Source organism: Fusarium phalaenopsidis (genome assembly GCF_050370095.1).
Source record: "Fusarium phalaenopsidis strain FUZ10S chromosome Unknown contig_32274, whole genome shotgun sequence".
Taxonomy (NCBI): Eukaryota; Fungi; Ascomycota; class Sordariomycetes; order Hypocreales; family Nectriaceae; genus Fusarium; species Fusarium phalaenopsidis.
In genome coordinates, this window is record NW_028145419.1 from 562046 (window position 1) to 630059 (window position 68014).

Below are 68014 nucleotides of genomic sequence, written 5' to 3' on the forward strand. Positions count from 1 at the left end.
GCGTCGACGTTCTCGTTATCGCAAGGACCTGGATTCTTGCCCCTGTTTTTCACCTCTAGTTTAAGTGTTACGAGAGGACTTACATGTCAGGTACAATGCAGAGTCCTTGTCCTCTCTCTCCTATTGTATTTGCGCTGAGCTCTGTTGCGCTGACTGTATAGCGCATTTTTAGAAGCGCGCCTATGCCAGCGATTCTCGGTCCATATACGAGATGTCAGGGCTGCGACTGCCCTAAAATGCAGTGACAGGATAGGTCGCTTTAGCAGTGTACGGGAGGCTACCAACACGCTGCTACAATGCCCCGCATAAGGTGATAGGCGACACGGTAGGCATTCTTCCGAGACTCGTATTCATTACCGAGATTGATGTGCCTCAGGGACACGAACTTGTATCTAATACAAACTTGACATTTCAATTCGTGTGGATAGCAACCTACTCTGAAGAGCTGTTACCCTGAATGGCTAACCGTGGTGAGGCAATTCTTAACTATAGAGATAGGACTTGGTGGAATGCGGAAACCCTATGAAGATCCTGTAATCGCCTGACCCTAAATGCCCGAGTCGCCCTCGAAAAGGTCTTCATGCTCCTCGTGCCACTTCTTCCAATCATCACAAACCCTGTTCGCCTCAATCATGTTAGGGGAGTTCGACGGGAAGAGCTTATTGGCATCACTCTGGCGCTCCAGAATCTGCAACGCCAAACCCTCAGACGCATGTCGAGCTATGTGACAATGCATGAGCCAGCTGCCAGGGTTGTCGGCCTTGAAGGCGATGACAACGAAGCCGCCAGTGGGCAGGAGCACTACGTCCCGGCGGGGAGGGTTGTCGAGGGTGAGGTTGAGCCTGCTGGGATGATACTCTTGATTTTCCTCTTGCTGCAGAAGAGCAAAATCATGCCCGTGGAGATGAATCTGAAGAGATTTCACGTTAGATGACCTAACAAGGAGGCGATCAAGATTGACATACTGGGTGAGCCCTTGTAGCGATACTACTATCCTCCATTGTTAAAACAAGATAGACCTGTGAATACTGTTAAAACTGTGTTGGCTGTGTAGAGTTGTGAGAGGTAAGCTATACCCATTGCTCTTCGGTGTAGTCTTCGGGTATCACTACCCACTTGCGGGGAAAAGTGTTGACATGTGAGTCAAGATGCATCATGACTGGGTCAGAATAGTTGATCTGAAGAGGTCTGAAGTCTGGATCGGCGGATTCTTGCAGTGAAAAAAGAGCTAGAGGATAGTCCACAAACTCTGGCCTTGTACCCGCGGTCCTGTCAAAGGTGACATTGAACTGCTCACCAGCAAGGTCCTCTGCCTTCTTGGCGTTAGCTGCCGGGCCAACATACCACGGTATCTTGGGCCTCAGCGACGAGTATGTCTCGTCAGAGCAGGCCTTGCTGATTTTGGTCCAAGGCCTCGATGTCGGGTCTGATGTGCTCGTGTTGTCATATCGGAGGATGCCAGTCTCTTCATAGCCTGAACCTCCCGGTTGTATACCGCAGTTGTCTGCAATCCAGGTTCTGATCCAGAAGTTGCCGTCTTCTGGGATGGGGTTGTCATCGCCAGCAAGGGGGTTGGCCTCGACAATGACATTGTACCGCTGACCGATGCCGACCAAGACGGACGTGTTGTAGTATGGTTCGATGGGCACAAAGTCTGCCGTTACGATCTGCAGCCAATGATTGTCAATGGAGAAGACAAAAGTCGAGTCGAACGAGGTGTTGATCAAGCGGAGGAGGTATCTCTTTGGTCGCGTGGGCTTATCCGTGGGCGTCTTGTTGAAATGCAAGACGTAATTGTCGGGTACTTTGAGTGTGGGAGTGTACCCGTAGTGAGACACGTTTCCTGCACCGTTGAGAAGGATGGTCTTGTTTCCCCAATTCCGGTTGAATAGAAGCTGAAAGGCGCTATTGTGAGCTTATTGATTGGTGTTAGCACTTGAATAGGTAGTCTGGCATCTGTGCAGGTATTCACTTACACCAATCAGTCATAAGCAATGGGCGCTTGGAAGCGTCAAAGGGAGCAGATGATGGGCCATGGATAGTCTGTACAATCCATCAGCCGATATTCACGAGTAAATGTCTGCACGTGGAAGTTTCTACTTACCAGTGGACCTTGTAAGCCATCTGCATATTGCACAGAGTAGTGACTATGGTACCAAGAGGTTCCGTACTGCGTCGTCTTGAAGCTGTATGTGAAGTTTTGACCAGGTGCAATGGGACACTGGGTGATGCCATTGACACCGTCCATATCCATCGTCTGGTTCTGTCGAATTCCGTGCCAGTGGATACTGGTGCCATTGTCGCTCATGCTGTTTATCACGGTGATGTTGAGGGTCTATTAAACAGTGAGCTTGAAACTCGCGTCACATGAGATTCGGATCTTGCTTACATCTCCCCAACAAGCTTCAAGCCAGGGACCAGGATAAGACTCGTTGAATAGCTTCGCCGTCTTGAAGGGTTGGCCGTCGGCATTGAATGCCCCATCGGTGATGTTTAAAGTGTAGTGTCGAGTAATGCCGATTGGAGCAAACTTTTCATAGTTGGTATGAATGTTGAACTCCTGGCCGTCTTTATTTCGAAGCCAGCATTCTCTGTTCTCGGGTATAGAGCAAGGGAACCAACCCTCCATTGCACTGTAGTCGCAAACAAAGTCATGGTCGCCTGGGTTTGCTGCTGGGGGCCGGAAGATTGGGTAGTGACCATGGTCAGGTTCATGAGTATGTGTGGGGGGCGCTCCAAGAGGACGCTGGGCTGGATGATGAAAGCCGTACTCTGACACAGGCGACATAGTCAGCCATGTGAACAAGCCTACAACAGCATGCCAGAAACGGGCGAAGAGCGACATCTTGGACAATGCTTAGGGGTTCGATGAGACTTCATCGAGGCACGAGGGTCAGACGGGGGAGGCAGCGTTCTAATGCTCCAGCCCAATACCAAAAGGAGCATGCACGTCATTCTACCTCGCGTGAGATACGCTTTTCAAGACGTCGTAAGCGACGGGTAGTTGCAGCTGAGAGAGAGTTTGTAAGCCTGCAGATTCATCCCACTTTTGATCAAAGCTGAAAGCGGGAGGCTAGCTGACAGTCAGATTGAGATGTCCGGCAGATCATTCACGGGAGTCAATGGGCCTGCTGATTGGCTATGGCGTATGTGAAGGGCTGAGACATTCATTATCCATTGGCTATGGCTGCTGCATGAGACGGGATGGTGCGGGACGGAAAGAGACAAAAAGCCCTACGGCTCGTATTAGAGCGCGGCATGTTGAACAGTTCGGCAACCTGACACATCCAACGTGCATCCACGACACCCTCATGACACAGGTAGGGGCGGAATTCGGGCCATTATTATGCATATTCTGCGCTTTGGCCCCTCAGAGGGATGTGATAAAACTTTAATATCACACTTCCTGGGCGTCTCGTGCCCTGGAATGCTGACAGCTGTGAAACGGTTGGCTGTACAACATATGCGTAAGCTTACCGATGTCTGAATAAAGGTGTATCAAGACTCGGGTTTACGTAAGGACCTGATCTGCAGGTAGCATAAGCGGGCATGGAAGATCTCGCGTGGTTGCCTTATGAACATTACATCTGCTGACCTATCGCGGGCCTATCTGTTGTCAGACAGGTGGTCACACAGCATAGTATCCATGCCCTTTCCGGCTTACCACCTTGATAAGAGAGACAACCATTTTCAACCCTACCTAGGAGGTATGGTCAGCCCAACTCGAGTCATATAAAAATGCCGCGTTATTTGCCGACAGCTGTGGGATATGCCATGTGGAAGCAGGGTGGTGGAACTCGCACAGGAAGACCGCCTAAATGAAGGCACCAATCAGAACGAGTGTTTTATGTGAGATACATACATAAATAAGGAGATGACCCTTGACGTCTTTGAAGCTAATCCGGTTCACATCGCTAAAAACGAGCTGTATAGTCTTGTGCATGAGACAACCAGCCCTGCTGAGATTGGAAAGATGCCAACGAAAGATGCGGGGAATAGAAACACAAGGCCCTTGAAAAAGCCCCGTAAGGCACGCGTGTTGCTCAAATGGTATATACTGTATGCATTTTTCCGGTGCGACCTGCTTGGAGCACATGCAGCACTCGAGGCAGTGTCGAGCACGCGTCTGCATGAAGCACTCCGACCAGCTTCCTCATCAAAGAGGTCTTTTCTGCTAGATACGGTCTAGAATAATGCAGACGACAGTTTTTTGTCCTGCGAAGGCCCACGTGGTGTTGCCCTGAGAACTTGGTTGCTTGACGACTAACCTGACGAGCCTAGAAGAAAACCCCCTCTCCGCAGATTTCATTCACAAGGTCCAACGCAAGGAACCTTAAAGGCTATTAAATATACAGGTTGCTCGATAAAAGTAACAACTTTGAGAAATCTCTTGATCCTCCATCATGTTGATACTATCTAGGTAGGCATAGAGGTACACCAGGACCCCGGTTGGTACCCTGGCCGCATCCACCAGAATCTTGACTCTTCCTGTCTCGCATTTTGGGTATGATAAAAGGAGACCTACATATGGATTTTTAATACCAAGTTCCCCTATTTATTGTACCACTGTTCCTAATGCAAGACAACATTGTTGATCGTCCTCGATCGTTGTAGGAGTTGCGTGATGGACACTCCCTCGAAGGATCACCCTCCGCCAAGCCCGCTCGACAAGTCGGGCAGGACGCTGCGCTCATTAGTCATCGCACGTGACTGATGTTGGGCCAACAGGTCACTGAATAACTGACTGCGCCTCTAATCTGGTTTTGAATTGGTCAACTTGTCATTGATGTCAACATGGTGGGCGTCAAGCACATCCAGCGTTGCGACCAGTGCCGCCAAGCCAAGAGGAAGGCGAGTCATGTCTCTTAGCTACAGGAACAAAGCTGACGACATGGCTAGTGCGACCAGGTTCAACCCTCCTGCGGGAGGTGTGGCCGTCTCGGCATACGATGCACCGGGGCTAATGTGCGCCAGTTTATACACGTCAAGGACCCATTGGCAGTCAGCATTCGCAGCAATCCTTTATCGAAATCAATGTCTATCGCGCAATCGCTGGTATCAATTATTGAGAGCCCAGGTCTGCCATACGACATTGCTTGCTCTGGAGTTTTCTTCAGCCAACTTCCTCAGCGGCTGGTTTCCTGTCCAACCTTGGCAATAGCTACGTCTGCAATGGTGAAAACTCATCAATCTCTTCACAATCACAGTGAAACACTTTATAGACAGGCTCTTTCCCACCACGGAACGGCGTTACGGGCAGTGCGGAATATGCTTCAAGACCCATCGCAGGCTTATTCAGTAAATACAGCATGTGCAATCTATCTAATTATGGCTTGTCAGGTGAGACTTGGCTTAGTTACTATGAGATCTACCTCAGTTGACTGAAATCGGGATAGGAGCTTCTTTGGGGTCCGGCTGTACCTGCTACGCAACATATGGCCATGCTTTTAGCAATTCTTCGCAACGCTTTTATGGAGGGCTGGTTACAGGAATTCCACATAAGCATGTTGGTCTGTTATTTGCCCACCATAGTGAGTAGGCTGACCCTCCTAAAAACCTCTGTTAATAGCCAGCAGACTTTTGAAATGGCGTATAATCCAGACCTGAAGCCCGAGCCTTGGTTCTACGAACTTATCGCGTGGTGCGCTGGTAACAGAAACGGTCAGGTGACGGTTTGCGACTCCATCGCCATGATGGCGTATGCCCAGATGCCTCGGTTCAATAGCAATCCGCATAAATACTACACTCAAATATCGCAAGCTTACAGATTGCTGAAGGATGAGCTTGAAAAGCTTAGTGTGAAGGAGAGCGGGCAGGCTGAGCCCACTACGTCGAGTACAAAATACGGAGAAGGAGCCCAAGGGCTGTCACCGGAAGATCCGATTCAAGTACCACAAAGAGACATGCAGACTCTTGGACCCTATACTACGATGCTTGCTGCTGGTGCACTGCTCAATCGATTATTACGGCAAGTGGAAGGATGCACAGAGCTTCTTATGAGTGAGATGAAGTCTTTCTGCAATGAGATTGTCAGTGCATCACAACAGGGATTCAAGTTCGGCCCGTTGGCGGCGGGCGTGATGCCCCAGACTATGGCAATCGTTTGGGCTGCATCGGAACCTTGCCCGGAGAGGAATAGCATCAAGGAAGCTGGTCTTGGCTCCTTGGACTACGAGATAGGGTTGAAATGGTTAGAGAGGGCGAGAAGGTTCAAGAGTGCAATAGATAACCGATCGGTCTGGAAAGATGTTGACCGAAGGTCGTATCAGCTCGCAGAGAAGAGTTAAGTTGGGTACCTGCTTGCGCAAGCGTTGGCATAATGAAAAGACGCAAAGTTCAAATACAAAGCAAACCATATCTTCATCTCCACTGCTATCAGCACTAAACGGAGTAATATCCTGCTTGGACCCCTCGGGCAGGTTCCATCTTTCTCTAAGCGCCGAACGTACGTGTCTAGTGCTGGTCAGACGTGGCGCAGCGGCTCATGCTGTCTCACTCCCCTGGTAGGAATCCACCTTGCAGAAATAGCGCAGGTATAAGGGACCATGTCACTACCACCACATGGCAGGCAGTATTTTTTCCCTTGCTCTTGGGCTACAAGGGGAACCCGTCGCCAGCTAAAACACTCTGTATCTTGAAATATTGTTCTCAGTTTGTTGCTGTGATGGCCTTAGCTACAGGACAACCGAAGGGACAGCCTTCCCGCTTTCCCGCAGCGCTTTTCCACGCTTTTGGCGTTGCATCCTTCATTTACAGCTTCTACCTTCTCACAACCTGGAAGACAATCTTTACGGATGCATTCGGGTGGTACTTTCAGCTCCTCACTGTCGTCGGCCTCGCTACGTCTCTGCTGGCATTCACCTTTGGCGTCCTTGCAGACCTTACACTTGGCGATGTCTTTTTTGACGCCAAGAATACCATGTCGATCCTGGCAACACCTCTCGAGGTCGTCATCTCTGTGCTTTACTGGTCGATAAGAGTATACGACTCATCCTTACTCATGCCAGGAGCGCTCGACATCGACCCTCTGCTCGACATTGGATTCCACCTCGCGCCAGCAGTATTACTGTCGCTCGATTTTGTCATTTTGAGTCCGGCATGGAAGATCACAGCTCGCGGCATGATGCCTCTGAGTGTTGCATTGGCTTTGGTGTATTGGTGCTGGATTGAGCTGTGCTTCCAGCGAAATGGGTGGTGAGTTTACGAGGCATGGATACTTACTCGTTTGTCACTAATACACAAGCAGGTATCCTTACCCACTCTTTGATCAGTTTTCGGCTATTGAGCGTAGCTTGATCTTTGTTCTCTCGGCTGGTCTGCTGACAGCATCGTCATCTACCCTTCAATGGGTTCATGGAGGGATACAAGGTCCCGTGCTAGGCCCAAAGAACAAAGCCAAGGTGTATTGATGCTGATGAAACGGAGGTTATCTACTGTCCACGAGGTGAAGGCCATCTAAGATTCACATACTAGGTATGGGAACGTTGGGATTCTATAGTGTTGTAGCAGTCATTATCACTAGAATACTTGTGGTCATTTCTTCCACTTTTCGCACTTGAGCTACTTCATTCCTTGTTGAGAATGTCGCGAACTTCAAAAGAAATAAGTCTTTAGTAGCTCCCCACAAGTCAATAATCACTCGTTTTGACACTTGTAATACTTCAAGTATGGGAAATATTCGATCTTCTGGCTCAGTTAACCCATCAAGGGCTGGGCTTCAACGTGGAAAATATTCAAAATAACTAGTCAAAAATTACTCCTGCCCGTCGGCGTACACAATGTTCTTTCATTAAAGCTCTGAGGTTGCCTTAGTCTATCGATCAATATCTCTACCATGTCTTATTTATGGAACGCTGATATCACATCTACCTGCTTTCGGTACTATAAAAAACTCGCCCACTTGTGTCATCATGTCATCCGTCATGCTGTGATGCAGCCGTGCGCCCCTACACTCCCGGAAGAACAGGGCGAGTGCAAGACGAATTTCCATCCGGGCTAGATTCATACCGAGACAACTCCTAGATCCAATACTAAAAGGAACATGGGCTCTCTTTAATTCTGGAGTTGGATTGGCAAACCGGTTTGCGTCAAATCTGTGTACTCCGAGTTAGCCATTGTTGATCGTCATGTGGATCGAGCACTTACTTCTCTGGCTGGGGAAACACCCCTTCTAGGCGAGATAAAAGCCAAGACTGGGTGTACACTGTAGTGCCTCCAGGGATATCCCACCCGTCGACAGAGATGCCGCCTAGGGGCACCAACCTCTCGACGGGAGCTCCCGTAGGGTTGTATAGTCTTAACACCTCTTCAAGAACATTGCTCAACAGTGGCAGAGCCTCAACTTCTTTGGCTGTAAAGCCAGGGGGGAGTGCTGCCACTTCATCTTCAACCTGCTGTCTCAAGATGGGATGTCGGAGAACCTCCCAGACAGCATATGTCAACGTGGCTGCTGTGCTGTCGGAGCCTGCTACTATCATCATAGCAGCCTCCGATCCCATCTCGTCGTCATCCAAGGCTGCCCGCCGGCTCTTGCTGTTGTCTTCACTTAGAATACGGCCGAGCATTGTGGTGGTGCACTTTGGTGAATGCCGCAATTCGCCGAGGGCAGCCATCACAGGACCAAACATGACCTCTGTGCAGCACACTACATCCCTGACCCAGGCGATGGGAGACCACCTGAGAGGTAACATAAGGACCTCGGGTAGAATGGCCTGTAGCATGACCTTCATGTTGACCTTCTCCAGGGCTTTGAAGACTGGCGAGTCTTGCCCGCCTGATTCTAGCAAGTCAAAGGACTGTCCAAATGCCATTTCAGTCATGACATCGACCGCGAGGCATCGCCACCACTTGTAGACATCGACTCTGCCATCTTCCGCCTCGGTCTTGATCTGAGAAATAGCCAGCTCAACTAGCCGCCGGATTGTCGTCTCTTGGTCAGCCCGCACGGCGGTAAGACTTCGACCCAGGATGCGTTTTCGTTGAGCATGCGCTTGAGGATCTCGCATGGTGAACAGCATAGGCGAGTGGCTGAAGCGAATCTTGTCAAAGACGGGTGTTTTGGTGCAGTGGCTACCAACACCATGGATTCTGTAGTAGCCATCAATGCTGTTGACAGAAACGTCCTTAGGCCCAACCCTCACGACAGAGCCATAGATCTTGTGGAGCCGTTGCAGATAATGACGGCTCGTCCCGACCAGTCGGGCATAGAGGAAGGGAATGTCTGTGAAGCGTGTGTACCATGGGCCAGGATGAGAAGAGACTGAACTTTGGGCATAGTCGAAAAGAATCTTCAAGAGAAATATCAAGGGAAGGACAACGACTGCCAGTATCACAGTGACAGACATGGATGCGGTTGGAAGAGAGGTTCGACTGGGGATGAGAGGTGCAGGTCAAAGCAACAGCAGAGTTGCTGGATACCTTGCAGACAATAAATTAAACGCATGAAAGACAAATTTAGCACAATCACACCCGATGGTACACGTACGACAGACAATTCTAGCACGTGCCTTTGTTGGTGACGAGTAGCGCTTACTGGTTCAAGCTCCGCTTGATTGCAGGGTAACATGGATGAACCTCAGGCATTCTTCAACTTGGAATCAATTACGTGAGACTTGTCAATGCGTCTAGAACGATCTAACTTGCCCTGCCCTGCATGCGGAGCGTAGCTAAGTTGCCGGGACTATATGGGTCTGATAAAGGCTTCAAGGGTATTGATTGGTGGGCTCGGTCTCGACGGAAGAGTTAACCGCGCGGGTGGCACCGCATTCATGATACTAAAGAAAGAGAAAGGAAAAGAGAAGGAAGAAACAGGGGGGTAGCACCCAAGTTGCTAGCTGAGAGGACCAGCTGAAAGGTGCATGCATACTCAGTTTAGTGGGCAACAAGGCTTGGATATTCCTCTTAGCGTTTCAAGTGAGTGCACTGCAGTGGAGAAATCTCTACTCCCTGGTCAAAACGAGTCCGTCACATGTCAAAGGCGCACAAATCTTCCAAGTTGCGTGCTGGGAGGTGATATGATGCCTGTGGGTTTGTTGTCAAGTCTCCACCTCGGGGCTGGGTTGCACAATCTGCAGAGGGTTGCCATCCATCTACATTTAGCAGGTAGCAGCGGTTCCGCTGCGTGTCTCGGACGCTGCAGCACTAGCTCTGCCATGCTGGCAGAGGATGGATGGCACAGCAGCAGAGTTTTTCTTGGTGTGGCAGTGTGCATTATCGTCTAGACAGAGTGAAGCCCCAGTGCGCTTTATAACGCTGACAAAGAGAGACTGGAGTTTCACGCCCAAAGCAGCGGCTTGAAATGGCTGTTAGCACAGATGTAATTCACTTGTTAATTGCAACGCTGATCAAGGAGGCTGGACTGCAAATGCAAGGTCATGGGTAGATGTATAGGGTAAGCCCAGACATTACAAGATAGGTTGGATTGGCCAGGGGCAAAAGGGCATACCTGCAGCCTTGTTCACGTGGATGCAAGTCAGACAGATAGTGTATCTTGGCAAGCCTCATTAACGCCATTTCTCTATGCTCTCAACTATTCTGCTAGGAACTGAGCGTGTTGCCTTAATACGGGCCGGGTTGCTTGTGGGATGCTTCTCATAGGTCATCCATGCTGCTTGAACCAGGATGGCAACCACTACGACGTGTCCTAGCGATGCACAGCCCGGATGGATGCAACTCCTGGGTTGTGCGAAAATTCGCGCTGCCTCTATTTTCTCAGCGTTGTACTCGCGCCTCTTCTCACCTCAGACCGAAGAGTGCTTCTATTGCTCTGGAGCCTTCAACAGTTACCCCGACTCCGGGCCCAAGGTGGAAGCAATGTCTGCAGCCCAAGCTGCTCGATGCCATGGACGCGCGGTAACTGGTGCCACGCTTCAGATCTTCCATCCTATCATGCAGGTCAAATGGGAGTCCCCCCTAATGTTTGAACGCATGTCCTTGCAGTGTCTGGACAGAAGCGAGATCCTTCTATGGGCAAAAGATAGCAAAGGTCGTACACGTAGCGAGTCTCGAGATGTTCAAGTGGACAACCAAACCGAGTTATGTGACTCGCTGGATCGACTGGGCGACGAGAGTTTGTAGATTTCTACGCCAGGATGGACCTTTACCCAAGTATCTGGACACGGTTTACCATCAACAGCCTATATCAGGATACACCGGATCACCTGTGGCCTTTGAAACCGCATTCTCATAGGGAAGGGGAATCTCCTGGAAGACCTGAAATGGTTTGTCGATGAGAAGATGACAGCAGAGCAAGCCGTCTCCCTGGATACATCCGGCGACTCCCCATCATTATACCCTCCTAGCCGTAGGCTGGCTGCGGCAAGCCTGTGCAGATTACAAGCCAGACGGTAGAGCCAACCCATCACTATGCTAGCATTGTCACTACGGCGTATGAGGCTGCAAGTGTCGAGAGCCCTTTCGGGAACCGCTCTCGGGGAACACTGGTCTTACGAGGCCCCGTATACTGGGGTTTGCTCAGGTTATTGCAGAATGATGGCACCAACCATTTGGTGTCCAAATGCACCTACTACCCTGATTCAAGTGACCAAACGAAAGATGCCCCTCAAGGTAATGATAGGTATATTTTGATGTCCTGTGGCTCTACTGTACCAGCTAGCTCCAGCCAAGACTCCAAGCCATGGTTTTTGCTCCATTTGAGATTAACTGGTGAAGTAGCTAAAGCAAGGTTCCGTCGCTTGGGTATGCTCCTGGTGGAAGCTACGGCTGGGAGAGGTGCCGAATTGGCAGATGCCATTGTCGACGGCACACATGGAAACGCAACTGGTTGAGATTGTATAATGAGAACCCACTAGTTATATATAGTTATCTCTCCTACCGCGGACAAACCAGGTCGAATTCGTCTAACTCTCTCGAGATTACGGCAACAAGTAGCTAACTTTTGACTTGCCTTTGCTTCTCGATATCTTCTTAACCTTGGTCTCGCCGCACAAGTCGGTTGTGTCAACATGGGTTCCTCCACAGGGGTACACTTCTGCCCCGACAATCTTGACGACGCGGAACTTCTCCCCAGGAGCTACGAAGCTCGCGTCAGGCGTCAGACGTTCCAATCCATTGTCGCGGAAGTCCTGTTCGTCCCACCAGTGGATCTCAACGGGCATCTTTGCCGCGATGAACTCGTCCACCTTTTGCTGAATGGCGTCTTTCCATTTTCCTTCAATGAGTCCCTGGAACTCGCAGGATGCGGAATCGGGAAAGTGGGAGGCTTTCAGCTCGTCAAAATTCTCGATCTTGTCCTTCAGGAGGTGGTTGACTGCCGAGCCGAGGACGTGACCAGCGGTATGATATCGTGAAAAGAGGAGGCGTAGTTCAAGGTCGATCTCCTGGTTCACATCGTGACCTTGACTAAAAGTGCCATCCGGGGAGTTGAATCGTCCAAAGTGCAAGACTTGACCGTTGCCTGTTGCATCCATTCGAGCCGCCGCGACGGTAAAAGATACGCCGCCTTGATCCGTCATCTTGCCGACATCTGAAGGTTGGCCCCCGCCTTGGGGGTGAAAGATGGTTTGGTCTGTGATGACGGCGTAATCATGCTCAGTGCCTTGCTTGAAAAGATCTTGGTTATCTTGCTCAAGATCACCATAGGATTGCACCGCCACTACCCTGGTCTGAAGAGTAGAAAGCTTTCCATCTCGCTGAAAGGCGAGGAAGGTCCTGATCGGCGAGGTCATGCTAGTGTTGAAGGAGCGGGACGAGGCTCGTATCTCACAGCGCGGGAGATTCTGCGTATATGAAAATCCAAGTCGGAAGAGCGAAGAGACTGGCAAGCGAAGTTTGTATAACATACTCAGGGGCAGTGAGTCTCGATCTGAGGCATTTGTGGCAGTTTAATGGTCCTCCGCTATTGGTCCAGAGCACTGACTCAGCGCTCCTGATAACTAAATGATCGAGATAAGATTAGATAAGAGATTTCCCTTTTGTTCTTTACTCTTCTATATACCTAGGGATACACTTGTTTGCATCTTTTCATCTATACTGTAGTTTTTATTATAGCAAGAAATCGATCGTATTCCTAACATCACCAGGACTCCCCGCCCAGCTCCAGATCATCACTCGTGGCTTGACTGGCCTCTTGCTCCCAGAATACACACTTCCTCATCTCCATCTAAGCACCCAGTATTTCAATTTCCGTGTCGGTATAGATAAAGAAATAGCCGCGGCAGCCAACAAAGTAACAGCCATCATCGTGTAATAGACAGAATAGGCCAGGAAGGTGACTGTCTACAGTGTTGTCTTAACCAGAAGTGGAGTCCCAGCCTCACAGAGTGTCTTAATCAAGAGGAGACTCTTCGCCCAAAAGATTCTCCTCTTATTCATTTCTTTCCTGCTTCTTAAGTTTTAAAGATCTCTTAAACTTACGGAACTAGCGTCAAAGTATATCTCAAGCCTCTATCTCGCCACTATAGTGCGCATAGTATTCCTTAGCTATACCGCTAGGTAGGAAGAAAAACCTATACTGAAAGCTACCACATCGATAATTACTTAAACTATCCTTTAAGCCTCTATAAAGCATATAGCTATTAAAATCATATAGTATATCTAAATAGACTATATTAGACCTAGGAAGAGAGAGAGGAGGTAAGGGGCATTTTATAGCTATGCTCTCCCATGACATCAAGTCTAGTTTGCTAGTGTGATTTTTGAGGATATGATTATTATATATGGGATAGCCCTTGAGCCCTAAGAGAACTAAAGGGCCGCCATTGGACCATTTCTCTTTAAATGTTCGGACCCAAGTCTTCGTTCTGAGAGGATTCTGACTGCTGTCGCGTCGTGTGTTATTAGTTCGCCGTTTGGGCTAGCGAGTCTAGGAAAGTAGAGCAAGTCTTTGTGCTTGAGACATGCTTAATGGAAGAACCCAAATGCTTTGTTAACCCAAGATTCGTATCAAGTCACCTAGCATTAGGATATGATACTATGATGCGTTGGTAATGTGTTCTTTATTATAGTTAAAACCCGATCCTCGATGGGTTAACTGAGCCAGAAGGCCATACTTACTAATCTAAAGGATTACTCCCTTGAGATCACCGCTCTTCTATCGATATCGCGTACGCCCGCGGCCCTGGCTACATATGCGTGCTAAACTGAGCTCAGGACGCACGATTAATATAGAAAATACCATCAGTAGCTAGACCAATGGTTGTCATAGATTATAGGGTTATAGGACTTGTCTGGTAAGGCCGGGCTACTATCTTATGTAATGTTTTTTCCCTAACTAACTAGGCTTTGATAAAAGCTCTCAAGTAGTAGCTCACGCCATTCAGGCAGGCAAGGAGATAGATAAATAACTTTCGGCTTGGCGCAAGAGTCATGATCTTTCCAACAATCTAGAGGTATAGATGAGAGCTCCTCAGCTAGTTTATCAGGGTCCCAGGACTCGCCGGGGTGAAAGTTGCAACGCAGGATCGAGGCCTGGTGGAGCAAGTGGTCAATGGCTTCTGGGAGTCCCTCCTGCACGAATTCACATACGGGGTAGCGGCCGTGAGTCGGAGAGCCGTCTTCAGCCTGGCGTTTTTGATACGCCCTCTCGCAGGCAATATCTCGATGAACGACCTGCTGGAAAATATCGGAGCACGTATTAATGTCAGGATCTCCGTCAAGAACTAGTGTGAAAGAGGTTTCTGGCATTCTAGCATCCACAGCGGCCAATGTCTCCAATAACCAGCCGCATAGGTTTCGAGTAATCCAACGGGTCTTGAGCGGGATATCCTCGTCGTGGGTTTTTTCTACCAGACGAGTCAGGCGTGTCAGGCCTGGCACATGGTGAAATGCATTCTGAAAGAGACTAATGCGCCGCTCGATGTGAAGGCGTGGATTCTCTTTGCAGAATGGAATGAGCCCATGGGCGTGGCATTCTGGGCTATGCATCGAGACGTGATCCTTGCGCAATATCACGTTCCTAAATTGCCGTCGCGTTTCATTCGGGAGACGCTCGAGGAACCAGATGGCTACAGACGCCACTGAAAAGCGAAATTTTTCACGAAAGAGCCAGCTGGCCTCTTGATCCTCGGCCTCAGAATCCATGTCGCTGGTTGTACACCCTGGATACCAGTCCTCGAGTTGTTGCCATGCGGCGCCGTCTCCGAACAGCTGTCCTATCCTTCTGAGCACGGAGGAGTCCGGCATAGCCCACGGCTTTAACCAGATGTTCTCAAGATCGTATGGTGACTGGGAACCAGTCCAATGCGGAAACATATGGTTGATCAGCTCGGCGAATCGTTCCTCTCATTGCCGCTTCACAAGCTGAAGACTGTACGCGATAGCCTCCTTGAACATCAGCGAAGCGTATGGCTACTTTGAAAGCCTGATGTGATCAAAGCTGGAACGCATCAGGCTACAAGAGAGCATGCGGCCCTTGGTAAGATCATCCTAAAAGGCTACTGCGCTGCTCGCAAATATGCGTTCTGTGGCGGCATGATCCCTATAGATCTCGTCGTAAAGTCTCACGGTCTTTTCAAGATGTGGCGCGAATCGAGGAAATTTTAGTGTAATTTGAGAATAGATCTCGGGGGTGATGTAGTCTCTCAGATGCACCAAGAGGTCTGACTGTAGTAGGCATTGGAAGATGGATAGGTACTCGAAACGAGCAGCCCATGAACATAGATCGTCGCGGAGCATGGTAGAGAATGTGACCGAATTGAGTGTCAAGGGTTAATCTTTTGTCTCGTCGGCGATGGATCGGCAGGTATACATCAGTGAGAGTTCAATGAGGCTCCCATCGGCGGTTGTGAGCTGTTCCGATTCGGCGTTAAAGACATATCCGCCTTCCGCCGTGAAGTAGTAGCAGAAGATTCCACGCCGGAGCTCATAGGGGAGAGTGAGGAGGTTCGTCGGACGGGGCGTGGTGTTGGAGGGTGGTTGTGTCACTGGAGAGCTGATGGATGTCATGGTGGCAGCCTCCTCCATAACGAAAAGCGCCCTTTGGTAGTTGATCAGAAGACCCCAGCAGGGAAGGTTGCTGGTAGTCTCTTGGCGCTTATGTGGTGGCTGGTACTGGTAGCATCAGCGAGGGAAGAAAGAGAAGGAGAACCCGTTTTCAAGCAAGCTAGAAGAAGCGGCTGGTTCTTATTAACTGTAGTGCGAGAGGTCAAATTGGATCGTGCTGCTTGGGTATGACACGTCTCGAGAAGACAGCCCCAGCCACAAGAGCAAGGGAGACAATTACCAACAAATGACGGTATTAAAGTCAACAGCCGAAAATTACTGACTGTTAATCGTGGGTGCTTCTTGGTGCAAGCGCTGGTGTGACGCTGTAAATACCTAAGGAACGTTGGAACGCCGATGGGGCCTCCCTTATACATAAAAGTACTACATACATCTTTCTTTCCATGGAATATAACGCTAAGAGGTAAACTAATGTTGAATGAATCTGTGCTCCTCTTCCACGTATTGATCCTTGAGTTTGAAAGGTGGGCAGGGAAGGAGAACTGCGATCACCCGAGCGCGGTGCTCATTGGAGGCGTTGATCCACCTGTGCATAGTTGCACGCTGGATTATATGGTCCTGTGGAAGTAGTGGGTTCATTAGTCAAGGTATCCTCAAACCGTGGAGGGCCTATGAAGCAGAGCGTGAAAAGCAACTTGAAACGAGAGGTAGAAGATTCGTTTGTAGTATTATAGTCGGCAGAGAAATATAGAACTTACCCCAGCTCTCAGTAGAACCTTTTGTCCACTATCAAGTTCGTGGTAGACCTCACCCATCACGCAGGTCGAGATGTCCAGAGACACGGTCCTGTGCATGTGCCCTACCGCACCAGGGTCAAGATCTAGGTTCACGACATTGGCTCCTCCCAGTTCCATCTCGCCCGTATGAGGGTTCAACTTGGTAGGAGGCACGATTATTTCTTGCCTCGTGCGGCCGACAACCGAGTCATGTGAGAGATGCGCCTTCAAATCCTCGTCATCTGCTAGGTCGGGCGCCAATTTCGCGGTTGCATAAGAGCGGGCTGCCGTGCCAAAACCTGGCACTGGGAAGTAATGGAGCTCAGGGGCGTCGACATAAATGCTTTCCCCGATTTCATGATCATGGCCTGTTATATATCGCTTGATAGGCATGCCTCTGGTAGCGTCCGTCGAATGCGAATCTGTCTGTGAGGGATCCATTAGGTGTCTGTAGCAAGTTCCAAGGTGAGCGCTTGAAAGCTGCACTTCGTTAGCTGATAGGGTATATCAGGAATATTCTAATTAGCCAAAAGTTTCAGTAAGCGCATGCAGATAATTGTGGCCCAGGTATTGCACTTACATATCTTGGATGCCGACTTGGATGGAGGACAACTTTGCTGTTCCCCCGGATGCCCCACGACATGGGGCCGTATCGACGACTGCTTTTATCTGGATCAAGCTGGAGTTACACCTCGTGGCTCCCATCCCATCCCTGGTTTCCTAAATTTTAACTCTATGGGGTTGATCACACGGAGCCGGAATGGCACCAAGAAGCGATGTAAACTTGAACCCTTTTCGACATGGTGGCCACGGCATTGCTGTTCAATTCCGAGATATGAATTCCGGAACACCCTCGTCTGCTACTCGAGATCAGAATCTATGCATCAAGCTGATAATTTGATGGAATGCCTCTTAATAATAGCAGCAAGAAGAATCGAACCGGTTGATACAGGGCCTCTAGTGTGCCGGCGACATCACTCTGTGACTAAACAGAGTATTTTATATTTTAGAAACTTTCGTCTTGAAGGGAATCCATTGTTTGTGAACATGACTCCCGCTTCGTTGTCATCATCTGTTGGACATTGTCATGCCCTATTGTTATTCGTTCCGGGCTTGCCGGAAGAAGACCGGAGAGAGTTCCGGAGACATTCCGTGATGTCGATCAACACACCAACGATAATATTAAAACAGGCCTTACTTTGTTACTTCTGAGCTGTGTACATTGCCTCATGGAAGCCAATCATCAACAAGTTGTTCCAAAAATGATTCTCGAGATTCTCATCCCTCATTCCTTCGGCATCGCCACTTTGTGGCTACTTGCCGGCATCCTTCTCCGTCTTCTTGTGAACAAGTACGGACAAGGCTTGAACAAGATCCCCGGCCCGTGGCTGGCGGGCTTCACAGACTTATGGAGACTGTTCATTGTCCGAGGGCGCCGAGCCCAGGAAGTGCACATCGAACTGCACAAAAAGTACGGTCCGATGGTTAGACTGGGTCCGCGAGCTGTGTCTGTAGCGGATCCGGAGGCGCTAAAGATCATCTACAGCCCAAGTTCTGGGTATTCAAAGGTAAGTTTTGGTACAAGGAACTCACAAGGAACTCACGTAATGACAGAGTTGGTTGCTAACGCTACACGTACAGTCGGGTTTCTACCCGGTGCAGCAGGCCTTGGCCAAGGGGAACAGACTTGAAACCATGTTCAACACGGCCAATGACAGATACCATGCAAGGCTTCGCAGATCTGTCTCGAATGCATACGCAATGAGCACGCTGGTTGCCTTTGAACCGTTTGTCGATTCGACCTCGACCGAGTTTCTCAAACAACTAAAGCTTCGTTTTGCCGACCGGCCAGGGGACGAGGGCATATGCGACTTTGGGGCTTGGCTTCAATACTACGCGTTTGACGTGATTGGTGAATTGACCTTTTCGAAGCGGCTGGGTTTCGTCGAGACGGGTCGTGATGTTGATAACATCATTCGAGATTTGGAAGGCTTCCTGAACTATGTGTCATGGGTAAGTAGAGTATCCGTTCAGCCCCGATTATGTTCAGAGCAACTAGCTGACACTTGACATCTTCACAAGATTGGCCAAATTCCATTCCTTGACCGCTTGTTTATCAAGAATCCGATCAAGATTTGGATGGCTAAGAACGGCCTACTCAACTCGAGTGCCCCGGTTGCAGAATTTGCAAAAAAGCATGTCGTCGAACGTCAACGCGAAGAAGAATCAGGAAATTCGAAAACTCCGAGAAGAGACTTCTTGAATCGGTTCAAAGAAGCGCGAGCCAAAGACCCCGAGTTCATCACCGAACAACTGGTTCTCGCCTTGACAGTCGCGAACATGTTTGCGGGCTCCGATACGACCGGAATAACGATGAGAGCTGTCTTTTACTACTTGCTGAGGGATCCATCAAAGATGGACAAACTGCTTGATGAGCTCGCCAGGGAGAGCAAGGCTGGGAGGTTCTCAAGAGAGGACGGGCTAGCCCAATGGGAAGAAGTCAGAGACTTGCCGTACCTCAGCGCCGTGATCAACGAGGCTCTACGCTGCCATCCTGCCGTCGGACTTACAATGGAAAGGATAGTACCACCCAGCGGAGTCACTATTGCTGGCCATTTCCTACCGGGCGGCACCATCGCCGGATGCTCTGCGTGGGTCATCCATCAAAACGCCGAGGTGTTTGGGTCTGATGCCGCGGACTTCCGACCCGAACGCTGGATAGACGCGACTCCAGAGCAACGACGACGGATGAGCAATTGTCTGTTCTCCTTCGGTGCGGGAGCTAGGACATGCATCGGCAAGAATATCTCTTTGCTCGAGCTCTACAAGCTTGTCCCGACAATCCTTCGGAGGTTTGAGGTCAGTAATCACAGAAACTTGTGAGGTAACGAAATCTGACGTTTGCCTTTGTTCTAGCTCGAGCTGGTGAATCCGGAGACGCCCTGGAAGCTGCATAATGCGTGGTTTGTGAGACAGGCAGGCTTCAATGTACGACTCAAGGAAAGAGACGAGATCATCTGAGCATTTAAATGCCAAGCATGAGTTGGAAACTGCATAAATGTGATGATCCTAGTGTTCGAGGGCGAGGATCTGAATACACTGATGGCCTGGCAAGAGTTCATGTACTTTCGATCTCGTCTAATAGGACTGTCCCTGGATTGTGAGACGTCATATCACAGCTGGTGTTGGATACTACCGAAATGAAGAAAAAGCAAAGGGGTTTTGGCTTGCCTGAAAACGTATAAAATAGGGTGAAACCCATATCACCTCGGTCTCCTGCCTAGTGTGGACCGGCCTTGCTACACTCAAACTGAACTCTGACAGCAGCATTCCTTGGTGAGCGCTTTTTTGTGTGAAAAAGCAACACGATAATCGTTCTATTCTCAATGCGACCATGGATCATGTTCAAAACACGGGATTGTTAAGGGACCAGGTGTCAAGGGTAGAGCGGCTTAATAAAGGTCGGCGTTGAAGGCTACCAGTACAACGCGTCTGTATTCCAGTCTGGACCGAGATTTTCACATCAAATTCTCATTGAAACTCATAAATCTCGTCTCATAACAGGTTTGAACCTAGTATATCAAGATCCATCGTTGACGTATCGTAGAGATCCATCAAAGCAGGGTCCATGTCCATATCGAGATTGAAGGCGCCGTTGAGCCCCAAAACGCCCAGCTTCGCCTCACCATAATCCCGATCAGCGACTGAATTGGCATCTCTCGTTGTATCAAGCCTCTCGTTGCCTGAAAACGTTGAGAATCCCACGCCATTTGATCCAAATCGCTCCCCAAACGTTTCAAAGTTAAAATCTGACATGACCCAACTATTCCGACTGTCGCCACTTGGTCCAGCCATCCATGATGCAGAGAGCTGCTCGTTCTTCCTGAAATTTTCGCTTGATCTCTCGACTGATGCGCCACTTGCATCAGGGTTGTATGAGAAGGCATCTGATCCTTCTTCCCTTCGTGCCCCTCCGACCGCATCGACGGAACCATCAACGTCACTCGAATGGAGGATGGAAGTCCCTGGTCTGGATGAAATACGGTACGACCCTTGATCCTCTGCTTGGGGCGTGAGTTGTTGCAGCGGTTTTTCGGCCCTCGAGTCCCGTCGCACGCTCTTTGGGCTCAGGCGCCCGTGACTATCATTCATGTTCCCTGCCAGAGTTTGGTGTACCAGTCGGCTAAGCCTAGAGACGCAGCGCGTCATCTTCCCAGAGACCCAGACCTTGTGACTATACAGATTCAAAGATTGGGTTGCGGCCAGCACGAGGGAGCCGTATCTCTTCTTGGAACCCAGTTCCCTGGAAAGCAGTGCAATCATAATCATGGCGCAGCTTGTGACGTAGTGACTGAGAGCAAAGCTATACTTGATAAGGTCATCTTTGATGTTCTGGTGGGCAGTGAGGATCTTTGCGGCGAGGCCAGCGCACTCTATGGACGATTCCAGGTCGTCCTCCTCGGTGAGGCTTAGTGGCCTCGAACTGGGTAAAAGGGGCCTTCGTATTAAAAGGCGAAGATATGTGCAGCACTACCTCAACTGTTAGCGTAGCCGATCGTAGAAGGAATAGGCTCCCAATCTATGGGACTTACCGTAGACAGAATAACAGTCTGTTTAATCTGCCATCTCAAGCTTGTGCTGAATTGGTATTCATAGGGTTCGTCCGGGTCGTACCTCAGGTTTTTGGGAGCTGTATCTAGCAGCTTACAAAGGACGGTATCGACATATTCGACCATAGCAAACGTAGGGGCACTGGATGCTTTGACACCGTACAAGACCTCCCAGGCCTTTCCCGCCACACGAGAATATCGAATCATGGCAACAACATAAGGTATCGGCGAGGGCAATATGTCTCGAGCAACCTCTGCTGTGATCTCATGCTGCAACTCTGCCATTTTCTCGTTTCTTGTCGAAAATCGAGTCATCCATTCATCGCTAAGGTCGATCGGTAGTGCCGTATCCACGTTGCTGTCTTGAATGAGGAACGGTTTGCCAGACTCGAGGGCTATCCGACGATCTATCATGTATATCACCCACCACGCCCGACAATACAGCTGGTTGTAGAACGCAGGCATGGTGTCGATGGTGCTTTGACGGTGTATCCCTATGGTGTGTGCAACAGACACGGTGAGCGCCAGGACCCTAGCAGCTTTCTGGTTCGCATCTAGACGAAACAGATAGATAACCTGGAGAAAGTAAGTATAGCTACTCTCTGGAACACTTCCAATAAGCACATGCTGTATGGTTCACTTACTCTTACGATCAGAACTTGCAGCATAAGCAGGGACTTTGTGGCCGTGTTGCTAGTCTCGAGCAAATCCTGGAGGAGACTCTTCCCGACACAATACAAGCTCCAGCCAGACGATGAGACACCACTTGGATCGGCAATCCTTGATGAAATGCTGCATCGCCCGAGAGCTAGACAAAAGCACACCAAAGCCATCGAGACCCGCATGTGTTCCCCTTCTGCGGATTCTGCTGTGGGCCAGGGGGTAGAGTATTGCCACATCTCATTGAACGTCTCCCATATGGCAGGAGGATGAATGAATGGATACATGGGATGGATCTCGTCCAAATAGACTTGTAGATAGTATCTCGATTGGTTCTCGTCGATGGTGACGCCGTGCTGTGCAAGGATGCTATCAAACCACCACCTCCCTTTTCGAACCCCCAACTCGCCTGGGGACGTTGCCGGAGGGTGGAGGGAAGAGGCAGGTGAGGAATGCTCGAGTCGCAATCCTGAAGATACAACACTGTTGTTGTCCAAGGTGTCATTGTCGTCCTCGAACGCCGGATTCATAGTTATCTCCCCAGCAAACGTTTGGCCGTCTGCCTCCAAGGCACTCTGAAGCTTCGCAGGAGAATGTTTGAGCTGCTCGTCGGGAGAAATGTGGTTGAGAGGAGGAATGGTCGAGTCAGGGCTGGGCGGTCGCATGAGGCGCAAGTGACGCTCTACGGCGTCCAAGCGAGCTAAGATCTCAGAGCTGATGGTGCTATCATATTGATCATACATGAGCTGATGTGTTCAATCTGAGGCTAGATGCAGAGCTCTTACCTTCCAGCTGAGCTAGGAAGTGGCCCGACTCCAGGTTGGACATGGATTTCTCCAGCAGTCGCCCTAGAGTCTCGTCGACCCTGCTGCCCACTTCCTCTCGGGGCGGACGACAGACATGGCAGCTGTTTTATTAAACATTGGCGACATGGATCTCCACCTTCACACTTGATATCGCTCAAAAGGTCAGCATGGGTGACTGAAGGTGGGAAAGTCGGGAACAGAAAGGAACCGACCTTGATCTTGCGTTGCTGGCAAGAAGTGCTATGGCAAGGGCTATCAGTACGTTTTCGGCGACAACCGGCAGCAACAAGCTTGACATACCAGGCTCTGGATATGTATTTCCCCCTCTTCATCTTCTTTACCGGACGCTCCGGTTTCTCAAGAGACTCAACACCAACACTGGCACCTGTGGCGACTTCGACGACATCGCCTCGCTTTTCGTCTCCATTCTCGTTATCACAGGGTGCGACAGCGGGCCCATCATGAGCCCCTGAGGGGTCTTGGCCGCCGTCTTCGTTGCGGGCGCCACGGTCCTGGGCATCTGACGACGACATCATGTTAAAACCAAGTTGAGGGATGACAGAGAGGGGAATAAAGCGTGGCAAGCGCGCCGCAGATGGATACAGAGAGAAGTGAAGCTGGCTTCGGATCCTCGGCAGACAGTTCCTACAGCCCAACACAAGGTTGCAAGGAATAGATCAAGACTGCTTACTGCACCTTCGTGCTGTAATGGATCCGCTTCCCCGCTTCCCCGCGAACTCGTTTCCCCGCCGCGAGTTGAGGCGCAACTAGCGTCTGAAGGCGTTCCATGCCGTTCAAGATGGGTGGGAGGCTGACCTCGCTTGCCCATCATGGATTAGTGCGCAGCTAGTCATTACCCCAGATCAGGGAAGATTGGTCAAGCATGGGTGGGATTGGTTGCGGGCCTCGGGCACTCGGAATTCTGGACGGAATTTCCGGATACCCCTTGTCGAATGGAATAGAGGTTCGTGCTTTCAGAGTCCAGACCCATTCGCTTAGTTCTCTCAAACCAGGAGTGGACACATACCGGAGGCCGCTTCTGCTTTACGGGCTAGCTGCTCGAGGGTCTAAGGGGCTGCGCCATTCAGCAAGTATCATCCTGGGCTTCATTCGTTTGTGTAATTTTCAATGACATGTCACATGTGTAGAAAGTCAGAGCTGTGTTCTAGATTCACCATTGACTAAGATCTCAAATGATTGACTGCGTCGTATGTTGACCCCTACTCGCGATTGAAGACCGTGACCCATGGCCTCCTTCTCTGCCGAGCCTGCCTAATTCACGGCGAAATACCAAGATGCGGAAGCAGTCTCTCCCTAATAAAGTCTTCGGCGCTGTGAAGTTTCACCCCCAGCTCAAGCACCTCAGGAGGCGGGATTTCGACTCCAGGGTACATGCCAACGTTGTTGTACAACTGCAGCATGATGTCGCGATCTGGGATGCCACACGTCGGCTTCACCTTGTAAATGACCTTCTTCCCAGAGACTGATTCAATTGCATCGTTAGTATATGTAGACTTCAGCCTTAGACATAGGAAACAAACCCTTCTCGAGGACGGTGTTGATCTGTCCCATAGTCTCGCGGGCCCCGCTGGCGAGAAAATATTTGCCATCGAGACTGGCCCTTTTCGTCTCCCATTGATCAAAGACAGCCTTACAGACAGCCGAGAGATCTTTTTCGACATAAAGTGAGGTGACTAGAGCTCTGATCAACAATCTGACTTCTATAGCTGGATGAAATCCACCCACGTTCGGCATCGGGCCCAATGATAGGCCGAGTCATGGTGATAACATCGGTGTCCTTGTCGTAAGAGGCATATTTACGCAAGATCATGTTTTCATAAAAGTTTCCAGTCCGGATAAAACACCCTTTGAGATCGGCTGCCCGGATAACGGCGTCGACGGATTGTTTGCCTGGAATTGGTTGGTCCACACTCGCTCTTCCAGGGAGTTAATATCTTACCTTCGTACAATCGAGTCACAAATTTGCCTCCGGAGATCTCGCGGGAACTTGGCAGTGTGCTCCATAAGAAGCACTGGACGCCTGCGGTCACTGATGCTTCTACAATATGTTGACCCTGCTTTTCCTCGCTCATAGGGTCATCAAGGACGGCCTGAAGGTCACACGTGAGCTAAGCGATCCAGGATGTTGATCCGAAGTGACCGACCGTATCATAGAAATCAGTGACAGCAAAGACGCCCCAGACATCTTTGAAGGCCTTTGGCAAGGTCGAAGGAATGGTCAAGTCCGCCTTGATCAGCTCGGCTCCCTGTGCAGCCAAGGCTCTTGCTTTGTCTGAATCTGGGTTCCGGGTGAGACACCGGACTTGATATTGCTGTGGATACTGAAGCAGCAGCTTTGCAACAGAGCCGCCTGGTGGGATCAGCCAAGCGAGTTAGGCTGGGTTATCAGGGTTGAACTTACCCTGAGTACCAGTTGCACCGAGAACCAGAACGGTTTTCGCCATACTGAAAGGTTATGGTATTGTTGGGGAGATTTCAACAAGCTTGTATTCAAGACCGTGCTAGCAAAGAGGTTTCAAGGCAACTTTGAGACACATGGAACTACAACAACGAAGAAAGAGAGTTTTTTAACACTTAGCATGAGTCTAGTCTATGTAGTTATCCCCGCCATACCGCGTGGTACAAGACGAGGCTATGAGAGGACGAGATGGGGCACCACACCCCAGAATGTGGGGGACCCAAGAGATGGGGCACCTGCAACATGGGGCTGCATCAATGGTGGGGCCTCTCGGCCAGGAAGCATTGAGTTATCAATGCTGATATCATGAAACGAAATTTTATGAGACCTTAGACGTCTAACTTTCTTCCTCATCTCTGTCAATCAGTCCTTGCCAGTTTAAATCCACCCTCAACATCTTTGCAAGCCCTACAGAATGGCGGACAAGTTTCTTGCTGAGATCAAGAGCCGCCGAACCTGCTATTCACTCGAGGGCAAGTCCCTAATAAGTGATGCTCGAATTGTCGAGATCGCCTCCGAGGTGGCCAAGCATACGCCGAGCTCGTTCAACTGCCAGGCTACTCGATTTGTCATTCTCTTGAGAGATGAGCATGTCAGGTTCTGGGAGATGGCAAAAGAGTGCTTCAAGGCTACCATGCCTGAGGCAACATATCAAGAGTATGAGAAGAAATTGCTGCAGCGCCAGGCAGGATACGGCACGGTGAGTGCTCCTGCAAAGACCCGCAAACTTCTTCCGTCAGCCAGTTTTTCTAATGCTCGATAGATCCTTTTCTTTGAAGATCTAGATGTCATTCGTGAATATCAGGTGAAGAAACCGCGATTTACGTGGCATGTCCTGCAGTTTTCTGAGCACAATAACGCAATGCAAGCCATTAACATGTGGACGGCACTCAGTCTTGAGGGCTTGGGATGCAATTTGCAACACATTAACCCCATTATCGATCAGAGAATCGTTGGGCAGTGGAGCATTTCGCCTCAGTGGTCATTGAAAGCACAGTTGGTCTTCGGAACGCCTACTAGTGCACCGGCTCACGACAAGACGTTCATTCCCACCGAAGAGCGTCTTTTCGTGCACGGCTCAAGCTCCTAGGCTCTCAAACTTTGATCATGGCAAGCTGGAGGGGTAAGGAATAGTCTCAGTCGCTGTCGGGGGGATCAATAGAGTTGGAATTTCTCTTGCTCTGATGCGAGACCTGTTCAAGTCTTTGCCTAGTATTCTCTATCATCCTCACCCACAAAGCCACACATGGCCCTTAAGAGCCGGGAATAGCTGCATCCATCCCATTTACCAAAACCATCCATCAAGTGGGCGAACTTTCTTGCCATTCTTCTTGCAGCGACATGTCCAAATTTCTGGAACTCTCCGCCGAAGGATACGGGACCGCCCTGTAGCAAGAAGCGTCGTGGTGTATTCGACATGACGGGCGCTTGTTCATGCTCTAACGGTGACCTAGGGAGAAGAAGCCCCGTGACAGATCCCAGGCCCTCATCTCTTATTAGGGCCCAGTCGATGTCTTGCAGCAGCTCGAATGTGGGGGCACCCAGCGGGACATTCTTATGGCTAGATACAAGAACGTACTGGCTGATCACCAGCGCGGACACAAAAAGGACAAGGTCGGGCCGGGTGAGATGTGATTCGCGGATCCGTGACGAATCCAAAATGTCAAATACTTGTGCTGCATGGAGTACTGCCCTTCGAGCGCTTGTTGATCGGGACCATTCCACAACATGAACCAGGGCTGCCGAAGCAGCCTCCAAACCATCACGACCAGAAGCAGCTTCGAGCAGGTCTATATCCGCAGTGAGCGTTATGCATAAATAGTTCCATCCTAGCGCATTCATTCGATTTCTGCCACTCAGAATGCTTCCGTGAGTAGCCGGTAGCAAGAGGACATCAGACAGTATGCTCTTGGCCTTGCTATCCATAGCAAACGTCTCGATGGGACTTGCTTGACGCAGCTCCAGACACCAAGTATTCCCCAAGAGCCTAGAGCGAGTAGCCATAACCTTGAGGTAGAGTGCGCGAAGTAAGATCTGAGCCGAGTTGTTATTGAGGGTCGATGGTGAAGTTGCATGGATATTGCACATGTTGATTCGCGACATTGTCAGTTGTCCGCCCTGTTGGATAGCTTGCAGAAAGCTTGCTGATGTTGTTGAACCATCGAATAGTTCATCATCGCATGGAAGATGAAGCTCCATACTGTCTATATCGATCACTCCAGCTGTGTTCATGAGGCGGGCATATGCCATATCCAGCCAGGTGAAACAAAATATCAGACTGAATCCCATTAGTTGACTGGCTTCACAAAAAAAGGGAACATACCGTTTGATAGACTCGACCCGTGCCCAGGCTTTCCAAAGGCCACCCGAATCTGAAGGGACCTGACGAATCTCAGCGGCCGGATCGTCACCTTCATTCGCTGCAAAAAGGCCCTGTCTGTCCGCGATCTAGTTACAGAAGGCTCATTCAGCGGTCTGTCGAGTACAGTGCTACACTTTGTCATGGCTTACGCGAAGCATCTCTGCACATATCATCTGTGCCTGACACTCATCAGTTTCATCCTGACTTTGTCAGTGAGAGTTCGCTATGGTGCAGGAAGCAAATTAGTGCGCAGGGATCCCATACACGAAATCCTAGAGCGAGATACGCCACGATCAACATAGATGCAAGAGTTGCGAGTAGCTCGGATGGCGCACATTGGCCGACAGCCCGGTATGTCAGGTCGCCAAGACAGGCACCCATCAATTTCTAAAGAGTGGATCAGCACTTGGATCGTCGACATTGATAGAAGGCAAAGAGAAAGTACTTGAAGGTATCGACTGATAAACGCTCTCGTACGCGTCCGGTCTAAATAAGAGAGGCCAACCAGGCACATTGCAAGCAAGAGTGAACTTGAAGTATTTCCTGCATCGAATGTGCTCTTGTGCATGAAAGGCAAGATTGGATGAAAGAACTGGAAGAAAAAGTCCAAACTGGAGTTGAGAATCTCTACAACAGGAAACGTAGAGTCTGGCGTGGGGGTTGACGGATTGGAGGCCTCGAGTTCTTTGCAGTACCTCATTAGGCGACTCCTGCATTGTTCGTCCATGTAACGCGATAGACGGCGGTTATTAGACGTAGAAGCTGTACAATTGTGGCTGAGATCCTGCGGTACTGTAAAGATATTGTCTGCCTCGTGATGAACGACTTCCTTCCACAGACGCCCAATAAGACGCGGTGCCATCTTGGGCGTTTGCCTGGACCATACGCGTTGGATCTGTTGCACTCGCACCGGAGAAAAGAGCATCGGACTCCTGTTGGTTGTTTCGCTGTCGACGACCTTGTTGCTAGGAGAAGACATCGATAATGGTAATGTGGAACTTGTGAAGTCGGGGTAGCCCATTGACTCTATCACGTTGAAACTCAACTGAAAGTCGCTGGATAGAGATACGTTCCCTTCACCGAACGAAAACATTTCAAAATCTTCATTATCGCGAGAACAATCTTGTTGGTTATTCCCTGCAAGCTGGAAAGCTGGCTCAAGCTCGATGTCGAGTTGCGACTCGAGCATCTGGGAAATCTCAAAGGGCAAATAGTCTACCGGACTCTCCGGTTGGTTGCTTTCAACATCTTGTATCGACCTCGTTGCTTGGCTTTGAATCATATGCTGGCGCGGGGACTCCGGCTTACCAACATGGAGGATGTGAAAGGGGTCCAGAGCACACCGATCGTTTGAGCTCTCAGCGCTGGCTTCGGAGCCAGCGACACCGTGGGTGATAAGATCAGGTACTAGTTGCATGATGTGACCATCTTCGAAAACAACTCCACTGAGACTATCCTCAAGTGAAGCATCTGGTCTCTGGGGCTCAGCAGAAGACATCATCGTGTCTGTTTCTGGATCGACCATAGTCTGTGATGGTGATTGTTGATGAAATGTTACCAGAGTTGGAGAGGGGACAGCCGATGGTAAAGACTGAGCATGAGAGGGCTGCTGGTGGTTTCCGAGGAGCTGTGTGTTGGGTGTCGCCCTAGGTCGTCGCGCGGGCGCCGATATGGAGATTTCATCGCCTCCGGTCGACATATCACAGCCTTTGACAGTGGCATCAAGAAATTGCTGTCTGGTTTGATCTCTGGGACGTTCGCCCTTGGATGCCTCCGCGTACCGGTGGCTGATATCAGCCTCCGGAGAATGGGTTTGTAGATGACGGAAAAGGACGTCACTTTGCACACGGGTCAGCGACTATTTCCCAATCACTCACAGCAGGGCTTGATTACGACACTGACCTTCTGGCGTAACTTTTCCCACAAGTGTGGCATTTGAAGGGCTTCTCACCCGTGTCTGTGGCTGCGTTAGCCACGATCCCAAGCACCTTATGGGAATTGGTTCAGCATACGTGCTCTCTGATGGCGTCTTAGATGCTCCTCTTTGGTAAACACACGATCGCAGTATGCGCACTGCCTGAGTCTGCCTCTTGGGCGAATGGCATGACTCGGCATCATGAGGTCCATCCACACCAGAGACTTTCAGAGATTTCTACCTGGGTTGTAAACCAATTTCGAAGAATCTCTAGAGGATCCGAGCATCAATGGGCATTATGTCATGCTCTCTGTCAATTACAAGCTCCTCCGCACTCGTCATGGCCATGATCGGAATTACTACCGAAAATCCGCCAGCATTCCGGAACGAGGCTGCAAGAACCCCCTCACCTTAACACCCAGGCACTTGGCCAGACTCAGGTAACCTCGGAATCCTACCGTATATGCTGAATGTTATCTTTTCTTGAAATGCCAGCTAGTCCTTCACCATTGAGCGAGCAATTCCCGCTTGACCTAAAATCATCGACGCAAGCGACACAAGATGTTTGATTGGGATACGGATTCGTTTATGTCCGCATGGGACAAAAAGTACGTCTCTACTAATGTCAAGGCCGAGGCACAAGGGTACGATAGAGACCTCTTTTTGGGCCTCAACTCCAAGTTGGCCACTTCCCACCCCGAGCTACGGAGCTACAGCCATGCAATCATTGTGAGTGCTGATTGACTGACTACTACTATCCACCCCTGTGTATCTGAGACCACTGACAATGGAGTTCAACAGGCGGCGGCATGCTGTGCCGTTGGCCGCGCAGACGTTGTCGGGAGATTCTTTGACGATATTACGTTCGATTTGACTTCAGAGATATCGGAAAAGACATTTCTTTGCCTGAGAGAAGCCATAACCATTGTCTTCCCATACATTGGAATGCCGACTTGCATTCCCGCGTGCTATGGCATGATTGGCGTTGTGCAGCGAAAAGGACCTGCGTATGCCTCGACCCGAGTTCTCCGGAAGACCACAGTCGATGAAGACGATGTCAAAAAGGGTCGCGAACTTCGCTCCCGGATCTACAGCGGAGTTGGTAACTCAGACATCTTCAGCTTGATGGACAAATACTTTACAGACTTGTGTAAGTTGGCGGCCGTACATGATAATGAAGGCGTCGTTTGGCTGACCTGACGGCTTTAGTCACCTGCTCAACAGTTGTTACATGGGGTTATCTCATCTCAAAAGCCAACGAAGAGGTTTTCCAGCCTCAGCAGTCGCACTTGATCATTGCAGCCTCGATAGCGGCGTTGGGGGCCACTCGACAGACAAAGAGCCACATCAAAGCTACACTAGGAATTGGGAACTCGGTTGCATGCGTCAAGAGCGTTCTAGGAGTTATCGCCACAATCACTGAATGGGCAGGTCGCCCTATTGGTACTTTTGATGTAGATGCCCTTTCTCAGGAGATTCAGAAGGCGCTGAAGGGAAGATAGCTCCGAAGCCATGCCTATCCCGTAAGCTATGGTAGCCCAAGTGCTTTGGAACGGATGGGGGTAGATAAAAAGATATTTTTCTGTTCCAACATAATATCAGGAACGAGTCCTACAGTTATGTTAGTCACTTCGGTACATCCATGAGTTGGGATCGTTGAGCCGAGAAGGCCTAGTTCCGTCATTGCTCTTAAGACTTTGGGGTTGTAGTCTTAATTCTAGGAGAAATCTTCTGTCGAGTTTTGTCAAGATGAATCACCAATTTTCCCTAACCAAGTTTGATATCCTGAGGACCTGGGGAAGCACCCGTTATTGACAGTAAGCGGCGTACCTACATGCCAGGAGGTGTCGTGAAGTGATGACGGCACTTCCTAACAAGGATACCCGAGACTGTCGTATCACGGCGGCGCGGTATTTTACCAGCGGATAATTCCAATTAATGTACTATCTATACTGAAGGCACACCTGCCACTCTCCAGTTCGTGCGCCCTTTCCATCAGCCTCCATCCGATGATACTTGATCTGTACGCTCGTCATGCTGAACTCTTACATTCGACGCGAGAGAATATGACACAAGGCTGAGCGTAGCGCTACTATCGGATCTTGAGGCCGATCAGCAGAGCGCCAGCCAATGTGACGGTCCGGCCGAACAAGCAGGACACCGCGGTCAGTTATCTCACGTCGGCCAGCCCACTCGCCAAAGACATCGTCGTAAGTGCAACGATATCCAACGTAGTAGACAGGCAGCTCGATGCCTAGCTCACTGCTTACCGTAGCAGCTGCGGCTTCCCAAGGTTTACCGCCGATACCAACCACAAGGCCGAAGCTTCCATGCTCAAAGATGTCCAGAATTGAAATACGCCTCTTCTCACGTTCCAGCCAAGCGTGAGGCAAGTAGGCACCTGGGTGGGTTGTCGCCTCGTAGTAGAGAACTGGGTCGCGTTGATGGGCTGGGAAGGGTGTTCCATCGTCAACCACGGCGCACGAGTTTTGGTAGCGATGGCCCAATTGCACGCCTAGGGCATTTGAGCGGCGGTTTCCGATGTCGATTTGTTGCCGCATCAATACACGACGCTCGGCTGCACCGTCAGCGTCTGAAAAGAGCTCCTCCAGCGAGGCGAAGCCTTCCGCCCGTGACTGTCCTCGCACGAAACCCAGTGCCTTGGGGAGCGCGGCCATGTCGTGGAGAGTTGAGATTGCGTGGTCGACAACCTGTTTGCCGACAGGTTGTCTCTCTTGGTTGTAGCTCTCGAGGAGCTCCTCGCCAGCTTGCCCCTTGATGACCATGGCAAGCTTCCACGACATATTGTATGCATCTTGCACACATGTATTGCTTCCCAATCCACTGGAAGGCGGATGACGATGGGCAGCATCGCCTGCAAGAAATATGCGTCCACGTCGGTACTCTTTTGCCACGACGTGGTTGACTTGCCACTTTCCCTTGTGCTTGACGCGGACTGGTAGTGTTTCGGGAATGCCCAACACGCCTCGAGCGTGTGCAATGATGGATTCATCGCTCATGTCCGGCTCTCCGTCTGCTGCATTGTATTGTCGGTTCACCACCCATTCATCCCACGGCCTCTTCAGGATGCAGGTACCTGAGCCGACCCAATATTCGTCTCCTGGCTGTAGCATCCAGTAAATGCATGCTGGCCGATGGGCGACATAAGGGGTCAGGTCCATCTCCACCCACGAGCTCAGCATACACATGAGCCCGGGCTCACCGATAAAGCCGAAGCCGACCTTCTCGGCTACGAACGAGCGGGCTCCATCAGCGCCGATAGCATACCGAGCGCGGACGGTATACTCGCCTTGGCTTGTCCGCTCGCGTACTCGGCCAACCACGCCCTCCTCTGACTGTTCAATGTCGATCAGTTCGTGATAGAAGCGGATGTCGGCTCCCTTCTCTCGTGCTTTGCCCAACAAAATCGGCTCGAGTAGATTCTGGGCCGTGTTCCACATCTGACAGGGACTGGCCTTTGCAAAGTCGGTGAGCTGATGATCACCACCTCCGTAACAGCTGTAGCGTCCAATCTCCATCCCCGTCAGGCTGGTGGCCATGACAAGGCTGCCTACATCCGCCAGGCAAGTCCCAGCCACCTTGACACGCTGCTCGAGACCCATCTCTCTAAAGATCTCCATGGTCCTCTGGTTGGTGACATGGGCACGTGGTGACGGCGAGGTACCGCTGTGTTTCGCGATTGCAAACACCCGCACTCCCTGGGAAGCCAGCATAGCCGCGAAGGAGAGGCCAACCACGCCAGCTCCCACGACAAGAACATCGGTTTCAATCTCTTGCATTTTTGATTCTTGAAACAATATGACAGTCAGCACAAGATATCAGATCTATGTGAGCGGGGACTAAAGCTTGTTCTTACTTTGGGGTGTGCGACTTAGGGGCGATAGACGGTGAATCGTGATTCAGCAGGCAACGACAGCAGCGTGACCCTTGTATAAGCGTGCCAATTTAGGCCTATTAAAAGAGGAAACTCGACTACCTTTCAACGATGGTAAGAGGCTGAAGATAGTTTACTGACGGAAGCTGGTTGCTGCAAGGATGATATGTCTGTCGTTCCGGAAAGAATCACCATGTAATTCCGGCGCAACCAAATGTAGATACCCCGTTTTTCAAGGCGGCGTACGCCCCTCACTTCCAAGTAGATAGAGATGGGGCTCCGTGTTGGTAGCCGTGTGATATTGCCGTGGTTAGAGAAATCACGAGGGTTATGGAGTGGAGATATTCTTTCATTGCTGTTGAGGAATTTCCACTTGCTAACCAGCCAGCCAGGAGTGCAGAAGGGCCTTGGTGCTTAGTGGTCGTGCACAGCATTCCGGGAACAAATTTGATGGATAACAGTGGTCATAGACAACAATAAACTACCAATTTGAGCTATTCAATCATGGCAGTGAGAATGTCTTCGAATCAGCGGTCGTAGACTCTCACTGTACATTAATTGAACCAGGCCGTCTGGAATTACTTCTTGATGCAGAAGAAGTTGCAATATTCCAGTTATTCATTCGACTGGAGCTTGCGAACCACCCCATCAATTCTTTTCCACGATGTTTTGTCGGCTACTATCCCACCCGACATCTTCTCTACACCTCGGAACTATGTGAGTTGGGGGCGCAGCATATCAAGCCTTTGAGCACCGAGAAGTCTCAGCATGGTAGCGATTTCAGCGTGGAGGCGACTGGAGAAACGAAATGGTGTGAGAGCACCAATGTCCGGGACCGGGTTTTCGGGTTTTCGGAACATGTTGATAGAAACCGGCCATCCGAGCCACACTAGCGGCCCATGAGGCCCCGGGTGCTCAGATGTCTGCTGTAGACCATTCTCCACCAACCAGATTTTGAATCAAGTGAATTCCTCTTTCTTCAGCGCCTGCACGGGTCATCTGCCCGCTGTGATTCGGTTTCGATGAGGCAAACATCTGATAGTAGGTAGGCGAGGCCACCACCAGCTCGCCATAGAGACAGCAAAGGACCCAGAACTCCAAGTCCAGAGAACAGCCCATGAAAACAAAGGGCAAGAATGTGACTGGTATCTCCGGTACATCCCCAATCCGAGGCTGCTGGTGGCTACGTAGACCTTTTCCTTCTGGTTAGGGGAGCGCCAGTTCTATGGCAACACCGCTCACACATCCGCTCGACTTGGGTTGGTTGCGAGACTATACTTGGAATTCATGAACTACACCAACTAACGCACGAAATAGTTAAAGTACATCTGAGTCAGCGCTCTCTCGAGGGCGTGCATCCATGGGAGTAACTGTCAACATCATCAATACTGAGGGCTATCGGGGGCTTTACACCGGGTTGAGCGTTGCTCTACTCCGCCAACTTACTTACTCAACTGTTCGGTTTGGGGTTTACGAAGACCTCAATGTTCGACTTCACACTTACGGGGATGCCGACACCCCATCGCATCTGCTCTTGATTCCGCTCTCCGCCCTGTCAGGATTCATGGGCGGTGTTGCCGGTAATCCCGCAGACATTGTAAATGTCCGGACGCAAGCTGGTATGTCAAGACCTATGGCAGATCAGAGGTACTACAAGCATGTTTAGATGGCATGCTTCAAATCTTCAAAGTCGAGGACCTGGGTGTCACGGTGACCACCGTTTGCTCGCCCGTCGATGTTATCAAAACTCGTATAATTAACTCAACAGGAGAAAAGTCAGTCTGGCTTGCCCTCAGACAATCGACATTAACTGAGGGGCCTGTGTTCATGCTCAAATGCTAGCTCCATAGCTTCATCCGTCTCGGACCTCATACGGTTCTTAGCATACTCACTGTCGAGCAACACAACAGGCTTTATACTAGACTAACGAGCTGAATTGAATTATTAATATGAAAACACACATAGATACTCCGCCTGGCTTTGTGTGCAGTGAGGGAACTGGCTGTTTTGTCCATGTGCAGAGAGAGCACCATCTAACACATGATTCTGTCCCGTAGATATCTGCCGTTGTTCCATTTGCGATTATACCCGTCTATCCCCCAAAGTAGTAAGAGAACTTGGGCAGGATACACTCGAGACGTATCTCATTCCTATGAGTTTGACTCCACTGCTATTTTCCTTCCCACCAGCATTGAATAGCAATTCATCCCTCTCTGCTGTTATAGATTACTGTTGAGAAAAAGTAAAAAAAATTCACGAGTGTTTCATAAGTAATCATCCCCACATTTTCTATTCCCACTGCTAAGGGTAAGATGTTGGCTTGCTTAGATGCCTTGTTCTCGGCCATTGGCAAGACGACACGATGATGCTCGCCTCGCAACCAGAGCCTAATCCATTTCCTAGTTCGATGGAGATGTTGGAGGCTGTCTGAGCTTTGCACTAGCTAGTTCACCCGACAGTATTCCGTGCCCGGGCTGCTGGCCCCCTCTCTCAACTGGAAGACATTGCAATTCCGAAGCTGGTGCAATTTCCGGCTCTTGTCCTCTACGGAATAGTCCCCGGCCACTCTCTGTACTCAAATGACTAAACATAGGTAAATAAGAATTCGTGTCACTCAAATACTGCAGGTATCGTCACTTGCTCAAAACCCAATATTGTTAGATACCTCTCATTGCCTGGACACTTCGCACTCCTCACACATCACTCGCAACTCAAACACCAGTCATGGCTCCTCCTCGTGGAAAAGTCGCCTTCATTACAGGTGCCAATGGCATTACTGGAAACGCTATCATTGAGAATCTGATTCGCAAGCCCGAGTCCGAATGGTCTGCCCGCGCACTTAATAAAACGATACACCGACTTTGCTAACGGCGTGGGGAAACAGGTCCAAGATCATCATCACGTCGCGGCGGACTCCGACGCATAATCTCTGGCAAGATCACCGGGTCCGGTTCATTGCTCTCGACTTCTTGAGACCTGTTGAGGAGTTGATCGAGAAGATGGCTCCTCTGTGTCACGATGTCACGCATGCATTCTTCGCCTCCTACGTTCATACGGCAGACTTCACCAAGCTAAGGGAGAGCAACATCCCCTTGTTTCACAATTTTCTCGTTGCCATCGACATTGTCGCTGCCAGTTCTCTGCAGCGCGTCTGTCTCCAAACTGGCGGCAAAGTACGTCATTTCTTCAAGACTGTGGTCCTTCATGTCTTGCTAACTGGTTGGTAGTATTACGGTGCCCACCTTGGGCCTCGTGAAGTTCCCCTTCACGAGGAGATGGAACGGTATGAGGACCACGGGGAAAACTTTTACTATCCACAGGAAGACTTCCTCTTCAGCTTGGCTGCCAAGCGGTCGTGGGACTGGAACATCATTCGCCCCAATGGCATCATAGGATTCACGCCATCAGGTTTGCACTCTTTTCTTCTGTGCTGCCTCGTGCTGACCCTTCTCTTAGGAAACGGCATGTCCATGGCGCTGACTTTGGCTCTTTACATGCTATGCTGTCGTGAAATGGGACAACCCCCTGTCTTTCCAGGGAACAAGTTTTTCTACAATTATTGTGTCGAAGATTCATCTTACGCGCCCAGTATCGCGGACATGAGCGTGTGGGCTGTAACAACCGAGCACACAAAGAATGAGGCGTTCAACCACGCAAACGGCGATGTCTTTGTGTGGAAGCATGTCTGGACAAAGGTCGGACGACACTTTGGCATCGAGGTAGGGCCACACTGTGACGAGTTTTTTCAACCGGAGTCCATTGCTAATAACTATGCAAAGGTTCCGGAATTCACCGAATGGGCGGCAAAGGGAGATAAGCTTCGCATGGCCAACAATTTTCTCATGACTGAGTGGTCAAAGGACAAGAAGGAGGTGTGGGCGAGAGTTGTGGCTAAGCACGGTGGTCAACTCGAGGCCTACGATTGGGGCACTTGGGACTTCTTTGACTGGGCCGTTGGCAAGGCCTGGTGCACCATTAGCTCTGTGTCCAAGGCTCGCAAGTTTGGATGGCAGAGATATGATGATACCTACGACACCTACATCGAGGCCTTCCAGTCATTCGAGAACGCTGGTGTTCTTCCGCGGTCGGATATCTGTCAAACGGCAGCCGAGTTGCGCAAGCGGTCCGCCCTTCTACCTCACCCCGGGGATGCTGTCCTCGGCTCTCCTAAGGGTAAGCTGGAGAATGGCACATATGAGAACGGTGTCAAACACAACGGTGTCCTGAACGGGTTTCAGAGCAGTGACCTTGCAGCAGAGATGTAAGAGGCAGCTCTTGTATGAGTCTGTTGCCTTGAACAGGTACTTGCGGATATTTTATTCTTTTGAGAATCAAGTTTCCACGCTTTAGTTCTTGTCTAGTCTTCCAGTTTTGAATTCTTACTTAATTTACATCCATGAGAAAGTGCTAGTACATTCAACCGCTTGAAATGTCATGATTTTCACTTTGACTCAATTATCACTCAAAGCGAGCCATAGTAACGAGTCATCACTTTAAGTTGCATAAAGAAGCCAATGAAGCGGTCAACATGAGATCTTGCTATCTGGAATTGTGTTGAACTCTGCTGGTTGTCGAAGTATACATCCAATCCCACCCTCATTCTCTTGGGAGGGGAAGTTACAGATATTGTTGCTATTCGGCCCAAGAACTTCAGACCGGCACACAGACACCAGCGCAATCAATCCATTTGGTCCAGTGAGGCACCAAGCATTCTCGTCGGTTGCGCTCCAGGTCGCAAGTGATCTGTCAGGGACAACTATTTCGGGAATTCCTATCAACACATCGGCATGAGACGGAATTCTAATTCCGTACGAAAGCTTATTTACCTTCCCAGTCAGGGCTTAACTTTCCCCTTGTGTGATATGTGACCGCCAGGGGTCTTTCCCTTCAACTCTCTCTAAGCAATGTCCAGTGGCTTGATCATCAAACTCTCTCAAGGCTTGGAGATGTAAGTAGACGTGAAAATCATGATACGTAATAATTGTATTTGATCAATACACATCATCACATCGGTAGTTATACTGGCGTGGCAGGACATCAATTCTATCCGAGTGTCAGCCATGAGGGGCAACATGTTTGAAAGGCTTGGAAGACTTGGTCTAGTGACCTCTTTGGAGACACAGCTGATTACCACAAAGTGGTTAGCCTCACCACTGACAAGGCCTCGGCCAGTCTAGCTTAGTTCAAGCCAGGGTGCCATGTAAGCGACGCCTTGCGGAATTTCAGGAGTGGCTTAGAACACCCAGCAAGTCCGCCATCAACTACGCTTGCTCCGCACTACACCATCTTTCCCCACGGGGCCCCGGATTCGCAATTTCGGAACTAGGTCTTGGCTTTGTTCTGAACCCTCAAGCTGCCATTGGAGAAGTTGTATTTGAATAAGCCTTCTGGCCAGTTCCAACGACGAGCAGTAGTTTTCTTTGACTCGCTGCACAGTTATTGATTATAGCTTATTTCACGCACAGATCACGGATCATGGAGAAGCCACACGTAGACCATGTATCGCACACCGAGAAGCCCGACGGGCTTTCTGGGGTTGACGCATTCCCACTGGAGGCTCGTGCAGAAGCTGGAGTGCTTCTGGACGTGGCGGGTCCTGATGGAACCTCTCTTCGGCTTGCCAAAGATGGGCATGTAAGTGCTTGATCCTTGTAAGACACTGGCATATTTCTTCTGACGCTCAATGCTTCTGCCTAGACTGTACTGCTGCCTCAGCCAACGGACGATATGGACGATCCGTTGAATTGGTCCTCCCGGAAGAAGCACCTTATCCTTTTCACGGTGGCCTGGGCTGCCCTCACTGCCGACTTTGCATCTGCATCTGGCAGCGCTCCTATCATCTTGCAGGCGGTTGAGTGGCACAAATCTGTTGGCACCATCAACCAAACCAACAGCATCAGCGTCTTGATGATGTAAGTACATGTTCCTTCTCCAAAAGTTTTGCTCCGGATGCATGCCAACAGGTCATCACTTTCTAGGGCAGTGGGAGGCATAATCTGGGTTCCCATGACTTCCTTCATTGGACGAGCTCCCACCTTGTTCTGGTCCACATTCTTCGGCCTAGTCTTCTCGATCGTCACCGCAGTGTCTCCCAACTTTCCCTGCTTCTACGCCATGCGAGCTATGTCGGGGCTGTTCCTTACATCTGGTCAAACAATCGCCGTTGCATTCATCAAAGACATTTTCTTCTTCCATGAGCGAGCCCGAAAAATCGGCCTCTGGGCACTCATGTACATTACGTCTCCGTACTTGGGCCCGCTACTTAGCAACTTTGTTGTGGGCGGCACGCACAAGTGGCAGGACGTATTCTGGCTTGGTGTGGGAGTCGTCGGCATTGACCTGATCCTCATTATCGCCTTCCTTGATGAGACTTGGTATAATCGTGATATACCTACCTCGAAACAGCCATCTCGTGGACAGGGCTTTGGTTCCAGGATGCTCCGACTCACTGGTGTCTGGCAGTTGCGACATCATTCCACATACTACGAGACTGCCTACGATTCCTTCAAGAGATTCTTCTTGACTTTGTTTAAGCCCGTCCTCTTGCTCGCCCTGTTTGCCTAGTCAGTCTCGACTTTCTCTCTTATTACACTTACAAGCGCTAACCATAGTCACCAGCCTGCTCTGCTTCGCTTGGGCAATCGGTATCAACATCACGACTGCCATCCTCTTCGCAATTCCAAGAGAGGCGGGTGGTTATGGGTACTCCTACTACGGACTTGGATACCTTTACTTTTCCCCGATTGTTGGTGTGCTCTTTGGCGAAGTCTTTGGTCACTATTTCAACGATTACGTTGCTAGACGCTACGTCCGAAAGCACAAGGGCGTGTTTGAACCCGAAGCTAGGCTGGTCACCATATACATATCCGCCTTGTTCATGATAGCTGGCCTGGTCCTGCTCGGACAAGCCTTGCACTACCACCTCTCTGTGGCTGCGGTCAGTATAGGATGGGGAATGCACAGCTTTGGCATCATGACCACCTCGGTTGCCGTGACGGCATATGTCTTGGATTCATACCCTTCTGCTCCTGCAGAGGTCTCCGGCTGGACCAACATTGCTCGAGCGATGAGTGGTTTTAGTGTCGGCTACTTTCAGGAGCCTTGGGGATCCAAGGTTGGATACGACGCAAGTTTCGGAACGCAGGCGGCGATTGTTGGTGCGAGCATGATCTTGATTGCTATTGTGCATCGCTATGGCCATATCCTCCGCCTCAAATCTAGTCAGCTGAGGTAAAGACGGAAGATAAAGGGCGAGGCGATTTTTCGCGATCAAGCTAGTTGTTGCGCAAGTTGTCGGTCAAGTCATGGTAGCTTTATATGGATCAAGTTGCATCTGCAGATAGGTAGTAAACAAGCTATGAGAATGGACACGGTCATATTGTTTGTCACTGAATGTTGTTTTAATTTGAACACTTGCGGCTGCGTAAAAGGGAGACATGTGGATTACGTGTAAGGTCATGTGTGATTGCTGTCACGCTTACTGTCACGCTTACTGTCACGTGAGAGCCCTACATCACTTCTCTTTGACATTCAACTCCCTATAAACTACGTGGTTAGAAAAATGATTTGTCGTATCATGAAGCTTAAGGATATTTGTCTAGAAGTCCCTTTGTCTACTCATGTCGTTGATTCATCTGGTACCGTACGTTATGTGTGCGTATGTGTCTAAGTACACCATATCACAACGACAAGTCAACCAAGGTTGACTTTTAATAGGTGTTGGATCGACCCCTCATGTGGCGGCATCTGCCCCGAATTTGCATAAACCCCTGGTACACAGATATCCTAGCCTTAGTCAGATGACTAGAAAACCCCCTCTTCTCTCGAGAGGGGCCGGGAGGAAGATCAAGCAATAACATCATCACTTTTGGCTCCACATCGTGTTGTTTCATATCGTTCTGATCGAATATGCCGTACGCTATCTAACAATAGGTATAACGTATATGCATAGCTTGCGTGACAAACAAGCATGCGTGACAGCATGCTGTATTACTAAAATCCCACTTATCCTAGACCTCTTAACTTTTTCTATAAAATAGGTAGAAACCTAAAAAGAGTATTTTTATAAACTTAATCTTTTAAGAAACCTTATAATAATTTTTTTAGATTTTTTAAAAAAGCCCTTTATAGAGAAATAATTAAATATATAGTGCAAATATACTTTTTTTTATACTACCCTATAAGGAGTATTATAAGATTTTTCTAAAAAATATATAAAATAATATAACATACTTAATAAGCATGCAGATTAGACAAGCATGTAGATTAAAAATCTTAACCTCTAAGATATAAATCGCAATAAAAATATAATAAATTATTTAATTAATTAAAACTACTTATTATATTCTTCCCTAGATATCTTAATTACTACCTAATATGTTCTTGCATTATAACCAGGCTTGCCGTATATACTATAGCGCTTAACCCCCGGTCGCGCTAACCTTCCTTGACTACTACTTCTCGACGATTTAGCCACTACCTGCGTACTAATATCTATCTAATTAATTATTTGCCTTCCTTTATCTAGAGTTATCTTCCCTCTTTTTTATAGGTGGGTCCTTTTTGCCCTCCGCCGCTGGCTTAATGCCTTATTTGCCTATCGAAGGTCTTAGATCTTAGTCCTTATTAATGCTATCTTATATATAACCGCCTTTATTCCCTTAGAAAGAGACTTTAATGCTTCTAGAATTAATTTAAGAGAGCTACTTTTATGCCTTCTGATTCTTCTTTTAAGGTATTTAGACTAAGATTAGGCCTTAAGGATAGTCTTTGGGGTCTTTAAGACCTAAGGGTTAGAGGGGCTAGCCTCCTCCTCGGTAGGCATTGGAGTCTATAGCTACATATTAAGCTTCGAGACCATACTTTCTAGGTCAAAAGGAATAAGCCTAGCCCCTTTAAAGGCTACCTTAATATTTTTCTTCGTTATAGTGGCTTAAAATGCGGCGTAGAAGGCCGGGAAGAATTCGGTCTTTGAAACGTGGGTTATAGAGTATCTGATTAGATGCTTTATTTCTTGACTATAAGCTTTCTTAAGTAGCCTAAAGTAACTGACGTCAAGGGGCTAGAGTAGATGAGATGAATGAGGCGGCATATAGAGCGTGATAATATTATTCTCCTTGTAATATATCTTAAAGTCGGCCGAGTGGTAACTTTCGTGGCTATCGAGGATTAGAAGACGATAGGGACTAGTTGATCGGTTAGTTATGTGCTGATTAAAGTGCTTTAGCCACTTGAGACCTATCTCGTTATCGGTCTAGCCATTTTGAGACGTCGCAATAGCCTAATCGCCTGGGAGGTTGCTTTCTTGGTACTAATTGGCGAGGTAATATTAGCCCGTAACTACGATGAACGGCTGGATAGCCTGGCCTTCTGCATTGATCGCCTGAATGATTGTAACCCATTCCCGGTCTCTAGGCTGCACTAATTTCGGTCTTCTATGCCTTTCTACGCCTATGATGATTATCCCGCTCTGAATTAGGCCTATTATAAAGCTAGTCTCATTAAAGTTATAGATATCTTTTAATTAGATGCCATACTTCGCGATTATATTCTTAATAAGCCTAAATTAATTGCGAATAATAGTTAGATCTTTATATTTGGCCCTTTAATAGTTATATTTATAAAAAAAACGCATCTTAAGCTCTAGGTATCGCTTAATAAAGTTTCTAGCCTAGCGCTTACCGATAGGTAGCGCGTTGCGGTCGGCGAGTAATTAGTTAGTTATTTCTTTAATACTATATAGTCACAGGGGAAATCCTTATAAATCTAGGTTAAGAATAAATTAGATAATAATCTATTCCTCTAGATTAGATAGTTTACATAATTTAGGGATTTAATCGCAACGCGTAGATATGCTATGCTATTGGCGATAGAGAGTAATATAAGAGATTTTATAGACCTTTGCGGCGCATCGGAGACTTAATTTTAGGTCATTTTGATAGGCCTAGAGCGCAAGAAGGATATTAGCCTCTCTATTTAACTATGGCATATTAGGTGGTTAAGAATTAATTGATTAAATAGAAATGTTATAGGATAAGGGATTTTTAATCTGCATGCTTGTCTGATCCGCATGCTTATCAAGTATGTTACTATATAATAAGTCTAATATTAAAACTTTATCTATTTTAAGCTTTATTTTAAATTTTAAGAGCTTTTTTAATTTCTCTTTATAAGGTATAAATACCTATGTCACGCATGCTGTTACGGGCGAACCCGTGAGGAAGGTTGTTTCCCCCTGGAAAAACCAAGACCGGAGAAATCCTTCTCCATAGCCCCGCTGCGAGCCCTGCACAAAACCCGCAGCGAAGTCACAGCTAGTTCTTTTCCTTTTCTCTCCCTTCCTTAGTCTTAGATATTCAATCAACCAGTTCACCTTAGCTGCATAAGCTCCGGTCCGACCCTAGCACATGCTTGTTTGTCACGCAAGCTATATATGTATGTTATAGGAGTAAAATAGTAAAAGGATAAGACCAACATAAGAAGAAGATATCATAATAAATTTGTAAAATAAGGTCTTTGCTTTCTATAATATTTAAATAATTTTTTAACTAATTTTTTAATTTATTCCCATGCCTAGGGTAGCTACGTATTCCGCCCATTTTGCTTGAGCAACTTGGTTCGGGCCCCCACCGGAATTTCGGTTATTGCAATGGCCGGATCGGGGTAATTTTGGCCCGCCACCAAACACGGTGTGTGGGGACGGGTTCTCATTGGTTCTTCACCTTCACTCTACCACGAGCCTCGCGTCTCACGGCGCGCTCATCAGCCTCTCCCGACGGAATCAGGTAGTTCACCCACGGCTCATTCAAGCTCAGTGGCCCAAGTTTCAAAGCTGGGCAGTCAAGATTTGAATTGATAGTCCATTTGGCTGCAAGGCTTGGCCAATTCATGTCGGGGCGTTACTGGAAACAATTGTGCACCTTTTCTTGTGAGCGACGGGACGGAACTGGGCATTACCACTCTGCCTATCGAACCATACTCTCCTCCGACCTTTCCGGGAGATACCGAAACACGGAAAGATGTCCCAATATGACATGACTCTCATCAGCAAATATTGGCCCCGCTGGAGACAGCACTATGGCATATATCTCATTCATATCCGATGTGATACTGTTCTTCTGCTCAAAGTGAAACAGAGACTCACCAGCATTTCTCTCTTATTCGGTTTACGCCCAACCGGAATTCTTAATCACATCGTGAGCTTAATCTTTGTTCGACTTCTCCCATCGCCCCAACAAGAGCTTTCCACTCGAAACACTACAGCATTCTCTTCTCATCAATCTAGTCCTTCACGAGGACCAAAATCACGAAAATGGAACCCAACCGGCCCGTGGCGGGATTTCGGAATTATATTCCGCCCAAGGATGCTCCAAGAAGCAAGGAGCTCGCGGCATCCGACACCTACCAGTGGGCCAAGCTGCGCTGTTCCGAGCCCTTCATGGTCGGTTGGATGAAGGCATGGGAGGAGCTCTATCGCCAACCCTACAAGGGAATCACCGTTGATGGTCATGTAATCCCCAATATCTATCGTCTGGCAGATACGGAGGAGGATCTTGGGGCCCCAGTGGTCCAGATGACCGCTGCAGCGCAGCATGCCATTGAGCTTGCGTCGGCAGAGGAACGAAAGGCCCTCCTGGAGCCTGTCGATGCACCGGAATGGCGGAGTTGGATCAACCCTGAGATTTACGCCTTCAGACACGGTGTTCGGCTCGAAGAGGCATCCAAAGACTTGGTTGCTGCGCTGCATGCTCTAATGCGAGCAAGTCTGTCACTAGCTGGATACGAAAAGGCTCATGGCTGCATGAAGGTCAATCAGTTTCTGGGCGAGGTCGTCGATGGAACAAAGGTCCTCAATGAGAACTCCTACAACTTCGTCATCTTTGGTACGCCTTTGGTCAACGAGCCATGGGGTTGGCAACTCTTCGGTCATCATCTCTGCATGAACTGCTTCGTGGTTGGAAAGCAGATGGTGATATCACCCGTTTTCATGGGAGCAGAGCCAAATGTCATCGACGCAGGGCCCAACAAGGGCGTTGAGTTATTCATCGACCAGGAGCAGACCGCACTACATCTCATGCAGTCGCTGGATCCGGCTACTCAAAAGGCTGCGCAGATCTATACGAAACTAAACGGCTCCGAGTTTCCGACCTGGCGGCATCACAGGGCTGACCAAAGACACTTAGGCGGCGCCTTTCAGGACAACCGAGTGGTTCCATATGAAGGCGTGAAGGTGACAACACTCTCAGAGGCCCAGCAGAGCGTAATTGGCAAGATAGTCGCCATGAGCCTCAACTACCTACCGGAAAAGGCATTGGCGGCCCGGATGCAGGAAATTTCTGTCCACTGGGATGAGACATGGTTCTGCTGGATTGGAGGATTTGAAAATGGGGACGCTTTTTACTACAAGGTACACTCCCCTGTCGTCATGGTCGAATTTGATCATCACTCGGGCGTCTTCCTGAACAACAAAGAGCCTTTGCCATTCCACATTCACACCCTGGTCAGGACTCCCAACGGCAACGATTATGGAAAGAAGCTACTGGAACAATACCGGCAGCGCAAAGGCAACATGCCCTCTTAGGCCAGTTAACTAGTTAGACTCTGAATGAACTATGAGCGCCGTGTTTCCAGAAGATGATGGATGTCGAGAGTTGAATTTGCACATGTTCCCTGGTGGCGCACGAGGATCGACTACGCATTCTCGCATGTCCAGCAGTAGCGAGGTTGCATGTATGCCTTAGTAGTCACACTAGTGTGTAATCTGACTCGTTACGCCGCAGTGCAGACGATTGGGCCTTGATAGTAATGAACGGGTGACTCGTGAACGAACTTTGACAGAGCAGAGAGCCCAGACAACCCTAACCCTAAGGCTCTATGAGAGAGGCGAGGTGTAGGTCATGATCCGATTGTCATGAGGCTATCCACCATGATCCGGACCTCCACTAGAAACAAAGCGGACTTTAGTTAAGTCCGATTAGACCTCCCATGTTATCATCTCAACCTCGAAAACGTTAACATGACGTTGAAATAACGTTAACATGACGTTGAAATAACGTTAAAATAACGTTATAATGCACGTTGCGTAAACTCAATCCTTGTTTCCCTAAAATCCGCAACGCAAAAATGCTTAGATCCGGACTTGCGTCATTGATGATTAGGAGAGACAGTCCACTCTTGCTTCTGGACGAGACGATGAGGTTCTCTACGTTAATCTCTGCAAGCGAGAATCTCTGGATAGGGAAAAGAGTTGTGGATATTAGCGCCAGCAAGGTGGTTTGTGGCCAGTGTCGAATTCGTATATAAATGCCACTTGTCTCCCATTGATCCTGCAACTATTTCAATAAGGCTGCGCAAGAAACTTCCAAAAAAACTTCATCAATCCTTGTCGAAATGAATCCTTCTATGAAATCCTCCACTGTTCTTATTACCGGTGCCAACCGCGGTATCGGCCGAGGCTTCGCCAAGGTGTATCTCGCAAGGCCATCTACCACCGTCATCGCGGCCGTTCGAGACGCAACACATGCCACCTCGAAAGCTTTGCAAGATTTGCCCAAGGCAGATTGCTCTAGGCTGATAACCATTCAACTTGACTCGTCCATGCCAGAAAGTACGGCGGCAGTCATTGAAAAGCTCAAGACAGAGTACGGCATCACCTCCCTCGACGTCGTCATCGCCAATGCTGGGATCTCTCTTAACGCCAGTCGTGTTCGCGAGTCTACTGTCGAAAACATCAACCAGCATCTGCTAGTTAATGCGGTTGCCCCAGTTGCCCTCTTCCAGGCCACTGCAGATCTTCTTCAGGCTAGTGAGACGGGGAACCCAACCTTCATTGCGATATCAACACTGGGTGGTTCCATCGGATCGATCGATGGAGTTGCCCACCTACCGCTTAGCCCATACGGTGGCAGCAAGGCGGCACTGAACTGGTTCATTCGCCGTCTTCACTTTGAAGAACCGTGGCTTACTAGCTTCCTGCTTCATCCTGGTCTCATTGAGACTGATCTTACGGTTGCGGCCATGGAGGGAAGCGGTGTCAAGCTCTCTGATATGGGGGCAGTGTCGGTCGATGCAGGCGTGACTCAAATGATGAAGACAATCGACAAGGCTTCGAGAAACATTGGTGGCACGTTTCAAAGCTACGATGGTACCGAAATGCCTTGGTAAATGGGAAAGGGGGGCTGGCTGGAGGGTGGGAAGAGCGCTAAGTGGGATGAGAGAGCATGCTGCGTGCTAGAGGATGACTGAGGCTCTGAGAAGATGACCTGGTGGAAGTGTATTTCGTTCAGGGCCACTATATTAGGCTTTCTTTCAGCGAATGAGCTTCACCCTTCTATCCAATCCACTGGTTCTTCAGAGCCAGGGAGGTGGTTGCCTGTGGCAATGTGACGGCCAAGGTTCATGGAGCAACCGTGTCCGCGGTTGAAATAACAAATAAATAAGAAGCGGCAGATTTCGGCGCTCATCAGAAAGGAGTAAAGGTGTAGAGATCCTGGCAATATTCGTCTACAGGTGTGACATCGAGAACTACTGACCTTCAGAGATCATGGCACTCCGGCTGGCATCTGCGGAACATTCCCAGCAACGCAAATGTCTGAAGGCAAAGCCGTATCGAGAACGTGCCCGTCAACAAAAGCAGCTCCGAAATCACCAAGCAAATGCGGAGGCTGAGTCAGCCGAGCTCAACAATGAGCGTTCCCAGCCAGAGCAGGAGGCCAGCCTTGAGAAACAGTCTTCAAAGTCTGATGAGTCTAGCCACAAAGGGTCCAACCACGGGGGGTCCAACCGGGTTGTCATACGGTCAATCGCCACGGTGCTTGTTTCGGATCTCTCAGACTCGTCAAACTCTTCGCTTAGAGGGAATGGAAGTTGATACGGAAGTAATAAGTTAGGTATATTTACGGACTTAAATGTGCCCCCTGAACTATAACTAGTGGGATCTCCCTCTATTATCTTCCTAAATTCGCGACGCTTCCCCTTGCCACCTGGGTTCTGCCACGACGTAAAGCCGAAGTTCTACTCGACGCGCTTAGAGTTGGAATATCCCTTCTCATTTTCGACCTCATCTACCTTGGCTCCATCAACAACCCCGCCAGCTTGCTCCAGTGACAATCCCTGAGTTTCGGGGTATAGGAAGTAGATAATTGTGGTCTCTACCGCGAGCCAACATGTGTAAACGATGTACATCCGCCATTGAATGGCACGCAAGGCGATAGGGTTGACGAATCCATTGAAACCGCCGCCAACACGGTTGAGCCACAGCATAATAGCCATACCTTTGCTGCGCTGCAGATACGGGAACACCTCGGTGATGTAGATGTATGCCAGCGGCATCATGATGTTGTAAAACCCGTAGTACACGAAGATGAGCGCTACAACGGCCCGACTGGCGTGCTCGTTCCTAGTGTCGTTGGAGTAGACAGCTGATGAAGCTGTCCAGCAAGCATATACAAGGGTCATGCCGCCGTACGAGACCAGCCACTGTACGCGCCGGCGTGCAAACTTTTGGACATAGCTCCCAGCAACACCGGTAACCAAGTTCCAGCACATGAGACCTAGGTTGATCTGGTTCTGCTGGAGGTGGGAGGTAATGCCGATGGTTTTCAGGACCTTGGAGAGATAGAAAGAGACGAGTCCATTTCCAGACCACTGAGCAAAGAGGCCAACCCCAATGGCAATAAGCACACGTCTCACGTTTGCTGATGTGGAAACAAGTTCCTTCCAAGGTCGGGAGCTGCTTTCCTTCTCTTTCTTAAGGGTCTCGGTAATTTCCTCGTATTCAGCCGACACGAAAGGTGAGTTCTCATCTCCTTCAGCGTGATATTTGACCAAGATAGCTAGGGCCTCCTCAGTGCGATCGTTGGCGATCAGGAAACGAGGAGACTCCGGGATGAACCTTGGAGGTATGTCAGCCCTTGATTCAAATTGTATACGACCTGATGCCCAGGTGGCGTGAGATGGCAAAGCACAACTTACCAGATGAAAGACAGCTGTAGCAGCGAGGGAAGCACCTGGAACAGGGTCGGGAGGCGCCAGCTCCAGCTACTCCCCCAATCGAAAGTACCCAGCGTGACACCTGCAGCAAGAATCGCACCGGCATACCAGCTCTCGTGGAAGATGCCGCTGATGAAAGCACGCTCTTTTGGATGGCAAAGCTCCGAGAGAAGAGCGGCGGCACCGGCAGTGGCAAAAGGAAGACCAAACCCCATAATGATTCTTGAAGCAATCAACATGGCCACTTAATTGAGATAGTTGAGTCAACAAATAATTTGTAACAAGGCAAGGCGACAGTCCCCTATCTTCTTGATGGGTATCCAGACGCGCTGTGGGATTATATCACTTACTGTTAATGGCTGCAGTTTGGATGGCGACACCAAGGATGACAATCACGGAGCCTACTGTAATGCCTGGCTTCCTTCCCCAGCGATCGTTGAAATAAGGGACAAGAGGGATGCCAAACACGGATCTGAAGGTCATGCTGGAGGTGATGACGCCCAAGATGGCCCCGTCTGGGTTGCCGAATTCTATTACCGATAGTCAGCCCTTGGACTGGTTGTTGAATCGAGTATAGAAGATTCCGGAATCGACCTACGTTCATTCCATTTTCCTACAGCCTGGAGTCCGTTCAAGACGCTGGCATCGAAGCCCGAAGTCATCTCCACTCCTATGGCAGCAGGGACCAGTAGGAGGTAGAGCTTCCTAAGGTTAGGCTTCTGGTACCAAGGTGTCTGGTCGTTAGCCAGAAGCCTCGTGGACTCGGCCACTGTGGCAATTGGCTCCTTTTCCTCCGTGAGCGAGGCGGTGGTCTGGGTTTTGGCAGTAGCTATGACGGTCCAGCTGTTGAGAACGGAATGTTCTTAAAGCGTCTCCCAAGTATACGCGAGAGGCAGAGAAGGGGGGAATCTGAAGAAAGTGGTAACAGCGATGATGAAGGTAGTATGAACCTGGGTATGGATTTGATCAGAGCAGAGAGACCAGATCAGCAGGGGAACCGATATTTGTACATCGTATGCAGCGCCTTGTAACAGCATGGAGATATCTCACCAGTGACTTTCAGCTTGCCAGCCATAATCATAACCAAGATCCTTCATTCTGGTTCAATTACCTCTATACGCGTATTGCGACACTGCGATGGGGTTGACAATATCGCTTGTGGTTGCGTGATGATCCATACTCCTGGTATATCCGCACTTAGTGTATGTCACTACAGAACACCGATATGACGACATCTCTATAACCTAAAGCCCCTGCACTAGTAGTATGGGCTACGATATGCAAGATTGAAAGATAAGCGTGTCTATTCAGGCTAAAAGGGAAGAGCGAAGTTCTCCTAGTTGTGTGGTTCTTCCCATCCCACCAGGCATCCCAACCCTGTGATGGTTTCGGTGATACCGCTTGTGGTTTAGTGCATGTCATCACAGAACAGTGATATGACGATGTCTCCATAACTTGAAGCCCCCAGACCGATAGTATGGGCTATGGTATGCATCAATTGGAAAATAAGCCTGTCTATTTAGGCTAATTGCGACCTTGCGACGTTGATAAGGATAGTGGCATCTTCGTTGGTAGGTATGGCCCTCATGTAAACGATCTTGGCCTGCGTCTGGACAGTAACCGCATCGCCGACCGACATCGGATTATGCATAGCAATGGCTCTGATGCTTGTCAGTTCTCACTACTACCCATTATGGCGTGACGTTGTTTGGATACTCTGATTCGCTTGCAGATGGCCGCTGGATAATATATTATCATCCGTGAATGTATATGGAGAAATGCTTTCTAGTGCTGATACCGTGTCGCTTAAATACACCCGAAGTTGCGACATTGAATAGCGTTGTTGCAAGTCTTGGTCAATCCATCATATGCACACCTGGTGCCCTTGACAACCTCTTCAACCTACGCCGCCAACCGTACCGTTCACCAAGATGTCTTCGGGTATTCTCAAAGTGAAGGGCGAGAAAGTAGTCGACCAGAATGGAGATTTGGTGGTCCTTCGCGGTGTGGGAGTCGGTGGTTGGCTAAAGTGAGTAACGGTCTACTCCCTGGATCATGTGTTTGCTTCAGGCGCTTCGGTTGCGGATGTTGACAGCTCTCATCAGCATGGAAAACTTCATCACGGGCTATCCTGGACATGAGACACCTCTTCGATCAGCATTGCTCAAGGTGTTGGGACAAGAAAAGTATGACTTCTTCTTTGACCGCTGGCTGTATTGGTTTTTCAACGAGGATGATGCCCGATTCCTCAAGAGCCTGGGACTAAACTGCGTGCGGCTTCCGTTCAATTACCGTCATTTTGAGGACGATATGAACCCTCGGGTGTTGAAAGAAAGCGGCTTCAAGCATCTTGACCGAGTCATTGAGGCCTGCGCCAAGGAGGGAATCTACTCCATCCTGGACATGCACGTTCTTCCCGGAGGCCAAAGCGGCGGTTGGCATGCTGATAATACGACGACGTACGCCGCCTTCTGGGACCACAAGGATTTCCAGGACAGAACTGTGTGGCTCTGGGAGGAGCTAGCTAAACACTATAAGGGTAACCCCTGGGTTGCCGGATACAACCCGATCAACGAGCCTGCAGACCCCCTCCACTATCGGCTGCCGGCGTTCTACAGCCGACTTGACAAGGCCATCCGCGCCATTGACCCCGATCATATTCTCTGGCTTGACGGCAACACCTATGCTATGGAGTGGAGAGAGTTTGTCGAGATTCCAAACGCGGCCTACTCCATCCATGATTACTCTCTCATGGGCTTCCCGACCGGCCAGCGGTACGAGGGAACGCCGGAGCAGAATGCGGCACTCGAGGGGCAGTTTCTTCGCAAATCCCAGTTCCAACGTGAGAGGGGCCTGCCTATCTGGAATGGCGAGTTTGGCCCTGTCTATGCAGACTCGAGGAAAGATCCGGATGCGGAGAGCATCAACCAGTCGCGGTACAACCTTCTTGGCCAACAACTTCGCATCTATGACCAATATGCTATCCCATGGCACATTTGGCTCTACAAGGACATCGGTCTTCAAGGAATGGTAACTACCTCTCCTGACTCGCCGTACAATAGGCTCATCGAACCGATCCTCAAGATCAAGAAGAAGCTGCAGCTTGATCAGTGGGGCAAGGATCCATCGCCAGAGGTTGCAGCCGTTATCGATCCCCTTCTCGCGTGGATAGATAAGGTGGCTCCCGACGCAAAGAAGACCTATCCTCCCATCTGGGGAACCCGGCGTCATATCGAGGCGCATGTGCTGCAGAGCTTCCTGGCTAACTCATTCAACTACCAATTTGCAGCGCTTTTCAAGGACAAGACGAAAGATGAGCTGGAGGAGCTGGCAAAGAGCTTTAGTTTAGATCAATGTGTGAGGCGGGAGGAGCTGAACAAGATTCTATCAGACCATGCTGAGGCGGTGGCAAAAGCCATATAAGAATAAGTTATGATACATTGGAACTAAGGTCTTCATTCATCTTTGGAAACCTCACTTTCTGATAGTTGTAATCTGGGCGGCTACGTCACGTTTAGTTTAAAAGGCCATCACGCTTGCCTCTTGTCAGGCCCTGCACCTGGCTGGTAAGGCGAGTTAACTATATCTCTAACACGGCAGAACCGCAGTTCCAGAGACCGAGTCGCTTCCCCAAAGGTAATACTGGTCTGGCAGGAATGCCTCAAGAGTAAAATCTTTTTTATACAATAATCAAAGTACTCAGCGATGAAGCTCGCGAACCCTCATGAAGGGAGTATTGCCTTATTACAGTCTTTGAACAAGCCCTTCAATCTCCAGCCCAATAAGGCCCACCAAGGCACGAACTTCTTCTTCATTCATTAGTTCCCCTTGGACACGGATACCAAATCCAATAGAATCTGTTGGGCCATCAGGTGCAATGTCGATGTAGATGTTTTCTTGTGGTAGATAGGATATGTCGAGCTTGGAAATCGATGTAGCGGATCCATCTTCATCTGGAAAGGGCTTCGATGGCATGAAATCCGTAGGTACGCCTATTGGCAGATGTTCCAACAGGCTCTTTGGCTGGGCCGACTCTGGAGCATGCTCCATGGATTGGTGTTGGGATTGCATCCAAAGTAAGTTCAACCACACATTGAAGAGATGCGAAGAAGTATCTCTAATGGTTCTCCAACGGCTGAGAATGTCACGCAATGAACTCTGTTCATACGGGACACGTTCTGCCAGTGCAGCCTGGATGGAACGGGCTTTTTCGCCAACTTGGAAAGCCTCAAACTCGTTTTCGGGTAAAGCATCTTGAACCGTGAAAGGGGTGACATTCAGACAAGGGCCAGTCAGTCGGTCGATACCAGTGAAAGTAGCCGATCGACCTGTTTGGTATAGGCCTAAGGTTGGGCTTGATACCCTAGTTAACTGAGCAAGAACTCGAGAGACTGCGAGAATGACAATGGCTTGAAGAGAGACGTTCGAGGAGCGGCAGGCTCTGTCCAAATGTTCAAGGTTTTTGACAGCATCCCGCGCGCCGACGAACAACTGCTTGTTCTTTTGAGACATCTCATCATCTTCGCCACCACGAGCAGAACGAATGAGGGTGGGAACGCTGTTTCCAACCGCTGAGCGCCAGTAAGTTGGCTTATCCACCTCGTTCAGTGACTGCAAAGTGAACTCGACAAATGAAGCGAAATCAGGTCTGGGTGTGGGTGCTTCTTGACGGTAATAACCAGCGAGCTCATCAACAAAGAGAGGCATTGTCCACGCATCGTATATGGCATGATTCATGACAATAAGGATTCCATCTCTGTCGTTGGCCTTGAGAAGACGAAGTCGGATAGGTGGGGCCTTCAGAGATGATGGATGCAACGCAATCTGCCTTGCCTGAAGCAGAGCAAGATTCTCAAGGCTTTCTGTGGAAGTGATGACCTGAAATGTGCCATCATCGCGATCACATTCATTCAAGACGACTTGAACGACATCGGAACACGAGATGGCATAGAAACAAGTCCTCAGAATCGAATTGTTTTGGCGCAGTGAGAACCAGGCCTCATTCATGGTCTCCACGTCGATGCGCTCTGAGCATGAGAATGGCCAAGCGGGTTCAAAGAGCGCTCGCCCTGTCTGTAGCCAGGAAGCAAGATGATACATCTGGCCGCCGAGACAGGGGAGAATCTTGTCAATCGCATTCGGCTTCAACCCCAATTGAGCAATGATACCCTGCCTGATATCGCTGTAGCTCATAATGAGGGAACTCTTGTTGATATTCTCTTGAGGCATGGCCTGGACTCGTAGGCAAATACCACGAAGGGTGTTGCCCTGGAGAACATCAGCAACACCTGCTTTGAGACCTGCGGCGCGGCACATAGACGCCACTCGAATGGCGGAGAGGGAGTCTAAACCGATATTGAATATGCTCGTGTCTGGTTGGATGGTTTCTACCGGCACTTTCGAAACTTCTGACAGTATGTCTCGGACAACGGGCTCATGAGATGGTGCAGATGTGTCAGCCGCCACAACGACGCTTTGAGTGGGGGAGCCAAGGCTGAGAGGTAAGCTTTGGAGCTCGTCTGGGAACATGGTCACGCATCGTGAGGGATGCTCAACGATGTCAGAGAATGCTTGGCTGAAGTCCTTGACAGCCCGGTTGAGGTCCTCCTGAGTCAGAATTTCTCCTTTGCATGAGGCGCGGACTGTGATCGCTTTCTCTGTTTGCTCAACCTCGAGGTTCAGTTTGTACTCGGACTCAGGGACGTAGTCATCTGTGACATAGGGCGTCCAGATATCATTGCTAGCAGGATCATCTTCCAATGTCTGCACATTCTTTTGGAACACAAATAATGTGTCGACTAATGTGGTAGCGCTCAGCACACCGTTCTGCCGAAGAGACTTCTGAACCTCGTGTAGAGGCGCGTGCTCATGGCTCTGCGATCGACCAGTGAAGGCTTGTATCTGTTGAACCATGTTGCGATTGCTGATGAGTTTGGGTTCCAGCGTTACTCTCTTGGCCACTGTGCTGAAGAGAGGTCCAACCACACATTCGGCCTCGGATCCCAAAGACGAGCGCCCGGCGAGAACTTGACCGAAGGCTACGTCTCGTCTTCTCGTCAATTTGGCGAGAACCTTGGCGTAGGCGAGAATGGCGACACTTTGTACCGTGACCTCCATCTCTTTGCAGCTCTCGGATATTTCCATCATACCAAGCTCAATGTCAGTGTCAGAGTAGAACATCCCCGACGATGGTTGGTGCTGAGGAGATTGCGGCAACGGTGTGAATTGGTAGCCGTCAAAAAGATTGGTCCAAAATTGGCAAGCCTTGCTTTGATCCTGCGACAGATGACGGACTGCATTCGCAAACGGTGGACGATCTGGTAGTGATACCCCATGGTAGGCGGAAGCCAGGTCGTTGAAGATGAACGGCAGTGAGACACCATCATACAGCGCATGATGCATAATGATAACCAAAAGCCTTCCTTCAGGCTCGTTGACAATCACAGGTTGGATTGGTGGTGTGGAAAAGGCCGATTCTGTATCCAGTTGCATACACTGCATAACCACTTCAGCGATGTCACTCCCCGATGGAACAGCGATTTCTTGCCACGCAAGTGGGATATCGCTGTGAACGACGCCAATCCAGGAAAAGTCCATCTCAGGGACGGTATGGAAAGATGTGCGCAAGATATCATTGGCCCCGATGGTGAGGCGATAAGCTTCCTTCAAGCGATCGACACTTGTTGACTCCGCGAGTCTCACAATATGTGGATGAACATAGACAACCCCATTGGATTATATGGCTTGGGTGATCATTGTAGTCTGCAGCGGACTGCATTTGAAAATCGTCTTGATTGTATCGTTCGGGCTGAGTCGTTCCACTCGAGATGCAAACTCGTCGAGCTGAGGATCGTCGTCGCAATATGATAGCGGAGGACTCGGAATGTCGGCCACGGCTGCCTCGATGATCCTGTGAGCTAATGCCCCCACGCAAGGGAAACACATCACTTCAGCCGATGAAACAGGGATTCCCGCATCTCGAAGCTGTCTGGAAAATCGGATGGCTGTCATAGAATCCAGTCCAAGACTCAAAAACGACGAGTTCCTGGATATCTGCAAACCTTCCAAACCACAGAAACGCTTTATCATGTCGCTAATTTCAAGTTCCAGGCTTGACCATGGATGATCATCCCAGTCCTTGACGGTGCCCCTTGTGCCGGCCGGAGCTGACCGGGAAAGATTGAAAGAATCAAGCGAGATGGATTCATTTGATACGATCGTGAACACGATCAGGCTCATCTTTGCCACAAAATCTCGAGCATGATCTGGATGGCCAAACGCTGACGTGAAACCGCAAGTGATGCGAACATAATCGTTCTTTGCGTCAGCCTCCACCTCGACGGCGAGAGGATACTCTGAGGGCATGCTGCTCTGTGCTTCCTCCCACAAGTCGTGACCCTGATCTTCGACAGACTTGATGAATGAGAAAAGACAGTCGAAGATGGGGCCTTCCGATTTGACCCAGCGCTGGATGTATCGCAGGGACGTATGTTGATACTCTAGAGACTTAGTAGTAGCTTTGTGTATGTGGTGGATGACGTCTTCGACTGTAGATAGGTGTTCTGTGTCAAGTCTTCCAGGAATAGTGGCAATGCATGGCAGAAGCACAGAATCAGCTCCTGCTATGGGAAGTACCCTTCCGGAAAGTACCAGGCCGTAGGTCACATTGGATGTGCCCACTGCATCAGCCAATGCCAAAGCGAAGACTGCCTGCATCAGAGAGGATACTGTAGATTGTAGGCGGGCTGCACAGTCTTCGAGCTCTGAGAGGGATGAAGACAGCGTCGTGGAGTGGGAAAGCTGGGCAGAGTCGATCGCGGGCTTCTCAAAGATCGTTGGTCTACAATCAGAGAGGGCTTGAAGCCAGTGCGATTCGGCCATTTCCATACTTTGGGAGCATACATGTTTGATGAAAGCATCAGGTGAGCCTCGCTTAGGAGGCGTCACATCTGCCAGATATTGCGCCGCAAAGTCTTGCAGCAACATACCGAGTGATGCGCCGTCGTAGAGGCTGTGGTGTATCGAGATGAACAACGCCAGGGGTTTTTTCGAGCCTGTGGTCATTGCGTGCAGGATACGAAGTGGTGGAATAGATGCGATGTTGCGGATAATGTCCTGAGAAATTGCATCCTGGCGAATCTGAAACTCAGTCATGGCCTCCTCCAAGCCATCATATTGTCTCTCAGCCCAATCAACACGACGGTTGGGCTCAAGTACAACTTGTACGATTTCCGAGGGTAGCGGAACGAAAACCGTTCTCAAGATTTCGGTTTGGTCTGAAGTATTCTGCCATGCGGCTTGAAGCAGGGCTGGATCAGCAGATGGATTCATCTTCAGCACGACGTGGTTGACGTAAAGGGGTGAGTCGCTGTTCATCGAGCGTGCCACAAGTCCCTCTTGAAGGGGCAAGCAAGGTCTCACACAGGCCACAGAGGACTCATGTATCTCGGATGGGAGGCTTTCAAAGAACTCGGATTCCAGCTTCGAGAATCTCTTCTGCACTTCTGATAGCGAATCTTGCTCGGATGCTTGGTTTGAATCCCATGGGAGGTGAGCGAGTTGCTCCACGACCGGGTTGCTCATGACAAGTGCCACTGGAGCGGACAGGCCAGCATTTCGAAGATGGACAGAGAGATTGATTGCACTCAAGCTGTCAATGCCAACCTCAAAGATGTTTGTGTGGTGATGAATTATTGATCGGTCAACTGCGATCGTGTCACAGATTGCGTCCACGATGATGTCTTCATCCGCTGTCAATGGCCTGCTCTCTTTCAGGCCACCATGCGTGTTCTCGTTTCCGCGGAGTATGTCAGGCAAGGGCTGACTGGCAAACATCTCTTGCAGTAACTTGATGTTGACCTTGTCGGACATGGCAGCGAAAGGTATGTGGTTGACTGGAAGGACGATTTCTGGCACCATGTAACTGGGCAACTTGCGTCGACACTTCTCTCGGAGGTCCTTGCCCAATGTCCCAATGTCCACCGAAACAATAGAGATAGGTTCCTTCATATCATATCGCTGAGTTCCCAAGCGTGTGATGAAGGAGATGAGCTGTTTGCGCGCAAGGCCCGGATGTTTGGCGATGATGGTGACAACGCCAATCGGGACTTGAGAAGACGTCCTCAGAACTTCGGATACCTCGCCCAACTCAAGTCGTTGACCATTGATCTTGGTTTGATCATCGCCGCGCCCGAGATACTCGATACTGCCGTCTGCCATGATCCTTCCAACATCGCCGGTCCGATACATTTTCTCACAACTAGGCCCCATGACAAAGCCCTTGGCATCAGGTCTGTTCAGATATCCTTTTCCGACAAGATCTCCCGTGAAGCAGAGTTCTCCTGTCTGCCCACGGAGGGCATAGTCGAGGCTGTCAGGAAGAAGAACATGGCAAGCACAGGAGGTCAAAGGGAGTCCAATGTTGCGCAGAGAAGTGTGTCCGTCGACCAACGCAAATGAACATCCGACTGTCAGCTCAGTAGGTCCGTATGCATTCATAACTGCGACTTGACTTGCGCGGCCCCACGTATCCAAGACTCTTTGGGAGATCTTTTCTCCGCCGACACTCAGGAGTCTAAGAGATGGGCAATCTTGGGGATGGATATCGGCCTGGTCGAGTAGAGACGGGACAAAACCTGCGTGCGTGATCTCCAGCTTGGCAAGTGTTAGTTGGAGATCATCCATCAGCAATAGCCGTGGGCCAGTTGACGTAGCCATGCCGTGTCGCCATGGGAAGAACGTTTCGGCAACGTGAGGATCAAAAGCTCGACTGGCTTGACCTAACCAGCGTCCTTTGCCACCAAGCTCGAGAGTAGCAGGCGCAATCCTACAAACAAACTCGGACAAAGATTCAATGAAAGAAGACAGATTGGCGCGACTAGTCATGACACCCTTGGGCTTGCCGGTTGACCCAGAAGTGTAAAGGATGTAGGCGGTACCTTGTGGATCGGTCACATAGGTTCCGTTCTCTGACGGCAAGGCCAACAGCTCTTGTTGGAATGATGGATCATCAATACAGATGATTCGGCATTCACTAGGTGCGTCCTTGAAGGTCGAAGCGAAGGCTGTCTCTGTGAATACTAAAGGAGCATCACCATCCTGAATCAAAAATGACTTGCGATCATCCGGGAGTGCTTCGTCAATTGGAAGATATGCGTTGCCAGATTTCATGATTCCAAGAAGCACTGGATGAGAGGCAAGATTTCGCCTGGAACAGAGCGCAACCGACCGGTTCTTGAACCCGTGGCAGCTAAGATAAGCTGCAATTCGATTTGCCGCGGCGTTGAGCTCACCAAAGCTCATCAACAGCTGCTCAGCTCCGGCTGGTGTGATAGACACTGCCTCTTCAACTGCTGTCCACTCCGGATGCTGTTCAGCATTGACCTCGACCCAGTGTTCCGGACCCAGCTGTACTGAGTTCTTCACTGCTTTGCTTGGGCTGGGGGCTGAGATCGACAGCAAATCCTTTTCGATGAAATAAGGGAGAGATGTGAAAGGCTCATCCGGGTAGCATATCATGGTGCTAACCAGGGCATCGATTTGGCGCGCGAAGATGCCCAATTGCTCAGGACTCATAATAGTGTTCAGGGATGATGCCTCAAGAATGACGGTACGATCGTGGTGGTCCTGGAGCAGGTTCAAAGCCATTGGGTGTTCAACAGTCAAGCCGACATCATCTGCCTTTGAGTCCCAGATAGTTCCAGCAGAGCCGGCCATGAGATCTTGCTCGTTGTTGGGGTGGAATGTGAATACACCAGGATATAGTGATTCGCCTCTTTCCTTGTTCAAGAGCTTGCGGAGAGCCCGTGCGTGAATGTGACGGTATTTGCGGGCATCTGTAGATAAGCGATGCTGCTCTGCCAGGACCTCTCTCACTGTACCCTTGGGGTTGAAGGGGACTGGCACAACTGAGATAAAGGGTCCGATTGCATTGTCGACATCCGCATCCAACACACGGTCCGATATTGTCTCTGCAAAGACTGCACCCGGACTTCCCACGTAGCTCAAAAGCACTAGTCCAAAGGCCGCGCGGACAACGGGTCCAACGGAGGAGACACCAAGTTCAGCAGCCTTTGCCTCCAATTGAACTCCTGGAACTGACAGTCGAACTGTCTCTGAGATGAAGTGGCAGTCCTGCTCCTGCCCAGGCACTGTTCTCTTTCCAGTGAGATCGGGCCAGGCAGGTACGTCAAGCTCTGCATACTCCTTCAGTTCCCGTTCCCAGAATCTCTCGGCTTCAAGGCATGTTTGGTTACTAGGAAATACAGTTGGCAAGACGTCTCGCAGTTGAGGTCTGTTGGGCGTCTCGGAAGTGTAAGCACAGCAGACATCGTCAGTGATGAACCCAAGCGACTGGCCGTCATGCAAGGCGTGATGTATCGTGAATACCATGGTTTTGTCTCTGCCATTCTCCAGAATCGTAACCGCCCAAGGCGGCCGCCGGAAATAGTTTGCTTGATGTCCGTCTCGAATCTCGGCAAGTCTTCGATCTAAGTCATGTCGATAACTCTTTGTTGTGCATTTAATGCGCTTCCAGTCAATCTCGTGTTGTTCATAAATAATTTGCAGAATACTGAAATCGCTTGCATGCTCGGAGCTCTTCTTTCGAAGTGCGGCAACTGGCAGGAAACCAGTCCTCAGGGCCTCATTGCCCTGGCAAACCGCCGTCCAGGCCCCTTTGAGTTTGCTGAGGTCCACGTCAGAGTGTAGAGCGAAGAAGTGATGGCTCCAATACATCTCTGTCGTTGTCATTGTTTCACTCAAAAAGCTTTCTTGGATTGCCCTTGCGGGACAGACGAAGAAGCTCTCCTGAATGAAAGCCGACGCGTCTTGTTGCCATTTGTGGTTGAATTGCTCCAGATCAAAGACGTTCTCCACCTGCGAACTGTTGCAGGATGACCCGGCCACAGTGATCAGCTCTCTGACTGTTTCACATTGGAGGACATCAATGACGGAGAGGGGGTAACCGGCTTCGTTCAAGCGTGAGGCGAGGCGAATGGCTCGAATGGAATCGATACCCAAGCTTCTAAGCCTACTCGACTCGGTGAAAAGAGATACCAAGACATTCACCAGTAGTGAAACGTTGGAGATGACGGTGTCCCTCAATTCGCGGTCAACCTCATCAGTTGCTGCTTTGGGGTTCTCATCTCGAGTATTGCAGGCTCTCTCCCAGTTCTCCACATCCAAGTCCGCGTACACAGCCTGAAGGGCACGTCGATCTGCCTTGGCTGACTGTGTTTTGGGGATGCTCGAAACAACCAAGAAAGTAGATGGAATCATATGGACTGGGAGAGTGACAGACGCTTCCTTGATAGCAGAACGGGCGATACCAATCGCAGTATCGTTCAAGAGCATGGTCTGCGCCTCTTCACCAGGTTGGACAGCCTGTGAGGCGGCAATGAATGCAATGACAGCATCATTGGGTCTGTCAGGACGGTTCAGAACCATGGTTTCGATGGATTCAGCCAACGGATGGCAGTGGAGTAGAGAAAAGCTGATTTCACTGAGCTCAACACGAATGCCGCCAAGTTTGACAAGGTCATCTACTCGGTTCAAGTATTCCAGCGAACCATCTGAAAGCATGCGGACAAGATCCCCAGTGTAATAGAGAATCTGCTTTGCTTCTTCGTTCCACACGTATCTCGCCTTGGTTGTCTCGGGTTGGTTCAGATATCCAGGTGATAACTGCGGGCCGCCCAGGGCCAACTCTCCGACAGCATTTTTCATGACGAACTTCTTGTCTCGCGTGACGAATACAGAGACGGACTTCAATGGCCAGCCTATGTTTCCACTCTTCACACTCTTGTGCTCATTTCCAAACTCGCGAAAGGTAGAAACAATCGTTGCCTCGGCTGGACCATATGTGTTGAAGGCTCTCATATTCTGTCCCCAGTCGTCGGCCACAGGCTGTGGAAGTTTCTCGCCAATCATGGTGATGGTTTGTAGAGTCTTGCAAGCACTCCTCTGGAGACCAGCTGAGAATGTAGGGGTAAGATGAGCATGAGTCGCACCAGTGACATTGGCGAGCTCCGCAAATGAACCAAGCATCACTTCCCGGGGCGCAGAAATCAACACTCCACCACAGCTCCATGTGAAAAACACGTCCTGGATAGAAACGTCAAATGTGGGCTGGGAGAACTGGAGGCATCGCACAGCCTCTCCATCTTTACCTCCGGGAACTGCTTCTAACAAAGAATTGATACTGGTAAAAGCAGATGAATGAGTGATGGGAACGCCTTTGGGAGCACCTGTTGTTCCACTGGTCCAAATCATATATGCCATCTTGGTTGGATCTGTGAGAGGCGCGCCAGAAGTTTGCATATCGACAAGGTGCTCGGATTCTCGTGTGGATGGGAACACATCGATGGGAATAACGCCGTTCGGCAGGCCAGCCTCGATCCGGATAGAGTCAACAGACGAGACTAGGACCAGCTTTGCTTTCGTTCGAACGATGAGATCGTGACGACGCTGTGGTGGAGAGAAAACATCGATCGGGCACCAAGCACCACCCGCCTTCAGAGTACCCAAGATGGCCACATATAACGCAGGGCTCTTTTCAATGTGGATAGGGACGATTGATCCCGTAAGTGGTCCAAAGAGAGATACTAGATGGTCCGCAAGAAACTGGGCTTTCGCATTGAGCTCTCCGTAGGTCCAACAAATGTTGGTTGGGCTATGTTCGTTGAGCAGATCGCTTCTGAAGAGTAGAGCATGATCATCAGGGCTTGACTTTGCGTGAGCTTCGAATTGAGAGTGGATGAGGGCGTTGGATTCGGACTCTTGAGGCACAGCCTGATCAAGGACGGACCTGACGGACACATCATTGATGAAAGCGTTGCTCAAAAAGCTTTCGTCTGGATGCTCCAGGATGCGGGAGAGGACAAGACCCATCTCATGGAGCATCAACTCAGCAGCTCCATGATCCATGCATTCATCACTGAAGCTAGCCCTCAGAGTCAGGCGAGAATCACTTTCTGGCCAGACTTCCACCATGACTGCAAAGTCATTCGCCATTGGAGGATGATGGATGGAGGTCCAGAGCGGATCACCCTCCGACCCGGCGTTGAAGTCCTGGTAAGCCAGAAGTGTGTCGTAAGGAAGGCGTCCGTCCGCCGTAACCACCGAGCCGAGACGAGGCTGGAGATAGGACAATGATTCGGCGTTCAATGATGCGAGATACTGTGAGATCGAGCGGTTGGTCCACTCAGCTCCAGAATCTTGATCTTTGTTCAACGTGATGCGGATAGGGACAGTGGTAAACGTTGGGCCGATGCAGTCCTCAGTACGAGGATCCAGTCTCCCTGACACCACACTTCCAATCACGACATCTTGCTCTGGTGTTCCAGAGTACGCCAACAAAATGGAACCCCATGCCGCTTGGAGGACAGAGAGCGGCGTCACTCCCATGCCCTTGGATGCTTGTTTCAACTCGCTGTATCCAACACGAGAGTTGACTTGGACCATTCGAGCCTTGGGTTTTGAACTTGGCCGATACGGGGTGATTGATGGGAACGCAACTGGCGAGTAACCTTCTAGATGCTTGTTCCAGAATTGTGCACTCGCCTCAGAATCTGCCGAGAAATGATGATGCACAATGTGCTCCAAGGACGTGCGGTCTGGTAGAGGCTTTCCCTCGTAAGCAATGGCAACATCTTTGAGAAGAAGTTGCAAAGAACCACCGTCGAAAATACCATGGAACATGCTCAGCACAACAGCAGGCTGATTCGTGGAAGAGATGAGGGAAATGTGCGAAGGAGTCGTGCCAATATCAATCTCCAGTTCTGCGTTTCGAAGAGCCAACTCAAGAGCAGCATCGTAGTCGCCGTTCTCTGAATCAGCGTTGTATGTGCTCCAAACGGTGTTGGCAGAGGTGTTATTCGACTTCAGGACGCACTGGGCGAAAGGAGAGATCTCATCATCAAGATGACAAAACACTGCCCTGAAAGAGTCGTAGTAACCCATCACCGTGTTCCAAGCGCTCTTCAACCTTTCGATGTCTACACCGTCACAAATAGGCATGACAGAATGGTAGATATACGATGGGGTAGACGCAGATGTGCTGGATGAGCTCCGTAGGAAGCTGGCGAGCATTCCTGACTGAGTCGCTGTAGTCGGCAGCACCGTCTGGATTTGGTCCTGAGACACCCCAAGTCGTTCAGCACAGACCGGCAAATTCCTCTCGGCGAAGGAATCAAGGCGCTTCTGAAGTTGTATCTCCTTCGCAGCGCGATTTGAGCCGGAGTCTTGGACCTGAGAAGCGTACACAACCTTTGCTGTCAAAGCTTTGACAGTACAGGATTGAAGGACGTCCCCGACCGTCAGCCCACCGATTGAGTGATCTCTCAACTTCTGAAGAAGTCGCACTGCTCCAAGACTGTCCAGACCAAGGGATGCCAAGGATGCTTCCGGGCGGATAACAGAGCTTCCTTCGCCGACAGTCTCGCTCAGGGCTGTTATGACTACAGCTTGAGTCGAAAGTTGCAAAGATTCGTCGTCTATCTTAACCTCGTCGTGGGTGGTAGGCAGATCCTGAGACTCAGAGGGAACAAGGAACTCATTACCTCTGCCCATTTGCAATATATCGGAGTGGATTTTCTTGCGATCGACCTTGCCAGAGCTTGATCGTGGCAGAGCATCGAGAAAGGTGTAGCTTGATGGACGCATGTAGGCAGGCAAAAACTTTTCCGAGCAGCGAGAGCAGCTGTCAACAATAGCCTGCTTCACATCTGAGGACTGCGCAGTGGCCACTATGCAAGCAACGATCTGCTCACTTCCTGGTTGGTTTCCATTCGCTTTGGAGACCGCAGCAATCAACTCGGACACGGCAGGTACTGTGGCAAGAACTGACTCAATCTCGCCCAGCTCGACACGACGGCCGCTCAGCTTGACCTGATCCGAGGTGATTCGCCCAAGGAATTCGATAAGCTGTCGGCCAGATTCATCCCAAACAATGCGCGCCATATCACCAGTGCGATACAGACGACCGTAGTCTGCGCTAGGGACATAGGCCTTAGCCGTCTCTTCAGGGCGGTGCAAGTACCCCTCGCTGACTTGAGGGCCCCCTATGGCAAGCTCTCCGACGAATCCGGCCGGCACCACCTTGGGGACTTGGCTCCTGTGGTCTAGGATCAACATGGAACATGTTGGTAGAGCTTCACCAATGATTGATCCTCGAACAGAGTGCTCCACTGGCGCCAAAATGGTGCAGTTAATAGCAGCCTCAGTCGGGCCGTAGGCATTGACCAAAGTGTAAGGCGTAGCTGGTGATCGCAGACCAAAGTTATCGATGACGGTTCGATTCAACTTCTCACCCATAGTCCATAATGACTGCAGTGTTTTGAGGTGAGATGGTCGCAACAACGAAGCTAAGCTGGGCGTAGCCATCATAACAGTTGCCCTTGCTTCATTGATGGTGCCTTCTGGGTCTGATAACATCAGAGTCCGTGGTGCAGAGCATAGCGTTCCTCCGTTGCTCAGAGTGACGAAGATCTCCATCAGGGATGGATCAAAGGTCGGCGCTGCAAACTGAAACCAGCGGAAGCCATCGTGCCGAGGAAGAGGAATAGCCGTTGAGTGCGACCCAATCGAGCATGCTGCTGCCAAATGTGACACCTCTACTCCCTTGGGTCTACCTGTGGATCCACTGGTGAATAGCAGATACGCCAACTGGCTGCTGGCAATGGGCGGTGCCTCGAAGTGGCACTCTGCATCTGCACTCGACTTATCTTGATTCAAGAGTGTTTTCCACCTGGATACCTTTGTGACATTGATCCAGGTCGTCTCTATACCATCTACGCCCCATGAGTTAGGCATTTCTCCAATGCCTAGTACAACGGGAGGTCCAATGTCCTGGAGAAGTTCTCGTATCCGTGCGAGAGGAGCTTCCATCGGCAGCGGAGAGAATGCGAAGCCAGCTTTGAGGACGGCGAGGTAGGAGACGTATAATTCCGGAGAGGTTGACATGTAGACTGGTACAATGCATCGACCCGTTTCGTTGGTGTGCTGCGATACCAAGTCCCGTAAGTAACAAGCCAAGTAATTAGCCGCTTCATTGAGCATTCCGTAGCTTAAAATTTGATGCTGCGCCGGCTCCTTTGTGCTCGAGAGGGATAAAACGAAATCCAGAGCAGGAAAACTTGGAGTTTTGGAGACCCAATGCTCAAATCCAGCATGCAGAAAAGTCGGCTCGATGGCAGCGTCCCAGTTGCTGCTGAACTGAGAAGGTGGTACCATCAGAGGGGGGTGATTGAGAGCAGAGAATTCGGGGACCGTGGAGGCAGTAGAGGTAACGGAGATAACAGGGGTATCAATAGCGTTGGGCTCATGGAGAAATCGTGAAACAAAGATCTTGAGCAGTTGCGCAGCCGCCAACTCGGGAATGAGTTGGGAAGGGTAGGAGATATTGACCACCACTTTGTTTGGTGTTGGGTTTGGTCGGATATGCAAAACAAATAACTACGGTAATGTCAGCTTACATTCGAACAACAGCAATAGGTAGCGCTTACATCTTGTTGTTCCAGCATTGAGCCACCGTCAGGGATGGATGCGCGCAGGTCCAGAGCGAATTGTATCTCCCCTTCCTGATAGCAAGACATATCAAACTCCTTCCAGCTAGGTACAAGAGATCCATCTTCCTGTTGTGTACTCTGGTCAGTGGCGGCAGAGGCAACGGCAATCGACAGAGTCATCAGTAATGAGCCGGAAGATGAGCCCCGAGAAATGATAAAAGCGACCTCATCGGCACCAGTCAAGTCCGACACGAATCGAGCGTAAACTTCGACAAGGTTTGTCTCCTTAGAAACGCCAGGGCAGCATGACACATCTATTGCCTCGGTATAACCCCTGGAGTATTCCGCAGTCGAATACAAATAGTGATCAATAGTATCCAATGCTGGCACTTTCGTGGCTGGAGGCGACCCAGGAAGATGTCCATCGCGAACAATTGGCGCTTCCATGTCTTTCAGGAAGAAGATATCAAATCAAATAAACGGTGTATTTCCTTTGTGGTAATGTCGAGAACTGAAAATAACTTCAAAATGACAACTGACGTTCTTCTAAATACCTTGTATAATTATATAAACCTGACATCACGTCTATGGACCATTGACTGTCAGAGGCGTGGAAATGGCCAGACAGGTAGGGTTGTAGCAGCAAGTGGGGGTTCCCCAATGCTCGCTGAACTGGCGTCATCAATCACAGACGAATGGGATGTTATCCTCTTCCTCTTCGCGGATACGTGCATACTACAGGTTGCACTGAGCGTGGCGTGGTGGTTTGAAACCATGGTCCTTTTGTTGACGTTGGTTGATCGTTCGGGGACGGAGCCGCTGTCGAGCCGAACCGCCGCTTGGAGGCCAAGAACGCGGATATTAGAAAAATCCTGGAAGCAATAAAGAATTAACTCGGATGAAAAGGAGCAATAGCAGAGCAAATCATATCTCTAACCTTAATTATATGTCTTAATAGTAAGTTTAAACTATAAGATTAAAAGAAACATAACTTATAATATAAAGAAGGTGGATAAAAGGTAATCTAATATTAGCTATTTTTCTCTATTTAATAGCTATTAGATTTAATTATTATAAAGCTAGATTTATTACTTAAGGGACTTTTATAACTAAG

General features: G+C 49.7%; 20 protein-coding genes across 20 annotated transcripts; 9 read left to right on the forward strand and 11 right to left on the reverse strand.

The window, feature by feature from the left end:
* Window positions 1-547: 547 nt before the first annotated feature.
* On the reverse strand, window positions 548-2845 carry LRP88_00286 (multicopper oxidase-domain-containing protein; the record flags this gene model as incomplete). The annotated part of the gene is made up of 6 exons (XM_083237002.1): window positions 548-910; window positions 966-1019; window positions 1077-1915; window positions 1977-2043; window positions 2105-2335; window positions 2390-2845. 6 exons carry the CDS (start codon window positions 2843-2845, stop codon window positions 548-550), a joined length of 2010 nt encoding a protein of 669 aa, XP_083107371.1.
* A 3819-nt stretch (window positions 2846-6664) lies between these two features.
* On the forward strand, window positions 6665-7409 carry LRP88_00287 (uncharacterized protein; the record flags this gene model as incomplete). Its single annotated transcript, XM_083237003.1, has 2 exons — window positions 6665-7194; window positions 7247-7409. 2 exons carry the CDS (start codon window positions 6665-6667, stop codon window positions 7407-7409), a joined length of 693 nt encoding a protein of 230 aa, XP_083107372.1.
* Window positions 7410-7843: 434 nt separating this feature from the next.
* On the reverse strand, window positions 7844-9344 carry LRP88_00288 (cytochrome P450; the record flags this gene model as incomplete). The annotated part of the gene is made up of 2 exons (XM_083237004.1): window positions 7844-8093; window positions 8146-9344. 2 exons carry the CDS (start codon window positions 9342-9344, stop codon window positions 7844-7846), a joined length of 1449 nt encoding a protein of 482 aa, XP_083107373.1.
* Window positions 9345-11873: 2529 nt separating this feature from the next.
* On the reverse strand, window positions 11874-12686 carry LRP88_00289 (alanine--tRNA ligase; the record flags this gene model as incomplete). Its single annotated transcript, XM_083237005.1, has 1 exon — window positions 11874-12686. One exon carries the CDS (start codon window positions 12684-12686, stop codon window positions 11874-11876), a length of 813 nt encoding a protein of 270 aa, XP_083107374.1.
* Window positions 12687-16368: 3682 nt separating this feature from the next.
* Window positions 16369-17117, reverse strand: LRP88_00290 (cupin domain-containing protein; the record flags this gene model as incomplete). Its single annotated transcript, XM_083237006.1, has 3 exons — window positions 16369-16518; window positions 16659-16814; window positions 16878-17117. 3 exons carry the CDS (start codon window positions 17115-17117, stop codon window positions 16369-16371), a joined length of 546 nt encoding a protein of 181 aa, XP_083107375.1.
* An 821-nt stretch (window positions 17118-17938) lies between these two features.
* LRP88_00291 (cytochrome P450) lies at window positions 17939-19697 on the forward strand (the record flags this gene model as incomplete). The annotated part of the gene is made up of 5 exons (XM_083237007.1): window positions 17939-17977; window positions 18029-18244; window positions 18318-18689; window positions 18759-19535; window positions 19593-19697. The coding sequence occupies 5 exons, from the start codon at window positions 17939-17941 to the stop codon at window positions 19695-19697; spliced, it is 1509 nt and encodes a 502-aa protein (XP_083107376.1).
* Window positions 19698-20231: 534 nt separating this feature from the next.
* LRP88_00292 (uncharacterized protein) lies at window positions 20232-23288 on the reverse strand (the record flags this gene model as incomplete). Its single annotated transcript, XM_083237008.1, has 6 exons — window positions 20232-21206; window positions 21269-21862; window positions 21931-22006; window positions 22184-22646; window positions 22895-22992; window positions 23053-23288. The coding sequence occupies 6 exons, from the start codon at window positions 23286-23288 to the stop codon at window positions 20232-20234; spliced, it is 2442 nt and encodes an 813-aa protein (XP_083107377.1).
* A 741-nt stretch (window positions 23289-24029) lies between these two features.
* LRP88_00293 (uncharacterized protein) lies at window positions 24030-25217 on the reverse strand (the record flags this gene model as incomplete). The annotated part of the gene is made up of 6 exons (XM_083237009.1): window positions 24030-24235; window positions 24294-24446; window positions 24499-24663; window positions 24713-24863; window positions 24918-25123; window positions 25175-25217. 6 exons carry the CDS (start codon window positions 25215-25217, stop codon window positions 24030-24032), a joined length of 924 nt encoding a protein of 307 aa, XP_083107378.1.
* A 429-nt stretch (window positions 25218-25646) lies between these two features.
* LRP88_00294 (Nitroreductase-like protein) lies at window positions 25647-26321 on the forward strand (the record flags this gene model as incomplete). The annotated part of the gene is made up of 2 exons (XM_083237010.1): window positions 25647-25931; window positions 25995-26321. The coding sequence occupies 2 exons, from the start codon at window positions 25647-25649 to the stop codon at window positions 26319-26321; spliced, it is 612 nt and encodes a 203-aa protein (XP_083107379.1).
* A 119-nt stretch (window positions 26322-26440) lies between these two features.
* Window positions 26441-27235, reverse strand: LRP88_00295 (uncharacterized protein; the record flags this gene model as incomplete). The annotated part of the gene is made up of 1 exon (XM_083237011.1): window positions 26441-27235. The coding sequence occupies one exon, from the start codon at window positions 27233-27235 to the stop codon at window positions 26441-26443; it is 795 nt and encodes a 264-aa protein (XP_083107380.1).
* Window positions 27236-30069: 2834 nt separating this feature from the next.
* Window positions 30070-31010, forward strand: LRP88_00296 (uncharacterized protein; the record flags this gene model as incomplete). The annotated part of the gene is made up of 3 exons (XM_083237012.1): window positions 30070-30237; window positions 30310-30658; window positions 30718-31010. 3 exons carry the CDS (start codon window positions 30070-30072, stop codon window positions 31008-31010), a joined length of 810 nt encoding a protein of 269 aa, XP_083107381.1.
* Window positions 31011-31553: 543 nt separating this feature from the next.
* LRP88_00297 (FAD binding domain-containing protein) lies at window positions 31554-33308 on the reverse strand (the record flags this gene model as incomplete). The annotated part of the gene is made up of 1 exon (XM_083237013.1): window positions 31554-33308. The coding sequence occupies one exon, from the start codon at window positions 33306-33308 to the stop codon at window positions 31554-31556; it is 1755 nt and encodes a 584-aa protein (XP_083107382.1).
* A 2819-nt stretch (window positions 33309-36127) lies between these two features.
* Window positions 36128-37668, forward strand: LRP88_00298 (SDR family oxidoreductase; the record flags this gene model as incomplete). The annotated part of the gene is made up of 5 exons (XM_083237014.1): window positions 36128-36228; window positions 36288-36576; window positions 36631-36811; window positions 36860-37122; window positions 37183-37668. The coding sequence occupies 5 exons, from the start codon at window positions 36128-36130 to the stop codon at window positions 37666-37668; spliced, it is 1320 nt and encodes a 439-aa protein (XP_083107383.1).
* Window positions 37669-38878: 1210 nt separating this feature from the next.
* On the forward strand, window positions 38879-40637 carry LRP88_00299 (major facilitator superfamily domain-containing protein; the record flags this gene model as incomplete). The annotated part of the gene is made up of 4 exons (XM_083237015.1): window positions 38879-39037; window positions 39101-39315; window positions 39367-39966; window positions 40022-40637. 4 exons carry the CDS (start codon window positions 38879-38881, stop codon window positions 40635-40637), a joined length of 1590 nt encoding a protein of 529 aa, XP_083107384.1.
* Window positions 40638-44714: 4077 nt separating this feature from the next.
* LRP88_00300 (DUF3500 domain-containing protein) lies at window positions 44715-45983 on the forward strand (the record flags this gene model as incomplete). The annotated part of the gene is made up of 1 exon (XM_083237016.1): window positions 44715-45983. One exon carries the CDS (start codon window positions 44715-44717, stop codon window positions 45981-45983), a length of 1269 nt encoding a protein of 422 aa, XP_083107385.1.
* An 809-nt stretch (window positions 45984-46792) lies between these two features.
* LRP88_00301 (SDR family oxidoreductase) lies at window positions 46793-47566 on the forward strand (the record flags this gene model as incomplete). Its single annotated transcript, XM_083237017.1, has 1 exon — window positions 46793-47566. One exon carries the CDS (start codon window positions 46793-46795, stop codon window positions 47564-47566), a length of 774 nt encoding a protein of 257 aa, XP_083107386.1.
* An 849-nt stretch (window positions 47567-48415) lies between these two features.
* On the reverse strand, window positions 48416-50571 carry LRP88_00302 (uncharacterized protein; the record flags this gene model as incomplete). The annotated part of the gene is made up of 5 exons (XM_083237018.1): window positions 48416-49295; window positions 49376-49637; window positions 49744-49923; window positions 49992-50222; window positions 50505-50571. 5 exons carry the CDS (start codon window positions 50569-50571, stop codon window positions 48416-48418), a joined length of 1620 nt encoding a protein of 539 aa, XP_083107387.1.
* A 753-nt stretch (window positions 50572-51324) lies between these two features.
* On the forward strand, window positions 51325-52816 carry LRP88_00303 (glycoside hydrolase family 5 protein; the record flags this gene model as incomplete). The annotated part of the gene is made up of 2 exons (XM_083237019.1): window positions 51325-51422; window positions 51499-52816. 2 exons carry the CDS (start codon window positions 51325-51327, stop codon window positions 52814-52816), a joined length of 1416 nt encoding a protein of 471 aa, XP_083107388.1.
* A 321-nt stretch (window positions 52817-53137) lies between these two features.
* On the reverse strand, window positions 53138-55573 carry LRP88_00304 (uncharacterized protein; the record flags this gene model as incomplete). Its single annotated transcript, XM_083237020.1, has 1 exon — window positions 53138-55573. The coding sequence occupies one exon, from the start codon at window positions 55571-55573 to the stop codon at window positions 53138-53140; it is 2436 nt and encodes an 811-aa protein (XP_083107389.1).
* Window positions 55574-56597: 1024 nt separating this feature from the next.
* LRP88_00305 (uncharacterized protein) lies at window positions 56598-65707 on the reverse strand (the record flags this gene model as incomplete). The annotated part of the gene is made up of 2 exons (XM_083237021.1): window positions 56598-56632; window positions 56686-65707. 2 exons carry the CDS (start codon window positions 65705-65707, stop codon window positions 56598-56600), a joined length of 9057 nt encoding a protein of 3018 aa, XP_083107390.1.
* Window positions 65708-68014: the final 2307 nt, after the last annotated feature.